At 41.7% G+C, this 72,089-nt stretch overlaps 2 protein-coding genes across 2 annotated transcripts; one reads left to right on the top strand and one right to left on the bottom strand.

The window, feature by feature from the left end:
- Nucleotides 1–18,247: 18,247 nt before the first annotated feature.
- On the bottom strand, nucleotides 18,248–31,767 carry LOC127555715 (translation initiation factor IF-2-like). Its single transcript, XM_051988266.1, has 3 exons — nucleotides 31,661–31,767; nucleotides 19,808–20,313; nucleotides 18,248–18,523 (listed from the first exon to the last, which is right to left on the bottom strand). Exons 1-3 carry the CDS (start codon nucleotides 31,675–31,677, stop codon nucleotides 18,384–18,386), a joined length of 663 nt encoding a protein of 220 aa, XP_051844226.1. The 5' UTR covers nucleotides 31,678–31,767; the 3' UTR covers nucleotides 18,248–18,383.
- An 11,316-nt stretch (nucleotides 31,768–43,083) lies between these two features.
- ID3 (inhibitor of DNA binding 3) lies at nucleotides 43,084–45,074 on the top strand. Its single transcript, XM_051988271.1, has 3 exons — nucleotides 43,084–43,472; nucleotides 44,019–44,091; nucleotides 44,494–45,074. The coding sequence occupies exons 1-2, from the start codon at nucleotides 43,173–43,175 to the stop codon at nucleotides 44,073–44,075; spliced, it is 357 nt and encodes a 118-aa protein (XP_051844231.1). The 5' UTR covers nucleotides 43,084–43,172; the 3' UTR covers nucleotides 44,076–44,091; nucleotides 44,494–45,074.
- The last annotated feature ends 27,015 nt before the right edge of the window (nucleotides 45,075–72,089 follow it).

The raw sequence follows: 72,089 nt of genomic DNA on the forward strand, positions 1-72,089 counted from the left end.
GGAGCATTCTGGCTCTCCCAGACTCAGGCACTCACCCTGATAGCAGCCCTTCTACTGCAAGTCGGGAACTCTAGGTTCTAGCTGGTTTTAGGCCCGGCTCTGCCATCAGTGTGACTGGAACAGATGCTTTGCTTTCTTAGAGGCTCCTTTCCCTCATGTATGCCATGAAGAACTTAGGTTCTCTGATCTCCAAAGCCCCTTTAGGTTCTGCCAGCTTAAGTTCTAAGCTGTAACATTCTCTATGCTAAGATCCCCTTCAATTCTGATGTTCTATGTACTAAGTCCTCCTGTCCCCCAGGTTTTATGGTGCAGACTTCTAACTTCTCTATACCTGGCCCCTCCAGGAGATTCTATGAACCCAACTGACAGCCAGAGCAGCTGTACAGGTGCCATGGGAAAAATTACAGTCCCTCCCCCATCATTCATGGCTGTAACAGGCATTCCTCCCGGGATGGGCTCTCTGCTTGGGGGCAGTGAGGGGAGGCAGTGATGGGTGAGTAAATGCCCCACTTCTCCTGCTTTTCCTTTTGGGTGGGACAGAGTGAGTCACACAAGCTGCTTGCACCTAGACTGATCTAGATATCTCATCACAATATCTTTTCCACCCTCAATCTCCCCATCTTCCAGACACCCAGTTTCTCACAACCTGGTATTATTATCTTGACTCTTTACTCTTCCTCACTCCTTATCCACATATGCAATCAATTTCCAAATTTTCTCACTTCTACTTCTACATCTCACACACGTATACCTTTCTCTCTACTTACATAATCACTGTCCTAACTGAAATCCTCATGATCTTTGACTTGATTTAGCACAATCACCATCTAATTGGTTTCTCCTCTATAATCTCTCCTCCACATAGCTGACAGAACCTTCTTCCTAAGTCTGACCAAGTCACTCTCCTTCGCTACAAACTCCAATGGCTCCTATTAAATATTAATTCATCTTGTTCTCATCCTTTTTTTAAGTGAAATTTTTGTAAATTATATATTACTATTATTATTAGCATAGCACAACCAGCAGCACTTCCAAAAGAATGTACTCTTGCCACGCTTTTAAGTTTAATCACCATTATTAATGTTTTCTTCCTTACTAACTTAAATTTAGACAAGTAACAAATAATATAGCATGTACAAATAATATAAACAAATGATAAATCCGCAGCCCTGTTGTCTAATGCTGACCTTTTCTGATGTGTAAATGATCATAAGGAAAATTTAGCACTCAGGTCAAAAGCCAGTTTTCAGCACTCTCCTGACAGTATAAGGAAGGGGATAGATTCTTATGATGTAAATCTCATTGATTTTGATTAGTTTCTGGGAGCTGATGCATCTCAGAACCCTCTTTACAATTTAGTTTCGGGCCCTTGCAGGATTTGCCCAAGATCACAGTCAATAGCGGTCCACCTTCACCTTCCTCTCACTTATGGCTTCAAGAAGCTTTAGGTTACACAGTGGCCAACCCCCAGTAAACTATCACAGGCTATAAACCATGTTGATGGTAACCAACAAATCTCAAACCTATCAGTGTGTTGGGTGTGAGGTATCTACCCCAAGCATGTGAAGACTTCCCCTGGTGAAATGGGTGGATGAGAACAACTTGTTCCAATGGCCATGAAGGCAACTGGAGCAGACACCATGGAGAGCGCAGAACTTGGTCAGACACTGAAGATGCCATGGCCTTCCACAGCATCCCAGGCCATCGCCATCATCCTGACTTTTGTCTTGTCACTAGATAGCAATGACTCTGGAAGAAAGAATAACAATGAAGACTTTATACAACTCTGCTTCACTTAAATCCAGTTCACCCACAAATCAAAAACATCACCCATAATTTTCAATGAAAATGAAAGTTCTATCTCTGCATGTATTTTAAAAATAAAAGCTATTATTAAAATTTTTTTTATAAAAGAAAAAGGTTATTAGAGTAGATAAGGTAGAGGTACCTGATTACAAATTTGTAAATAAGCAAATCTTTATGTAGAGGGCATATATTCTAAAAAGTCTTTTTTACTGATATGGGTGAACAAATCCAAAAAGTTTGTTAACCATAGAAATAAAGGATGAGGAACAAGCAAAGAAGAGGTTGAAGAGGTAGGAGGAAAGTCACAAAAGTAGAATATCTCTGGAAAACAAGAGACAGAAAGATTAGCTAGGAGGAGGGTATAATCAGTATCTTTTTTTTTTTTTTTTTTTTTTTTTTTTTTTTTATGAGGAAATTGGATTAAGTGACCTGCCCAGGATCACACAGCTGGAAGTGTTAAATGTCTGAGGTCAGATTTGAACTCAGGTCCTCCTGACTTCAGGGCTGGCACTCTATCCACTGCACCACCTAGCTGCCCCTGTTATGTCCCTCTTAAAGAACAAAGGGCAAATAAACACCTACCAATGGCAGAGTGCGGATTTGAATCTTCGGGCTCTGCACAGCCTCTCAAATACTACCGGGAGGCCCAGGAGTTTGCGAAGTGAGCAAAGGTTTCCTGAGTGTGTGGGATGAGCTGGCTGGGCTACTGCCATCTCAATGCTGTCTCCTGGACATCTCTGGGCATTGGGACCCTGGGAAGGGATGGCTTCCGAAGAAAAGCCTGGCGAGGTGGGAGGCAGTCTTAAGAAGGAGGGGATGGAGGTTAGGGCTGGAGATGTCCGTAAACTCCAGAGTCATCCAGTTCCCCCGGATTATGCTCTGAGGAGGACGGAGAACAGCAGTCCCAGAGTTCCTTTGGAGACGGGCCCAGTTATTCTCCACCTCTGTCTCTCCTTCTCTGGGAAGGGGGTCCCGGGATGTGGACTCAGAAGCGAGCCCACATAGCTCTGGGCCCCGGTGGCCCGCCTCGTCTCAGCAGCCGCTGGGCCGGAACCGCCTTTTTCTGCTTCTGCTGAGAGTCACCGCCTCACACCTGCGCCTGACCTCAGGCTGCAGAGATGGAAATAGACTGGAGGACCAGAGCCTGGGACGCCCGCACCTGCAGCCGGGCTGATGTCTCCTCCAGGGGGAGAAGGCGCATTTGAAAGCTCCTCACGCAGTCGCAGTCGGCGCTTTCTCTGGGGCGGGAAACTGCACCTGGGAAAATGGCTCACCTCCACCGGGACTCCCAGCGCTACTCATCCGTCCCCAGCCTCCTGTCCCCCACCCCCAGCATCTGCCCAGGGCCCCTCCGGGCCTCCAGCAGCGCCTCTTCCCAAACCCAGATAGGACATCCTTCCCACTCAGACTCGGGCAAAGCCGGGTGTCCGATAGTGCTTTAACTGAAAACGCCGGACTGCTTGTCCCAGAATCTGTGTCCTTGCATTGCTTTCTCCTAAGTGTGAAGTGACAGTTACCTCTCTCTGGTTTTCAGTTTTCTGCACTTGTAACAAAGGGGTCAGACCACATGGTTTCTAAGAAGGCCTTTAGTTCTAATAATCTACGGGCGCCGGGCCCTCCAAATTAGCATAATGTTATGTGTTCTGGCATCGGAGGCCTCCCGGCTTTGACATGCTCTATTTTTTGTCCCTGACATTCTATGTTCTAACACTCAGTGTTTTAAGATCCCTTCCCGGTTTTTTCATGGTATATTCTAAAAGATCCCTTCCTGCTCTGCCATATTACACATTTTTTTTGTAACTGACATTTTGTGTTCTAAAATTCTAACATTCTGAAGCCCCTCCCAGCTCTGACCTCCTGGGTTCTAAGGGCCCTTCCAAGGGCCCTTCCAGCTCTGATATCCTGGGTTCTAAGGATCCTCCCAGCTCTGACCTCCTGGGTTCTAAGGGCCCTCCTAGCTCTGACATCCTGGGTTCTAAGGGTCCTCCCAGCTCTGACCTCCTGGGTTCTAAGGGCCCTTCCAAGGGCCCTTCCAGCTCTGACATCCTGGGTTCTAAGGGTCCTCCCAGCTCTGACATCCTGGGTTCTAAGGGTCCTCCCAGCTCTGACCTCCTGGGTTCTAAGGGCCCTCCCAGCTCTGACATCCTGGGTTCTAAGGGTCCTCCCAGCTCTGACCTCCTGGGTTCTAAGGGCCCTCCCAGCTCTGATATCCTGGGTTGTAAGGGCTCTCCCAGTTCTGACTTCCTGGGTTCTAAGGGCCCTCCCAGCTCTGACCTCCTGAGTTCTAAGGGCCCTCCCAGCTCTGACAGTCTGTATTCTAAGGTTTTCCCAGTTCTGACATCCTGTGAAGACTTCATGGCTGTGGCAGGTATTCCTCAGGGGATGGGCTCTCTGCTTGGGGACAGTGGGGGGGGGCAGTGAAGAGTGAGTAAATGCCCCACTTCCCCTGCTTTTCCTTTTGAGTGGGACAAAGTGAGTCACAGAAGCTGCCTGCATCTAGATGGAAGATCTCATCACAATATCTTTTCCACCCCTCAATCTCCCCATCTTCCAGACACCCACTTTTCCACAACCTGGTATTATTATCTTGACTCTTACTCTTCCTCACCCCTTATCCACATATCCAATCAATTTCCAGATTTTCTCAGTTCTAGTTCTACACCTCTCAGACGTGTCCTTTTCTCTCTACTTATTATTTTCTCTCACTGTATTATGGAAGGTTCTAAGTACCCTCCCAGCTCTGAAATCCTGTGTTCTAAGGAAATCCTGTGTCCTCTTAGACTTTTTATTTTTCTTCTGGTCCCTAACAGTTGACATTTAAGATCATTTTTGACCCTGACATCAAAGATGCTTTATAATTCCATGACTTTTGCAGAAAAATACCACAGTTAGGTAAGTCCCCACCCTAGTTCTCCTGTCCTTAGTCTCATCAGGGAGCCAATAGCACACTTCTCCACATGAGTTTAATGCTTACAATATTACATATAAGGATGTCCTAAATGGCATGGGGGTGAACTGCAGAGACTGTAGGGAATCAGGGTGGGCTACAGTGGTCTGGGGAGGAGGCTTCATTGATCCAGGTCTTAAAGGATGAGAAGATTCAGTTAGAGAAGGGCTTAGGGGAACACTGGGTCACATGTGGGGGACAGTTTGAGTGAAGCTTTGGACAAAGGAATGAGCCGGAGACAGTGAGCCAGACTTAAGGGTGGAAGATTTTCGGTGAAGCATTCTGGGAGAGTAGGATGGTCTGTAGAGGACTTGAATGACAGGCTGAACAATGTGGATGTCACAGGATCTGCAATGAGTGTGTGACACAGACCTAATCATTGTTATTGTTCAGTCATGTCCGACTCTTTATGATCCTGTTTGGGTTTTCTTGGCAAAGATACTGGAGTGGTTTTGCCAGCTCCTTCTCCAGCTCATTTTACATATAGGTAAACTGAGGCAAATGGGACTGGGTTACCCAGCTCGTGAGTATCTGAGGCCACCTTTGAATATCAAATCTTCCTGACTCCAGGCCTGGCACTCTATCCACTAGGTTACCTAGCTACCCAAGAATCATTACTCTAATGCTCTCAAGTTTGCAAAGCCTTTTTACACACACAGTTTTAATCTCCTGACAGCTGGTGAAGTAGGTACTGCTATCTCCCTTTTTTCCAAGTGAGAAAAATGAATTTCACAAGAATAAATTGACCTGAGTCAGTGTGAGATAAGAAATGAGATTTGGACCTAATCTTTCTAAGTCTAAGAGTAACCCTCTCCCCGCTCACCCACATGAGGGGTGGGGAGAAGGACAATGGCCAGGACATGACCCTGAGCCAAAGGTCTCTCTGACCATCCCCATAGGCCAAGCCCATGGTAAGCCAGGGAGAGCCTGACTCAGTCTTGGGCCAGCTGTAGGGGCCCCAAGCCTGTTCCTCTGGCCTCCAGCCTCCAGGCTTAGGGCGGAGATGAAGAGCATCCCAGCTGTGATGTCAACCGACCCTTCCTTCCTCACACATCTGTTTGCAAAGGTCACCTATTTTAAACTCTCTCTCACCCCACCCCACAAAAGGGTGCATTTTTTTAAAGTGTGTCAGTAGCTTAGTTCAGCCCAGCATTCAGATAGCTCTCCACACAAGTACTGACAAATTTTTCAAGTCTCCCCAGTTCTTCGCATAGCCCCCAAACCCCTATTTGCCCCAGACCCTCAGTCTTCTCACTTCCTCTTCCCAAATTCACTTCCCAGTCTCTCATTCCCCTCCTCTGACATGTACCCCACTTTTCCATGCCTACACAAGGCACTCTATTCCTACTTCTCAGCTTTTCCTCACATTTCCCCTTCAAAATCCCTTTTTCCACTGTGTCCAATCCCATCTCATTTCTGAGCCCCTCAACCTAAACCCATATCTCTTGTTCCTTCCAGCTTACAGTGTCTTCATCTTCCCTCCTTTTTCTGTCCCCACGTATTGTCCTCATCTTAACCCCTTTTCAGTTCTTCATCACTCTATTGATCCCATTCTACACCTCTTCACAGCCCCTCAGCTCTTCCTGTCTGTCATTACCTCAAAGTCTCTATATCTCTGGTCCTTCAAGTCCCTATCTCCTCAGGTGCTCAGCCTTTCACTTGATCCCATATATCCCTAATTCCTCCACTCCTAGATCATCTAACATTCCATGTTTTACCCCTCCCTTGTCTATTTTGTCCCTCAAAACTTCCCATACCACACCCTATCTACCTAATCCCACCCCCTCATCACCTAACTTTACCACTCATATGTACCCCTCATTCTAATCCCAGCCAGTCTGTTCAATCAACTCTTCAACCTCCCAATCTTCTTCTTTTTTTTTTTATTTTTATTTATTTTTATTTAAATTTTATTTTCGTTAATAATAACTTTGTATTGACAGAATCCATGCCAGGGTAATTTTTTACAACATTATCCCTTGCACTCACTTATGTTTCGTTTTTTTCCCCTCCCTCCCTCCCCCCCCAAGATGGCAAGCAGTCCTATATATGTTAAATATGTTGCAGTATATCCTAGATACAATACATATTTGCAGAACCGAACAGTTCTCTTGTTGCACAGGGAGAATTGGATTCAGAAGGTAAAAATAACTCGGGAAGAAAATCAAAAATGCAAATAGTTCACATTCGTTTCCCAGTGTTCCTTCTTTGGGTGTAGCTGTTTCTGTCCATCATTTATCCATTGAAACTCAGTTAGGTCTCTTTGTCATGAAATCCACTTCCATCAGAATACATCCTCATACAATATCGTTGTCGAAGTGTATAATGATCTCCTGGTTCTGCTCATCTCACTTAGCATCAGTCCGTGTAGGTCTCTCCAAGCCTCTCTGTATTCATCCTGCTGGTCGTTCCTTACAGAACAATAATATTCCATAACGTTCATATACCACAATTTACCCAGCCATTCTCCAATTGATGGGCATCCATTCATTTTCCAGTTTCTAGCCACTACAAACAGGGCTGCTACAAACATTTTGGCACATACAGGTCCCTTTCCCTTTTTTAGTATCTCTTTGGGATATAAGCCCAATAGAAACACTGCTGGATCAAAGGTTTTGCACCATTTGATAACTTTTTGGGCATAATTCCAGATTGCTCTCCAGAATGGTTGGATTCATTCACAACCCCACCAACAATGCATCAGTGTCCCCGTTTTCCTGCATCCCCTCCAACATTCATCATTATTTTTTCCTGTCATCTTAGCCAATCTGACAGGTGTGTAGTGATATCTCAGAGTTGTCTTAATTTGCATTTCTCTAATCAATAGTGATTTGGAACACTCTTTCATGTGAGTGGTAATAGTTTCAATTTCATCCTCTGAAAATTGTCTGTTCATATCCTTTGACCATTTATCAATTGGAGAATGGCTTGATTTCTTATAAATTTGAGTCAGTTCTCTATATATTTTGGAAATGAACCTCCCAATCTTCTAAGAACTCCAGGCCACCTCTCCTTCTAGGCAGATCCAACCCCAATAGAAGAAACAAGCCCATGATAGAGAAAGCAGCTGGCAGGTGATTTCAGAAACCCAGGGCTTAGATTGGGATAATGATTTATGGAAGTAAAAGAAAATTAGAGTAGAGATAAAATTGATAGGATTTAGTAACTCAAGGGGGAGAAGGACCAGGAGCAGTAAAGATGATTCTGCAGTTTCCAGCCTGCATGGTTTAAAATAAGAACAGAAATTGAGAAATTGGGAAAAGGGCCAGGTTTAGGTGACTAAATCAGGTTTACAATCAAGAAAGGCAATTAAGCAAAATTAACCGATACAGATGCTTTGTCTGACATTGCATGTCACATTCCGCATCCGTAGCTTCCCACCTTCCACTGAAGGAAGTGCTTCCATGCCCATCAGTTGGAGAATGGCTGAATAATCTATGGTATATGAATGTTATTTTCTATAAGAAATGATCAGCAGGAAGGTTTCAGAGAGGCCTGGAGAGACTTACATGAGCTAAGTAAAGTGAGATCATTGTACAACAACAACAAGAAGATTCTATGATGATCAATTCTGAGGGATGTAGCTCTCTTTAATGATGAGATAATTCAGGTCTTGTGACAGAGAGAACCATCTATATGTATCCATAGAAAGGACTATGGGAACTGAGGGTGGATTACAACATAGTATTTTCACTCTTTTTGTTGTTGTTTGCTTGCATTTGGTTTTCTTCCTCATTTTTTCCTTTTGTTCTGATTTTTCTTGTGCAGCATATTTGTAGAAATACATATAGGAGAACTGCACATATTTAACATATATTGGATTACTTGCCATCTAGGGGTGAGGGTGGCGGGGAAAGGAGGGAAAAAATTAGAAACACAAGGTTTTTAAAGGGTGAATGTTGAAAATTATCCATGAATATATATATTTTGCTAAGGCAACTGAGGTTAAGTGACTTGCCCCGGGTCTCACAACTAGGAAGTGTTAAGTGTCTGAGACCAGATTTGAACTCAGCTCTTCCTGACTTCAGGGCTGGTGCTCTAACCACTGCGCAACCTACCTGCCCATGTATATATTTTGAAAATAAAAGCTTTAATTTAAAAAAAATAGAAAGAAGTGTTTTCTCATCTCTTTTCTGCAGTTAATGATCATTATAATTCCTCCGTGCAGGATTCCATTTTGATGTCATTTTCATTGACATTACTGTATATATTTTTTTTTAATTTAAATTTTATTTTAGTTAATAATAACTTGACATTACTGTATATGTTAAATTATTCTCCTATGCCTGGCATGCCATAAGAGCTTAATAAATGCCTTTCCTTTCATTCATTCGTTCTAGCATCAGTTTATTTGTCTTCCCATTGTTCTCTAAATTCCTCTGCATCATTCCTAACACATTGATAATATATCATCCCATCTATACACCAGAAATTATTCTGCCATTTCCTAGTCAGTGGGACTTATTCCTTGTTTCTAAGCCTCTCTTTCCACAAAAAAGTGTTGCTATAACTGCTTTGCTGTACTTGGGACCTTTCTTTTTATCATTGACTTCCTTTACATTCCCTCAATGGTTATGAACAATGTCTTCATTTTTCTTATATGATTCCAAATTCTTTCCAGAGCAATTGATCCAGTTCGCAGTTCCACTATTCCTTCCATTCCAAAATATTAGGGTGCCTCTCTTCCCACAGCTCCTCCAACACCATTTCCGTCTTTTGTCATCTTTGCCAATTTGTACAACCCCCTCATTTTACAGATGAGAAAACTGAGGCCCAGGGAGAGGAAGGGATTTATTGAAGGTCACACAGGAAACATCTTGCAAGGAACTGAAGGATGGGAGGCCTGCCTCATCTATCTCCCTGGACTGTAGGTTGGATTGCATCTCAAACTTCCGAGATACAGCTGTCTCTCCACCGGGTCATGAGAAAGGAGGCAAGGGCAGGCTCTGGGCACAGGAAACAGGACCGGCCGTGAGGCAGTGTCAGCCTCTGGTACCCACGGACTCCAGGATGAGCTGGTGAGATCACAGCTCCAGGAAGCAGCTGCTAGGGAGGCCCTGGGTCCGACTCTGGGAAAATCAGGCCCCAGCTGGCTGGGTCTGCAACTCATTCTCTGCCTGCTGGATTTCCCTGCTGCTGCTCCTTCTGTCCCCATTCCACAAGAGCACTTAGAGACGCCTTTTGGGGAAGTGTCTGTCCCAGATAAACACCCTGTGGACTATTACAGGATCATCCTTCTGCTTGCCATGTCATCTCTGAAAGAGATTTGTGGGTACTTCTTGTGTGTCCCTTCCTCTCTCCCAACTTCAGTTTACTCATATGTAAAACGAAGAGATTAGACTGGATTCAGTCTGATTCCGTATATAGAGAAAGAGCTTGAGAGGAAGTCAAGACCTGAGTTTGATTGTGGCCCTCACAGAAGCTGAGGCTCCACCACTGGCCGACCACAGGCAAGTCACCCACTTCTCTGGACCTCAGCTTTTTCATCTGTATCTTCAAAAGTCCTGATATGAAGCATTTCCTGGCAGGGTGAACACAAAGTACAAAAAGAAACATATATATATTTAGACACAGACACTAGGGAGATCTGGTTTACTTAACTGGGTTTATTTGTTACAAGAGTTTTTTTTTTTTTCTTTCTTTCTCTCAGTTTTTAAATGAGGTGGGGGGAACTAAATGTGGGGAGGTATTATTAGTAGTATAAAAAACAAGGTTACATGTTTAACATGTGTGAGACTGCCTGCTATCTAGGGGAGGGGGTGGAGTGAGGGAAGGGAAAGGTCGGAACAGAAGTGAGTGCAAGGGACAATGTTGTAAAAAAAATTACCCAGGCATGGGTTCTGTCAATAAAAAGTTATAATAATAAAAATAAAAATAAATTTTTTAAAGGTTACTATAGCATTTCAAAAAGTGTTTGTAAGACAACAGAAGGAAAATTGGAAAGAAGCATAGATAAGCTGGAGGATTTTTAAAGTAACCTATAGAATTTATGATATACTTCCCCCCCCCACTTCCTCCCCGCAAGGCAATTGGGGTTAAGTGACTTGCCCAGAGTCACACAGCTAAGAAATATTAAGTGTCTGAGGCTGGATTTGAACTCAGGTCCTGCTGACTTCAGAACTGGTGCTCTATTCACTGGGCCATCTAGCTGCCCCTATGATATACTTTTTAAAGAAAAAAAGTCAAGTGGTAAAAAGTGGAAATCCATAATTTCATATAGTATCCACTTTTGTGTTCTATTGTTTATACAGAAGTTCTCTCTCTCTCTCTCTCTCTCTCTCTCTCTCTCTCTCTCTCTCTCTCTTTCTCTCTCTCTCTCTTTTCATCTTCCTTCCCCTCCCCTTATCTTTTCTCTCCCTCCCTCCTTTTCTCTCTGTCTCCTCCCTCTCTCTCTTGTGTCTTTTTGTCTATTTCCACCTCCTTTTGTCTTTTCCTCTCTCCATCTCTCTTCCTTCCTTCCTTTCCTGTCTCATCTCTCTGTCTCTCTTCTTTTACCTACATTTTCTTTCCATTTCTCTATTTCTATATGTCTCTCTCCCTCCCTCTCTTCCCTTTCACTTTGTCTCTTCTTCCCTTTCCTTCACTCCATTTGTCTCTCTTTCTCTCTCTCTGTCTCTCTCTCTCTTTCATTCTCTCTCCCTCCCTCCCTCCTTCTATCTCCGTCCTCTCCTTCCCTCCCTTTCTCTTCTGTCTCCATTTCCCTTTGACTCTTCCGACTGCCATCTCTCTCTCCATCTTCCTGTCTCTTTCCCTTTCTTCCTCGCTCTTTCTCTCTATCTCTCTATCTCTCTATTTTTGTTTCTCTCTCCCTCTCTCTTTCCCTTCCACTTCCTCTGCCTCTCTTTCCCTGTCTGTCTTTCTGTCTCCTTTCTTCTCTCTCTCTGTCTTCCCCCTCCCTTTCTCTCTGTTTCTCTCTTTTGGAAGAGTTGTTGGAGGTTATGCATGTACATTCATTTAAAAAAATATTTCCTTATGAATCATGTTGGGAGAGAAAAATCAGAATAAAAGGGAAAACCCATGAGAGAAAAATAAAACAGAAGAAAAAAGAGGGAAAAGACATACCATGTTTGACCTACATTAAATCTCCATAGCTTTCTCTCTGGATGTGAATGGTGTTTCCCACCCAAAATTTATTGGGATTGCCTTGGATCACTGCACTGCTGAGAAGAACCAAGTCTTTCATAGTTGATCATCCCACAATCTTAATGTTAACATATACAATGTCCTGGTTCATTCAGAATTTTTAAAGGATAAAAATGAGGGGGTTAGATTAGATGATCTCTAAAACCCTTTCTACTTTTCAATTCATGATCCTATGATCCTGCCCGTGACTAAGCCAAGTCTCTTCCCCTCTCTCTTCCTCAGCTTTCTCATTTCTAAGGATTTAATATAGACAATTTCAAGAATGCTGATGACTAAATTTTCAGTGTGAGCATTTATACCTGGAAAATACAAATAAGGGTTGGATTTATTGTTTGTTGATTATGGAGATTTTAAAAGTCTATCAGTAATGTAGACAAACTTAAAAGTCTGTATTGCTTACTTTCCCTCCTCCCCTCCCCCCAAAGAGTCAATGATTGAATATTCATCAGTCCACTCCTGGGTTAGGACTAGTCAATGCTTAAGGTTGTTTTCCATTCTAAATCCTAGAGTCTATTGATTTAGCTTAGTTCAATAAATAAACATTCATCAAGTGTTTGTTAAATATAGGGAAAGTCCTATGCTCAATAGTGGCAGATATAAAGATAAAAGAAGACACATTTCTCCAGAAGTGTACAACAAGCAGAACAAAAGACAGACATGAGGAAGGAATTTCTGATAATGAGGATGATGAGGATGATGAAAGGGGTGGCTGAGGGTAGGCATCCATTTGCCCTCACAATACTCAAAATTCTTAAAAGCAGAAAGTGATCTTAGAACTGATCTATTCTAAGCCCCAGAGAAGAAGGAATTAAGAAACAACCGGGCCATTCTAATCAAGAAGAGAGGACAAAAATACATTAAAAGCTAAATAAAAACAGGAAGTAGTAGCACAGGACAATACATGGTTCATTAACAAATCTAAATCTACAAATGTCAGTTAAGCAACAAAATGCCAGGTACTGTCCGAGGTGCTGGGCACACAAGACCCAAAAATGAAACAGTCCCTGCCTTCAAGATGTTCACGTTCTGTGGGAGGAAATAAAAATTCCCACTTTCAGTTATTATAAAATTCATGGACTCATTTTCAAAGTTCTGAATGACAGACATTTATCATGCATTTTAAGTACTAATCATTTAACTCGGTCAAGGTCAAGTGTAGGCTCTCTTCCAGGCTCAGTCTTGTAGAGAGCCGGAACTCTGGAGGAGTATACTTGAAACAAGGATACTTACAACAAGGTGTTAACTCAGTGGAATTGATGAGATCATGGTTCTCTAGTATATATATACTACGTATTAGCATGGTGATGTAACAATTCTCTAGTTCACACATGCTCAGTATACTGTAATGATGTAATTGTAATGGATTATTTAAACTGGGGACAAAGTCAGACTAAGGGGGAGATTGCGTGAGATTGGCAGACTCCTGGAAGAGACTCAGGTCAGACTATGACAGAAAGCTAGCCCAAACATTACACAGGCTCTTCTCCAACAAGGTGTCTCCCATGCCCATGTTAAGATCATACAAGATTCCTCAACAGAGTTGAGCTACAGACTGACCTATCTTTATCCCCATATCTGTTTCATAGAGTTTCTGAGAGAGAGGAAGAGAAACAGCAGAAAAAGAAGAAGGATTTGGTGGGCGGAGGAGGATGAGGAGGAGAAGAAAGAAGGAAGAAAAAAGGAGAAGGTGGAGAGAAGGAAGAGGAGAAGAAGAAGAAATGAGGAGGAAGAATAAGAAAGAAGGAGGAAGAGGAATAAGAAGAAGAAAAAGGAGGAGGAGGGAAAAGATGAAAAAGGAGGAGGAAAAAGAGAGAGAGGGAGGGGAAAGAAAACATGCATTAAAAGAGAGGGTTGGGTAGGTTTCCTTTAAAAAAAATTTTCAACTAGTCCTTTAATGGAAAAAGATATATATTAAGAACACTTTAAAATGAAGATCAGTTCATAGTTTCTAAATTTTTCTTATGATACTTGGGAGTCCCAGATCTTAAGGTGGATCTGGTCTAAATCAATGAAAACATTGAATAAAAATGGCTATCTCTGTACTCTTCAAATTTGAGTATGTGTGCTGCCAAATCAAGCACTTGGATAGTTTTCAATGGGCTCCAGATAAAGAGGGTTTCAGAAATTGTGAGCATGGATCCACAAGGGAACAACCATGTGCCACCTTTTACCAGGCAGGAGACACTGAAGCTGCAGGTAGAAGCCCTACAGTCAATTTTTGTTAGAAATTCCACAGATCATCTTCAGTTCTCAATGGGGACTATAATGAATAAAAAAAAGAGAGAGAAAATGTCACTTCAAGGTCTCACATGTTGTAGTTACAAAATCACAGAATTTGAGAGCACAAAGGCACCTCAAGGGGCATCTATAACCAAAAGAAATCCTCAATACAATATGTCCAATAAATGATCTTCCAACCTCTACTAGGGACCTCCAAAAACAGGAAGCCCCCTACCTCTAGGGCCAGAGAGTAGCAGGGTCTGAAACCTTGACTCCCAATTATAAAACTTGGGTCACATTGGAAAATACAATCTTGTAAAACTAAATTCACAATGAGGATCAGTTCCATTATGAACTAACATGGCAGCCAACACAAAAGGCTTTATGGTAGTAAATGGCTGGTTTTGGAGAAAACCAAAGGGTGAATCATGATTAAAATGAGAACTCACATTCAAGCAGGTTTTTAAAGCTTTTGTTCAGAGGTTTTTCACTTGCAATTAACCCTTCCTGACCCCATTTGGGGCTTTTTTTTTTTAGCAAAGATACTGGAGTGATTTGCTATTTTCTTTTTCAGTTCATTCTACAAATGAGGAAACTGAGGCAAACAGGTGAAGTAATATGCTTGAGGTCATTCAGTGTGTGTTTGAGTCTGGATTTGAACTGAGGAAGATGACTGTTCCTAACTCCAATTCCAGGGCTCTATCCACTATCTAACCTCCCCAAAGCACAAACATTAGTAAATGACCTAGTTGTAGTCTCATGTGGTATATGGACTGATAGATTTAGAATCAGCCTTCTAATCTTTCCTTAGACACTTTCTACTGTATAATCCTGAATAAATCATTCAACTTCTCTGACCTGGTTTCCTCATGAGTAAAATAGCAAATATATCTGTTTCAAAGGATTGCTGTGTAGCTCTAAAGAGCTGATATAGATAGATAGATAGATAGATAAAGAGGTAGATGGATGGATACATGCATGGATGCATGGATGCATGGAGGGATGCATGGATGCATGGATGGATGGATAGATGGATGGATGGATAGATAGATAGATGGATGGATGAACAGCTAGGATAGATAGATAGGTTTACAAACTTTTTAATTCTTTAGGCAGCTAGGTGGCACAGTGACTACCGGCCCCAGAGTCAGGAGGGCTAGAGTTCAAATCCAGCCTCAGACACTGGCTAGCACTCAAATCCCAATTGCCTCAATAGATGAATGAAAAATACAAGTGAATGAAGAAATGTTATCTAATACCTAACATCTATGTAGCATTTTGTGATTTGCCAAGCTCTTTACAGATGTTACTTCATTTGATCCTTGCAATGATCCTAGAATGTAGCTACTATTGCTAGTGCCTGAGGTAGAAACAGATGCAGTCCAAGTTCACCAGCTCCCCACAATATTATCTTTATACATGGCTCAATCAACAACTACTTATTAAATGTTTACTATATATTAAATACAGTATTGCACATATGTATATGTGCACATAGAGACATATGTACATATGCATATACACACACATACACGTATTACCTCTCTCTCAGTCCATACATACGGTACACATGCACCCGGCACTGTGCGAAGGACTGGGGCTACAAATAAGAGGTAAATAATTTGCTACCCAAGGTCACATACCCAGCGTTAAAGCTAAGCCTTTGAATCCAGTCCTCCTAACACCAAGCTAATAGAGCACTGCTCCTGAGTTTAAACATTTTCTAGATATGATCCCAAACAACTCACTTGACCTCTGTCTCCCTCAAGTTTCCTCAAAAGTAAAATGGGGATCATAAAGGCACCTTTCCCCAAGATTGTTGAGACGATCAAATAAGATAAGAATCGGTCTTTTTTTCATAGTATTTTATTTTTTCAAATACATGTAAAGATTCAACATTCATTTTTGTAACATTCTGTGTTGCAAATTTTTCTCCTTCCCTCCCTTACCTCTCCCCCCCACCAAGATAAGAAGCAATCTGATATAGATTAAATATATGAAATTCTTTTAAACATATTTCCACATTTGTCATGTAAAATCAAATAAAAAGGGAAAAATTATGAGAAAGATAAAACAAACAAACAACAATAACAAATAAAAGGTGAAAATACTATGCTTCAACCCACATTCAGTCTCCATAGTTTTCTGTCTCTGGATTTGGATGGCATTTTCCATCTCAAGTCCATTGGAATAGCCTTGAATCATCAAATTGTTGAAAAGAGCCAAGTACAATGAGATAATATTTGTGAAGTGCTTAAAATGGTGCCTATCATATAGCAAGTGTTTAATAAAGGCTTATTTCCTTCCTTCCTTCCTTCCTTCCTTCCTTCCTTCCTTCCTTCCTTCCTTTCTGTCCTTCTTTCCTCTTTTTGTTTCTCTCCTTCTTTCCTTCCTCCTCCCTCCCTTTCTTCCTTCTCTCTTTCTTCCTCCCCCTTTTCTTTCTTCCTTCTTCCTTCCTTTTTCCCTTCTTTCCTTCCTCTCTCTGTCCCTTCTTTCTTTTTTTTCTTTCCTTCTTTCTTTCCTTTCTCCCTCCCTTCTTCCCTCCCTCTCTTCTTTCTTTCCTTTCCTCTCTTCTTTCTTTCCTTCCTCTTCTTTTTTCTTTTTTCCTTCCTCTCTTTTCTTTCCTTCCTTCCTTCTTCCTTCTTTTTTATTTCTTTTTTCCTTCCTCCCTCTTTTCTTTCTTTCCTTCCTTCCTTCTTTCTTTCTTTTTTCCTTCTTTTCTTGCTCCCTCCCTCTTTTTCTTCCTTCCTTCCTTCTTTTCTTCTCTCCTTCCACAACACTTATTTACAATATACCTATGCCTCCTACTTCTTCATTCATTCAATAAACATTCATCTTTTTCTTTACTTATCAATCTAGTTCAATAAGCATTATTTGGATGCTAATTATATTCCTGGTGCTATCTAGGGATGGAGACAAAAAAGGAGAAACAGTTGTTGCTTTCAAAGAGCTCACATTTCCCAAGCCAATATTCTCCCATTGAATACTTGCTCATCTTACTGCAGGCCCCAGCCCTCTTCTGGTTCTTAGTTCTAACCACCGTGGGAGACCAGCAGACCTATCAGCTTCCTTGGCTGGGCCACCAAATTGGTAACTGCGAGTCTGTTAACAATTTCCCCCCTTTCAGAGCCACAAGTTCCAGTGGGTGGATGAGGCCCTGAAATAGAAAGAATCTTGGAAGCTTCTATGACTCATCTCCCGACACTAGCTCCCTGTTTTATATCCTGTTCTGCTTACCTTGGTGCATGCATTGTTTGATCTTATTGCTTGGAATTCAGTTGTGAAACTTTTACTTTCTTTTAATAGCTTTCTATGTCTTACTGGGTAGTGGTTTCCTGGAAAAATAAAAAAAAATGGTAGACCAGAATGAAAATGAACTCTGGGATGATTCGTTCTCTTGGATGGTTTTTATTTGGCTATGGGAAATTTGTTTTTATTTGGTATGAATAATAGACACAGGGTGTTAGAACTAGAAGAAGAGCCAGGACTAAGGTCAAACAAGGTGGGCAGTTGATGGACAGTAAGTGGAGTGTAACACGGTTTGTTTTATTTTCACAGATGGAGGCGTCATTTATTGGCGATAGTCACAAAAATGAGAAAGTTGAACAGCTCTGTTCAATTTAGGGTCTGATATGCAACCCTTGATGGGGTTGCAGAGAGGCTTGCCTCTGGGTGCTCTCCTGGGAATCCAGGCTGTCAGAGCTGGAAGAGATCTCAGGAACAGACTATTAAATGTGAAAAAGAAATTTAAAACATAGAACTTAAAATTAGAAAAGATCAATGGAAAGAGTAGTGACTTTGGAGTTGGAATAGTTGCATTCAAATCTTGTGCTTGCTACCAGGATGGTCTTGATCAGGTTATTGGACCTAGTATCAACCTAGTGTCTTCCAAAAATATGCAGTGTCATAAAATGAGGATAATCATTCTCATTATATATATAGTGTCATATAAACTAAGAATAATCAAAATAAATCAGAATAAGAAATAATAGAATATAGAAAGTTAGCTTTGAAAAATGCACTAGAATAGGGCTTTGTAAATTTTTCCCACTCCAGACTCTTTTACCTGAGAAATTTTTACATGATCAGGATATATAGGTATATAAGATAGGTATACACGGCAACCTAGAATTCTTCATTAATCTTTTTTTATTTATTTTTTTGATGATGGGTTTAGTGACTTGCTCAGGGTCTTACAGCTAACAAGAGTCTAAGAGCCAGATTTTAACATAGTTCTTCTTAAACTCATGACTGGTTAGGCCCATCTCTAGAAACTGATAATTCTGTCTCTGGCCAGGCCATGGTCCTGGGTTTGAGGTGAGTTTCCCAGTTGCCAGGCAATCCCATCATTTATAGCAAGATCTGGGAAAGGAGTCTTCGCTGGCCTGTAAATTTCATCCTCGGCCCCTAAAACAGAAGATCACAGTTCCCCAAGATTACCCCTGAGTTGCCAGCTCCAAGATCATGCTAACCCTCTTTTTTCTACCCTCCCTATTGCTCCAGATCCCTCCCCCTCCCCACATTAAAGCTGCTCTCAGGGGAAAAAAGTGTAGGGGGGTGATGGAGGGGCCCCATTTCCCACAACAGAGCAGACTCCATCATCACATCTGGTCTCCAGCCAGGAATCCTGGTGGAGACGAAATTAGCCTGAGCTGAAAATAAAGTCTCCATCCTTGGAGGACACCAGGAGTTCCCACTCCCCCTCCTTCAGAGCCCAGCTTGGCCTTCAGAAGACCCCTCCCTGCTCTATTTCTGGCCTCTCCTGTGGATTTCCCCTGCCTGCCTCCCTCCCAAGTGGAGGCAACATAGGGGAGAATAGAGACTGACTCTCCTAACCCAGGTTTTCCCTCCCTAAAGAGGTTAAGAAAACAGAGATAGCATCTCAGGTCAAGTCTTGTTGCTTGTTGTAGGACTCTGGGTAAATCATTTCACCTCACTGCTTTCTGAGACACAGCTTCCACATCTGTAAGATGGGGATCATAATACCTTAGAACTAGACAGTTCTTCTGGGAGGGCCCTTAGAACCCAGAAGGTCAGAGCTGGGAGGGCCCTTAGAACCCAGGATGTCAGAGCTGGGAGGGTCCTTGTAACATAACATGTCAGAGCTGGGAGGGCCCTTAGAACCCAGGAGGTCAGAGCTGGGAGGGTCCTTGTAACATAACATGTCAGAGCTGGGAGGGCCCTTAGAACCCAGGAGGTCAGAGCTGGGAGGGTCCTTGTAACATAACATGTCAGAGCTGGGAGGGTCCTTAGAGCACAGGATGTCAGAGCTGGGAGGACCTTTAGAACATGGGATGTCAGAGCTGGGAGGGCCCTTAGAACCCAGGAGGTCAGAATCAGAGGGACGTCAGGATAAAGAATCCCTAGAGGCCTGAGACTGTTGAGCTGGCCCAAAACCCGTACTGGTTCGGGAAAAGGGTAGCCGGGAGTCCCGGACTTCAGCCCCTGGAGCAGCTCCCGCTCTCCCCCACCGCTCATCCCTCCGCTGCCCCTCCCCCTTCCCGGCGCCGGGCTGCCAGCGTGGTGGACTAACTGCATTCCTTTGGTTTTCCCACACACTCCCAATCAAAGGGTCCCCCCAGCGCTCCAAGCTCCCTCCCTCCCCCCGCGGTAAATGCCTGCAGAAGTTCTTTTCCTCCACCAGCCCCCTCCTTTTCCCTCCCCCTCCCCCCCTCTTTAATCTGTTGTTACCAAAGAAAGCGGCTTTTGTTGGGCAGGGGGTTCCAGGGGCCGGCGGGTGGGGGGAGCGGAGCCCTGTGAAAGGCGCCCCCTCCCCACGGCTAATTATGCACGGTGGCTGTGGTCGGGCGGCCGATTGTGTGTCCTGCAGCTGCGAGGGCGGCCGCGGAGCTGGGAGGGGACGAAGAAAAAGGCAGCCCGCCCGTCGCCGCCCCGAAACCTCCTCCCCCCACTCTCCCGGGCCGCTCGCATTGTCTCCGGCCTCCCGGCCCCGCGCACCTGGCTCCGGGGCCCCGCCGGCCGGCACAGCGGGCACCGGGGACCCCTCGGGCCACTTCAGACACCCGAGCGCCGGGGGCTGGGGGGGGGCATCCTGGAAACTCCGGCCGGAGGGGGCGCGCTGGACAGAGGGGGCAAAGGACTCGGGTTCGAGTCTATCCTCAGTTCCGTGCAGACTGCGTGATGGTGGGCCAGTCACTTCCCCACTCTGGGCCTCCGATTTCTGTTTTGTTTTTAATCTGTAAAATGGATGAGACTAAGTAGTGTCTAACTGTTCTAAGTGCCCACCCAATTTTAACTTTCTGTATTCTAAAACCCTCCCAAATCTGACATCCTGGGTTCTAAGGGCCCTCCCAGATCTGACATCGTGGGTTCTATGGCTCCCTGAGTAGACGCTAACCCTGAAAATGTCTGCCTAAAACCATTGGCTTTGGAGTCCATAAACCTGGATTCAAATCCCAGCTCTCCCACTTAGTGTCTGAGTGACCTTGGATAAGGCATTTCTACTCTCTGGTCCGAAGCCCAGTCATCTGTAAAATAAGAAGCAGGGCCTAGATGACTTCTTAGTTTCCTACTAATTCTAAATCTATAATTCCAGTTTCCTGTGACCTGCAGGTCATGGAGCCACATAAAGGGCTCAGATTAAAAACTGGAGGAGAGGCTGTCCGATGCCATCTATTCAGTCAGTCAATAAACATGTTATTAAATGTTTTATATATATATATATTTCCAGCACTCAAGAAGCTCAGTCCAAAGGGGGTGAAAGCATGCCAGTAACATTATACAAATAAGCTGCCAAGGTCACACAGCAAGCATGAGAAACAAAATTTGAACTCAGATTTATGACTCCATTTTATAGAAGAGAAAAATGAGGATCAGAAAGGCTGTGATTTGCCCATTTGAACCAGGCATTTGAACCAGGTTATCCTGACTCCCCACCCAGTCTACAATCTCCTAAAGCACATGGATCTGCCAGAGGGATCAATTTTTTTTTAAATACCAGAAACTTGTGAAGTCCAACTACTCAAACATCTAGGGATCTGAATCACTGGAAGAAGTTTTGTCCACCCATTCCTGAAGAACCTGGTCGTGAAGGAAGGCCCTTTAAAGTTTACAAAGTCATTTCCTTACAAAGACTCCAAGGCAAAACCCACGAGTATTATCTTTGTTTTAAGAAGTAGGGAAATTGAGGCCCAGAGAAATAAAGTGATCTTTACTTCTAAGTAAATTGGGTTCTTAATCCTGGACTCCTGAACTCTAACTAGGGTCATGATTTAGTAATAATAATAATACACTAACTCCTCTTTACACAATGTATTCACACATCTGGCATCTCACTGGCACAGTCATATGGTATATTCAAAAAAACCCTAGCCAGCTACAGGGATACAATGAAAAATAACAAAATTCTAACAGTTCCCAGGGATTCTTTTTTGTCTACACTTGTGATATCCCTGGTGGAGAGAAACGAATTCTACTAACTGTCCTGTAACTTAAAATTTTAGACAGCTGCCTAGAATGTAAGGTTAGGTTACATATCCAAGGAGTCTCAGTCAACAGATGGCAGAGTCCTGGCTAACTCCTCAGCTTCTGAAAAAGCTCCTTGAGAGGAAGAAGCTCACCTTTTGAGCAGATAAGTGATACAGTGAATAGAAAGACTGGTCCTGGGTCTGGGTGCAAATTCAGCCTCAAACACACTTAATAGCTGTGAGATTCAGGACAAATCATTTAACCTTGATTGAGAGAGAAATTAGGGAATAGCTAGATTAAGAAGGGGAGAGAAAGAGAGAGACAAAGAAAGGAGAGACAGAAAGACAGACAGAGAGAAACAGAGACAGATAGAGAGAGACAGACACACTGAGAAGAGACAGACATAGAGAGAGACAAGGAGAGAGAAATAGAGAAACACAGAAGAAAGACAGACAAACAGAGACAGACTGACAGAGAGAGACAGAGAAGAAGGAAGGGAGAGAAGGAAGAGAAAGGGGGTGGGTAGAGGAGAGACAGAGGGAGAGACAGAGAAAGCCTTTCCCCATTCCCTAAATCTTGGTGCTTTCCCCCTGTGGAGATAATAGGAAATATTATCTATCTTGTTTGTATATAGTTGTTTGCATGGTATCTTTCCTCCACATCCCAACACACACACACACACACACACACACACACACACACACACACACACACACACACAAAACCTTAAACTGTGAATTCCTTGAGAGGAGAATTGTCTTTTGTCCTTTGTATTCTCAGCACTTAGTACAGTGCCTGGCATACACTAGGTGACAAATAAATGCTTAGACTCTTAAAGAACCAGCATATACTTTTTATACAAACCAGACTTTTTTTTTGGAGGGGGAGGAGACATTCAGGATTATGTGTGCCATGTTTAAGGGAGGGAAAGGCTTCCCAGAGCAGGGATTTTATCTTGCTTGAAAGTGAGAGCGACAATTTTGGAATCAGAAAGACTTCTTGGTTCAAGATTTATCTCTGACAGACTTGTCGGACCTGTGATCCCACACTCCTCACTGCTTCTCCCCTAAATAGTGTGATGAAAGCAACTTGAAGAAGTGGAGGGGGAGGGAGGAATTGAGCAAGGGGCTCCAACAGTGCCAGAGCTAAGCCTTGAAGGGGACTAAAGGAAGAGGGGAGCAGCAAGAGCATAGGAGGACACAGCTTGGGCAAAAACACAGAGGTAAGAGATGAGTTGCCTTTTAGAGAAACAGCAAATAGGACAGTTTGGCTAGAGAAAATTTATGAACGTACTTATCCAGGAAAATCATTTCATCGGATGCAGTGCTATTGAGAAAGGAATGTATGGAGTTAGAGGATTTGAGTTCAAATCATGTTTATTTCTTATTCCCTCAGTAACCTGGAGTCACCTCATTTCGTTAAGGCCTCAGTTTCCTCATATGTAAAATATGGCAGTTGGACTTCAATGACCTCTGAGGCTCCTCTCGGTTCTGATTCCTATGATCTTGATACTGCCCTGAGTCTGTATATTGGGAATGATAGTTCTTCAAAGAAAACCCTAAGGATTAATGACTACACACACAATGGACTTAATTAAAATATAACTGTCAATTTTACATCTTTTTAGGCCGTGGGGTTAGAACAGGGTAAGCAAAATGCAATGGAAAGAGTCCTGTCTCTGGAACCAACCAATGGAGAAACATTTATAAAGTACCTCCAATGTGCCAGACATTGTACTAAATGTTGGAGATACAAAGAAATAAAGTTTGTGAAGGTGAGACCCCTGGAATCTGACCTAAATCAGTGAGCCAAAACACTGGGTACAATAAAGAGGCAACCTCTTAAACGATCTATCATTCTCCAATTTCCCCCCCTCCCCCAACCAAATCCATTTTGCATCTGGCCTGAATAATTGTTCTAAAACATTATTGTAACCAAGTTGCTTCCCAGCTCAAGAATTATCAATGACTCCCTATTGTCTATAGGGTAGAATTCCAATTCCTTAAGTACTTACTGCTTGTCAGTGCCACCTGCTAGATATATAAAAAAGAGGCAAAAGATGTCTCAGACTTCAAAGAATTTATAATCTGATGGGGTATTCAACAAGCAACACATATATACAAAACAAGGTAAGTACAAGATGGATAGGAAATAAATAACAGAGGGTAGAATTAAACTAGAATTAAAAGGGTTTGGGAAAGGCTTCCTAAAAAAGAAGAGATCTTAGTCGGGACTTAAAAGAAGCCAGAGAGATCAATAGACATGGAGGTAGAAGATGGATGCAAGCAGGGAGGAACAGTTGGAGAAAATGCTTGGAATGGAGAGATGGAGTTGAGGATTCAGCTCTGGGCTCTGCCTTTTACTATGCTCGTGACTGCGTTATCCCCTTGAGCTAATGGTCTCAGACCCCCTTCCCAGCCCAAGTGTAGATCCCAGGCGCTAGCTAGAGCAGAAGCCAGATGGCCATTCCAGAGGTCAAAAATATGATCCACGACTGTTTCAGGATCTGTAATGATATTCCCGTTGTGGGCTCCAGAAGGGTGAGCAGAGCTCACCCCCGGACCGCCAACAGTTTGCAGGAAGCATCTCTTACCCGGGGTCCTGCTTGTCTCATCTCCCCACCAAGCCCCACTCCTTGCACACCTCGGCTGGCATCGTGCCCCCAGAGCCCTGGCAGGGGGCACTCTTGGCCAGCCCTAGCTGTTTCCTGTTTGGCTGGTAAATTATATTCTCTGGCAGGCTCACTTTCCCTGAGCCCTCCCCCACCCGGCGGACCCTGGGAGTCTGGAGCCAGGGCAGAATCCAGTCCAAGCCCAGGGAGACGCCAAGCATTGTCTCAGAAGGCCTTTTCTTCCCTTCTCCTGGCTCCGGGTCATCATCACTTGAAGGTTTCCAAAGCATTTGTCTCATAGCAACCCAGTGAGATATGGTACAGTATAAGTATTATTTTCAACATATTACAGATGGGAAAATTGAGGTTCAGTGACCAAAGTGACCTATCTCTAGGGTTGTTTCTAATGTTAAATTCTATGGCCTTATAAGGTACATAAATGGACTTAAAATTTTATTGCTTAAATTTTTTTCATCACCCCAGGGATCTTCCAGGTAGGCCCTTTCTAGACCAGCTCAGCTCAGCTCTGGAACTCCCTGAATGGTACCATACTATTCCAATTGGTAAGTGTTTCACATAGCCTGCTATATTTAGCCAGCCCAGCCATGCTTCACTTTACACCCGGGCCTTCTTCTAGCCTGCCATTTGCTCGTGCCCTTTCTGACCCCACTCCATCCCCCTTTCCAGCTCTGGAACCATAAGCAAGTGAATTCTTCCATTCCCACTGGAAAAGATGTGTCAGCCTACTCCCCTGTGGCCCACTCGGTTTCCATACCAAAATACTCCACCCTGACCACCATTGCCCTGTATGTGTTGTCTTTCCTTATTAGAATGACCTTCTTGAGTTCAGATACTGTCTTGCTTTGGGCTTTTTATTCCCAGGGTATAGCACTGTACTTGTGTAATACAAATACCTTTTAAATGCTTTTTTATTCATTCATTCATTCAACTATATCTATATCTACATCTATCTATCCACATTGTATCTCTATATTCTTTTGCTACCCAGAGAGTCGTCCCTTATTATAAAGATTAAGATGGTCAAGCAGTCAGCAAATATTTATTTACTCTAGGTTATATAGGTACAATCATTTTTAATAACAATAGTTTTTTTTTATTTTTCAAAATACATACAAAGATAGTTTTCACATTCACCCTTATGAAACCTTGTGTTCCAAATTTTTCTCCCTTCCTCTCCACTTCCTCCCTCTTCCCTCAATAGCAAGTAATCCAATATAGGTTAAACATGTGTAATTCTCCTAAACATATTTCCACATTTATCATGCTGCATAATAAAAATCAGATCAAAAGGAGAGAAATGAGGGAAAAAAACAAGCCAGCAAACAACAACAACATCAAAAAAGGTGAAAATACTTTGTTGTGCTCCAGATTCAGTTCCCATAGTCCTCTCCCTTGGATGTAGATGGCTCTCTCCATCAAAGTCTATTGGAACTGGTCTGAATCCCCTCATTGTTGAAAAGAGCCAAGTCCATCAGAGTTGAACATCACATAATCTTCTTGTTGCCATGTATAATGTTCTCTTGATTATACTCACTTCACTCAGCATCAGTTCCTGTAAGTCTCTCCAGGCCTTTCTGAAATCATCCTGCTGATCATTTCTTAGAGAACAATAATATTCCATAACATTCATAAACCATAACTTGTGAAGATCAAGTTAGCATCCTGGATACCTTAGAATCAGCCAGAGTCAGGATAAGCAAAAGTCCTTGGTCTTTGGGGATAGAAGTGAGGGGTATGGACACAGGAATCTCCACAATCTTTCCCCTTCGCCTCCAGCCCAAAAGTAAGTCTGGCTTGTCTTACTCCACCCTCTAATCCCTCTTACAATCTCTGTATACACCAATAGATCGAACCAGCACAGAATAGTGGGGCGGGCCATTTTCCAAGCATATGCTAATAGAGTATTGTCCAATAAGTAATTAGCCTTAAGTGCTCAGTTGTCTAAGTGCATCTGCTCAGAGTTTTAGCCCTTTACAATAACTTATTCAGCCATTCCCCAACAGATGGGCATCCACTCACTTTCCAGTTCCTTGCCACTATAAAAAGGGCACATGTGGGCCCTTTTCCCTTTTTTATGATCTCTTTGGGATACAGATCTAGGAGAAACACTGCTGGATTAAAGGGTATGCACAGTTTGATAGCCCTTTGGGCATAGTTCCAAATTGCTCTCCAGAATGGTTCGATGAGTTCACAATTCCACCAACAATGTATCAGTGTTCCAGTTTTCCCACATCCCCTCCAACATTTATCATTATCTTTTTCTGTCATCTTAGCCAATCTCAGAGGTATGAATTGGAACTTCAAGAGTTGTCTTAATCTGCATTTCTCTAATCAATAGCCATTTAGAGCATTTTTTTCATGACTAGAAATGACTTTAATTTCTTCATCTGAAATTGTTTATTCATATCCTTTGACTCTTTATCAAATGAAAGATGGCTTATAGCCTTATAAATTTGAGTCAATTCTTTATATATTTTAAAAATGAGGCCTTTATCAGAAACACTGGGTGTAAAAAAAAAAAATCCCTCCAGTTTTCTGCTTTTCTTGTTATCTTGGCTACATTGGTTTTATTTGAGGCAAAATCATTTTAAACATATTTCCGTATTAGTCATAGTGTGAAAGAAAAATCAAAACAAAAGGGAAAATCAAGAGAAAAAAACATTCAAAAAAGGTGAACACATTATGCTTCAATTGGCATTACCTCCATAATTCTCCCTCTGGATAAAATGTCATTTTCCACCCCAAGTCTATTGGAATTGTATCAGATCATTGTATTATTAAGAAATCATAGTTGATCATCCCACAATCTTCAGCAAATATTTATTAAGCAATTATTATATGCCAGCCACTGTGCTAAGCACTGGAGATAAAAAATAAAGAGAAAAACATCATCCTTGTCCCAAAGGAGTTGATAGCCTAATGCAGGAGAAAGCATACAAATAAATACAAAAATACAAGATTTAGACGGGATAACTTTGAACAATAATCTCAGAAAGAGGGCAAGATGTAGGGCAGGAGAGTCATTTGGCAAAAAATAGGGTTAGAGTTGATTCTTGAAGGAAGCCAGGAAAGCTGGAGGTAGTGGGGGAAGAAAGAGCATTTCAGGATAGGATACAGCTGGTAAAATGGTCTGGTGCTGGAAGATGGAGTATCAAGTGTGAGGAACCCCAAGAAGGCCAGTGTTGCTGGGTCATAGAATAATAATAATAATGTAAGAGCACGAACATGAAAAAGACCTAGACTGTGAAGGGCTTTAAAAACCAAACTTTGATCTGGCAATAATAGGGAGCCACTGGTGTTTGCAGAATGGGTTGACGTGGTTAAATTTTCCCTTTAGAAAAATCACTTTGGTGGCGGAGAGAAAAAAATGAATCAATGAGGAAAGAGACCAACCAGAAAACATTTGCAATAATTCATGAGTGATAAGGACTCACACTAAGGTGGCAGCTATGAGTCAAGAAAAGAGGCTTTATTCAAGAGATGCTATCAATCAACAACTGATATTTATTAAGCACTTACTATGTTCAAGGTACTGTGCCGTGAAGGTAGAATAAAACAGATTTGGTAAGATTAAATAGATGAAGTAAGGAAGAGTTGAGTATGATCCCATAGATTATTAGTTTAGGTGACTGGGAGAATGTTGGGGTTCTCAATAGTAATGTGAAAGCTGGGAAGAAAGAGAGGGCTTAAAGGGAAAGATGATGACTTCTGTTGATACATGTTAAATTTGAGAAATCTATGGGACATCCAATTCAAAATATCTAAGGAAAAGAAAAATGGACTCAGGAGAAAGACTATGGCTGCATATTGTGGATTTGGGAATCATTTGCAGAGATGTAATAATTGAATCCATGGGAGTTGGATTTCTGAGAAAGATAATATAGAGGGAGAAGAAATGAGGGATCCAAGGTGAGATCCTAGGAGACACTCATGAGCAAAGTACTGGATGAAGATCTTACAAAAGAGATTGAAAAAGAGCAATCTTTCTCAGGAAAAGTCAAGTCAACAAAAGGTTTCCATCAGTCAGCTATTAAGCATTTATTTAATATCTCCTAAGTATCAGGTACTATGCTAAGCTTTGGAGGTAGGAGGGAAGCAAAACAAAAAATAAAATCTGGTCCTGCTCATCAGATGGAGTGTCCTTTGAAGAACAGCAAGGAAGCAGAGTCACTAGATCTCAAAACAGTGGGAACAGAGAAAGGCTTCCCTATTGAAAAGGTAGGAAGGGGCCATGTTAATTGTCCTTCAAAATTCAAGGAAGAGGAGCATAACCTAGAATGGTGAGAGTATTCAGGAGGAGTGGTTGATTGACTGTTAGAGGATGAGGATTAAGAAAAGATTGTGCAATTTTGCATCCAATACTGGAGAGAGCAGGAGTTCAGCAAAATGAGCCAACGTATCACTCAAGACTGACATTTATATGTATTTTTTCCATATTCATTTTCTTCTTCTCTGCAAATGAGGGATGTTTTGTGATTTACCATTTTTCGAATTCTGAGTCAAGCTTGGTCATTATGGTGACACAGCAAATGACCTTTATTTCACATCCTTTATTTCATGAGCTTCTCACAGAAGCTCTAGACCAGAGAAAGCATATGCATTTTTCACTCCATTTTGACAGATAAGGAAACTGAGGTGGAGGGAGGGAGGGATGACTTTCAAAGGGGTAGTAGCAAAATGTTTAATAAATGCTTGTTGGATTGATTGGATTAGAATGAGAATGAGAGTCCTAATTCTCCTGACCTCCTGTCCGGGGATCTCACCTGATACTTTATCTTTCTATTTGAATAATGGAGCAAAATGCAGCTGCCAGACTCTCCTAGTATAAAAGGACCTTTAAAACATTCAAGGGCCATGTAAATGTGTGTTATGACCACAGTTGGCAATTCCAGTAAGCAGAATGGGAATAATTAGGGTAGCTGCTGCTTACGGTACCAGTGGAAGTCAAAGAAAGACTTTAATCCTTTATTTCATCAGATTCTTTTCTGAGATCTCAGAAAGGGAGGCAATTAATCAATCGACAAGCATTTATTAAGTGCTTAGTATGTCCCAGGCACTGAGAGAATATTAATAATCATAAATAGTTGTTGTTGTTTTTCAGTCATGTCTAATTCTCCATGACCCCATTTGGGGTTTTCTTAACAAAGATACTGAAATGGTTGGCCATTTGCTTCTCTAGCTCAATTTACAGATGAGGAAACTGAGGCAGACAGGGTTAAGTGACCTGCCCAGAGTCACACAGCTAGCTGTTTGCCATTTCCTTCTCCAGCTTATTTTACAGATCAGGAAACTGAGGCAGAAGTGGCTTGCTCAGGGGCACACAGATGGTAAGTGTCTGGAGTTGGATTTGAATTCAAGTTTTCCCAATTCCAGGCTCAGTGCTCTAGCCACAAATCCACCTCACTAACCCTCATAACAGCTAACATTTATATAGTCCCTTAAGGTTTATAAATCCCTTTACAAATAATCTCTTTTGATCTTCATAACAATCCCAGAAAGCAGGTATTATTTTTATTCTTATTGTACACATGAAGAAACTGAGGCAGAATGAGATCAAGTGACCTGTACAGGGTCACACAAGTTTATAAGGCTGGATTTGAACTTGGTCTTATTGATTCCTAGTCCATATCTGTAACTATCTCACCACCTGAGTTGAAAGAAAAGGTAAAAACAGTTCCTGCCCACTATCAGCTTACAGTCTAATTGGAGAGATAACATGTAAAGAGGTACCGATAAGACATATGAAGTGTGTACTGAAGGCAACTTTAGGAAGGAAAGACTAGCAGCTGGGGAGGATGTAAAGAATGGACTCCTGCATTTGAGCTTAGTCTTAAAAGGAAGCCAGGAGGGCGACTGCTCATCTACTTCATTCCTTTTTTGAGCCAGACCTTTGATTTCACTGGTAAGAAGGATTCCCAGGGAGGGAATTCCCTTTTTTCAGAAATGATATATTATTTGACTATATGAAGTCTTAGAACATAGCCTGGGGGTAACACTGAGAGTTTAAACTATCAGAATAACTCAGTTGGGGCAAACCAGAACCAGACAGGAAAGCTGACCTCCTATCTTCCTGGTTCCTGGCTGGCTCTTTTTGCTATGCCAGAGATTGCTCTCATGGTGCTGATAAAGAAGTGGACCAATTACTCAACAGGCACTGATCGTTACATTCCGTTTCCTTTTATTTCCAGATATGCATTTTCTCTTTTCTCCTCCTCTCCCAACCCCAATGAGAAAGCAAGAAAAACATAAACATGTAGAGTCATGCAAAATAAATCTCCACATGGCATTCTAGAGTACAAGAGGAAAAACAATATAAAATAGATATGAGAAAGGCTTTAAATGCCAATGATTTTGTATTTTAACCCAGACACAAGAGGGAGACACAGAAACTTCTTGAGCATCAGACTATTTTAAGATTTTTTCTAACCCTGACATTCTAGGTTCTAAGATCCTTCCCTACTTAAATGTTCAAAATGGCAAAATCATACTCCCCACTTTCAGCTCTGACACCCAACATTCTAAGGCCTTTTTAGGTTCTGGCATTCTAGGTTCTAAGATTATTTTCAGTTTTAACACTTTGTCATTCTGCAATTTCAGGATGGAAGCAAAATTAATTCTTAAGACTAAATTCATTTGCCCAAATAAACAAAGAAGAATATGAGAAGACCACAAGATAGGAGGAAGAGAGGGAGAGAAGGAAAGGAAAGGAAAATCATAGGAGCACATCTCTAGAACCGAAAACAGCATTGGATATTATCTGAGTCAATGGTGTTGTTTCACAGATGAGCTATTTCTCATCCTCAAGAGATTAAGGGATTTCCCCAAAATCACACAGTCAGAGTCAGGATTTGACCCCTCCTGTGACTGAAAAGCCATTGCCTTTTTTACTACACAAGGAGAAAGAGGGAAAAGAGGAAGGGGACAGTAGACAAGGAAGGTAAGAAAGATAGAAGGGAAAGGAGAGAGCACCAGGGAGGGAGAGAATATGGGAAGGAGGGCGAGGCAAGTCCCTAGAGATTGGGTGGGAATTCCTGGAGCTTGGGTTTTAGTAGGGGAGCTATAATTCTCTTTGTCCAAACACAAATTTCCCCAACACATGCCTGGGACAGAAGCAGCACTGGGGCTCCACAGACAAAGACCAAGATCTCCCATTGCATCCAAAGGCCATCTCCAGTCATCCTGACCTCTATCTGGCCACCGGACCCATATGGCTCTGGAGGGGAAAGTAAGGCAGGTGATCTTCACAGCCCTCCATTCAGATCCAATTCACTTACATGTCACAGCATCACCTCTCTGATATCAGAGTCTTCTTCCAGAATAGAGCACAAATAAAATTGTCACAATTCTGAGGGGGAAATCCCTGTGTTCCCTGACTTTCTCTACTTGGGAAATGTTTTTTTTTTATTAAACCAAAAAGTTCTACAGAAGAAAGATTACATACACATGAACAACACCCCTTCCTCTCCCCCCTCCCCAAAGCTCACCTTTTGTCCCATGGCATCCTCTGTAATGGATTTCAATTAAGTTGGGAGACATCTCTTCCTTTCCTGGCCTTCTTTCCATGGGTTAATTTTCTGAAACTCGAGCTTCTTTCAATGACTGTTCAGTGAGGAAGAGAACTAGATGATAGCGCTCCGGAGATGTTCCAGGATGGTGCTTGGGACTATTCAGATGGCCTATTTGCAATTCTCACCTTTCCCCAAAGTATTTTGGGAATATTTGTGCTACCAGCCATGAAGCTGCTTGCTCTGTTCTCAGAAAATCTCCTGACCCAGATACCACCCTGATAGAGGCTGGACCTCATCACTTCACGTCTGGACTGTAGCAATAATCTGCTAATTAGTCTGCCTGCCACAAACCTCTCCAGCCTCCACTCAACTGTTAAAGGGATCTTGCTAAAATGAAGATCTAACTGCATCAGCCCTATTCAATAAACACCAGAGGCTCACTATCACCTCCCAGATCAAATACAAAACACATTCAAAACCCTTCCTAATCTGGTCACCTCCTCCCTTTCCAATCTTCTTACACGTTATTCTTTCCCACGAAGTCTATGGGCCAGTGACACTGGCCTGTTCTTCAAACAAGCCCTTCCATCTCCCAAGTGAGAATTTTCAGTGTGGTTGACCCCATGTCTGGAGTTCCCTCCCTCCCTCTTCCTCCCTATCTCCTGTCTTCTCTGGCTTCCTTCCAGTCTCCCCTAAAGTTTCACCTTCTACAGGAAGACTTTTTCCATTCCCTCAATGCAAGTGCCTTCCCTCTGCTGTATCCTATCTATATCTTGTTGGTATATAATTATTTGCCTGTTATTTACCCCAATGGACTGTGGGCTTCTTGAGAACAGGGACTGTGTTTTTGCTTTTCTTTGTATCCCCAAAGCCTGGCACACAATAGGTACTTAATGAATGCTAGTTGACTGACTCACAAGAATGACTGAATGGAGACTTCAATGAGCCATCTAACCAGAGCTGTACCTGAATGCCAATCTTGCCCTCCATGTGGACAATGAGAGAGGCAGTGTGGATAGAAGCAAACATGTGTGGATTAGAATCAGAAAGATGGACTTTGAATCTGGATTTAGGTATTTCTTGTTACTGGGATTCCAAATCTCAGTTGCTTCATCTATAAAACATTGGGCTCAGTGACCTCCATAATCCCATCCAGCTCCCAATCTATAGGTATCCAACTTTCTAGTGAAGGACCAACCACTAACTCATCCCACTTTTGGACAACTCTGATTTCAAGGCATTTGTTTCTTTGCAAGAAGCCAAACCCTACTTTCTTATAGCTTTCACTGACTTCTGGTTTTTTGCTCTTTTTGTATCCCAAGCACGTAGCTTAGGACCTAGTCCATAGAAGCACTTATTAAATACTTTGTGACTTGACACTGAGGTCAAGCAGAGAAAAGCCCTCTTTGACATGACAGGTCTGCGAATTCTCAAAGACAACTATCATGTCCTACCAATTCAAAATATCTCTCACCCAGTTCCTAGTCAAAACAAGTCTACTAACTTTTGGTGGGATAGAAAAATCCCCTTCTCCCTTGATCCCCCAATATCCTCAGCACGAAATCTACGTTCCTGATGATATCAATACTGTTTTATCTTATAGGAGTTTGAACTTTACGTTGTTATGTGGGATCACTTTTGATATAGTACATGTAAATTATTCCAAGGACTTTAAAGGACTATGTAAATGTCTGTTAAAACTCTGGAACACATATTAGCAGAGCTAGAAGGGATCCTAGATAACTAAAAATAAAATATTAAAGATGAAAGGAACCTTAGAACACAGGATGTCAGATCTGGGAGGACCCCTAGAACACAGACTATCACAGGTAGTTGGGGGCCCTTCAAACACAGAATGTCAGAGCTAGGAATATATTTAGGACACAGAATATCAGAGCTTGGAGGATTTTTAGGACACAAACTATCATAACCTGAGAAGGGGAAAGGGGAGTTTTAGAACAAAGGATCTTAGAGCTAGCAGGATCCTTTAGAGTATAGAATATCAGAGTTGGAAAGACTTTTAGAACATAATGTCAGAGCTGGGCGGGCCCTTAGAACACAGGATGTCAGAACTGGGAGGGTCCTTAGAACATAGAGTATCAGAACTGGCAGAGATCTTAGAACACAGACTATCACAGCTGGAAGAGCCCTTAGAACACAGGATATCAGAACTGGCAGAACCCTTCAGAGTATAGAATATCAGAGTTCTAAAGGAGTACCTTTAGGACAAAGAATATAAAAAATGAAAGAATATAAATCATTAGAGTTAGAAAAGATGGGAGAAGTTATGGAGTCCAAACTTCTCGTTTTATATAAAAGAGACCTGAAGATTAGAGAGGAAAGTCCTGGTAATCAGTCAAATAGAAATAGAATCTAGGTTCCCAAGCCTCTGCTCATTCTGCCTTATCTTAAGCAAAAAAGAAATAATATTTTAAGCCTACTGTGCATTTCTGTAGAAGTGCTTTGCATTTAACACCATTTCCCAAGAGGGATAACATTTTTGTGAGAGTGCTTCATTTCTGTATTTGCAGCATAAAACCATAGGGTACGTCACTATTCTGGACTACAGCTCTAAGTGCTTCATCTCCCCAAACCCTTGTTTTCTCTTGGTCCATTGCTCCTGTCCTTTCTTTGCCCAGTAGATTGGCAGGTCACTTACCTTTTGGGGGGCTAATGATGCCATCCTTCAGGTTTGACCAAATAGTATTCTCTAGATTCTAAGGTTTATTCATTCATATATCCTTCTCAATTCTAGCATTCTATGTTTTAACATTCTAAGTAAGACCCCTTTTATAGACTATGTTCTACAAACAGTTCTCTAAAGAAGAATTGCAAACTATTAATAACATATGAAAGAATGCTCCAAATCACTAACAAGAAAAATTCAAATCAAAATAACCCCGAGGTTTTATGTCTCAGAATGGCCAATAATAAAAATGACATAATATGGGAATAATTCATGTGGGAGGAGTTGGAGAAAACTTAGCACAATACCTGGCTGGAGTAGATGCTTCATGAGTAGTAGTGTCCAATACTTTATGGGTAGAACTATGACTTGGTACAACTATTCTAGAATATTACTTGGAGTTAAGCAACAACAGGAGCTAAAATAACCAAACTCTTTTGACTCAGAGATTCCACTGCTAGATTACATGTGCCCCCAGTAAGGTCAATGACACAAAGAAAATCTCCAACTGCATCAAAATATTCATAAAAGATCTTTTTGAGATTGTGAAGAACTGGAACAAAGAAAATGTCCATAGATTGGGAAATGAATAAATTGTGGAATATGAACATAATGGACTAGATGCATCTTCAGTTGTCTTGATCTGTATCTTGCCACTGGACCCAGAGGGCTCTAGAAGAAAAAGTGAAGCTGGTGACTTTGCACAATATTCCCTCATTTAAATTCAATTTACTTGCATGTTATGTGATCATGAGAACGAAGGGCAAACAAGAAACAGTAAATGATAGCTACAGAGAAGCGTGGGAAGAGTTACATGAACTGATACAGAGTGAAGTAAACAGAATCAGGAAAACAATATACACAATGGCTACAATGAAAATGAATAGAACAACCACAAAACAATTGAAAGTGAATATCACAAAATTATAAGCTTGGCCCCTAAATAAATAAAGCTAAGAAGACACTTCCTTGCCCTCAGTCCTTTGCAAAGGAAAGGGTATCTGTAAGTGTGAAATATTTAATATAATATCATAATTTTCCAAAGTATTGTTTTTGCTCTACTTTTTTTTTCTTTTCTGCTTTTAACAATCCTGAGAAAGGAAGGGAGGATACAGAAAAAAACATTTAACATGAAAATAAATGCTATCCAAAAAAATATGTTTTAAACTATCTCATGACGTGTATACTATGCCTTTTCTAACAGTCTGTCTTTTTATGGTTCTCTCCAATTCTGAGCATGAGTCTATAATTATTTGCCTAATTTGCTCCAGGAATGACTTATCAAATGAATCCTTGATTTAGAGCTGAAGGTGCCTTATCATTCATCTAACTCAACCCTCTCATTTTACAGATTAGGAAACTGAGGCCCAGAGAAGGCACCAACTTGACTAAAATCATATATATAGTAAATGTCAAATTTGGGATTTAAATTCATGCCCTTTGGTCTAAGTTCAGTATTTTTTCTACTACTTTGTGCTATATGGGTAAGGATCACTATATTGAGGTAAACTGCAATACAACTGTACCTATCACAGTCTAGATACTATTCAATAGGTATGATTGAATTTTCTGATATGGGTAGTCAACATGGAGAAGGCGGAATGTTTTCATCTTATTATTCAGAAATCTAGGTGTATTTAGTTGAGTATTTTTTAAAATGACTATTTCCATTTTTGAGGAGAATAGGAGGTAGACCATGATTGGGTGAACACCCTTTAAAGCTTCCCTATCTTCAAGAGAGATATAGAGAAAAAATTATATATACATTATACATGTGGATTATATACATAGGATTCATATTATATATATATATTATACATACATATGTGTTTGTGTATATGCATATATATGTATGTATATAAACACATCAGATTCTTTCAGCTATGAAATATGATTTGGGGGTTCAAGATGAAAGCTACTTTCCCATGTCATTTCCTTAGCAGTAGTTTTGGCCCAAACCAGGAAGGTAGCAGTTAGCTTAATCTCTGTCATTTCATTTCCCCTCCTACAAAATACTTATTTTACAAAAAGACAATCACAGATGCTGAGCAAACATATTTATTAGAAACCAGCAGTATGACTGGAGAAGTTACATAGAATAGTTTAAGAAATATAGACTATACAAGAATTAGGGGCTCTATGACTTGGGGACAATATAAAATCTAGATCAACTAAGGGGAGAATGGTCTCTCCTCCATTCTTATTAGTCACTTCAGTTTAGGTATTGGGAATCAATATGTCTATTGGAGCATCTTTCCTAAAATCTGTGACTCTAGGCATCGATCCTCCTCCATTCAAAGCCTGTGCTCTTTGTCTCAGTCTCTGTCTCTGTCCCCCTATCTCTTTCTCTCTCTGATGCCATAACTCTCACATAGAGTAAGGTGCTACATTCAAAATTACTAATATTATCCCATCACATAAAAGAATATTTGAGTTGGAGTCAAGGAGAAGGCGGGGGACAGCATTTATTAAGCACCTGCTATGTACCAGGCAATGTGCTGGTCATTTTATAAATGTTATCTCATTTCATCTCCATAACAATTCTAGGGGGTAGGTACCATTAAGATCCTCATTTTACAGTTGATTAAACTGTGGCAGACAGAACTTAAACAATTTGCCTAGCATGGCACAGTTAGTAAGTGTCTGAGACTGTATTTGAACTCAATTTTCCTGACTCCAGGCCCTGTATTCTATACACTGTATTACTACTCTAGATATTTTCTAGTTATATGACTCCGGATAAGTCACTTACTCTCAATTTTCTCATCAATAAAAAAGAATACCTGCCTCATAGGGCTGTTGGGAGGATCAAGTAAAATACTGTATGTAGACTACTTTTCAAACCATAAAGCACTATATGTGTAAATTATTGTTGTTATCATGACACCAGAACTAGGACTAACAAGTAGAAATTTCAGAGAAGCAGATTTGGGTCTGATAACAAGAAAAACTGCTTAACGATTAAAGCTATCTAAAAGTAACTTAAGCTGTCATGGGAGATGGGAAGTTTTTTCTTACTAGAATTTAGCATTTATATAGAACCTACTATGTACCAGACACTTTACAATTATTATCTCATTTGATTCTCATAACAACTCTGGGAGATAGGTGCTATTATGGTCCATATTTTACAGTTGAGGAAACTGAGGCAATAGGGATTCCCACAGCTAGAATCTGAGGGTGGAAATGAATTCAGGTCTTCCTAGTTCCTGACCCAGGACTTTCTCTACTATTGCTTCAAGACTAGAGGTCCTCAATGGGGGATTCTTGTTCAGGTGCCCACTAAATTCCATGGCCTCCAAGGTCCTTTCAAAGGTCAATTCAAGGATCAGTACAAGGTCTTTCCTGATATTCCTGTTTTAGTGCTTTCCATTCAAAACTTATCTTGTATTTATATATTAGGAGATAATTAGGTAGTGCAGTAGATAAGAGAGCTGAATCAGGAAGACCTGAATTCAAATTTAACATCAGACAATTATTAATTTTGTGAGCCTGAGCAAGCCATTTAACCTCTATTTACCTTAATTCACTAGAGAAAGAAATGACAAACCACTCTAGTATCCTTACTAAGAAAATCCTTGGACAGTGTTGGTGTGCTATGGGCCACAGGCTCACAACAACAACCACCACAACAACAATGTACTTGCTCTCCCAATAAAATATAACTCAGGGCAGGAATTGTTTTTCTTTTATCTTTATCCTCCAATACCTAGACCAATGTCTGGCACATAGTAACTGTTTAATGAATACTTATTGATTGATTGATTGATTCCAATTCTGACTTTGGGCATTCCCATGACCATCACTATCTGGCTGAGAACCTAAAGCATTTCACTTGAGATTTAAAGCCAAAAGGGAGCTCATGGATCATATAAACTCTCTCTTTATAGCTGAGGAGACTGAGACCTAAAGAGAAAAATCTACTTGAATAAAGACACAGAGACCATAAATTTAAAAATCCAGATTTGAACCCAGCTTCTCTTTCTTCAAACGCAGGCAGGATGGGGAGGTGGGGTGGAGGTGAGGAATAGTAAGGAGAGGTCACTTAAGTCATTTTATTTCATGGTTTTGTCCCTTACCCCTCCCATAGCCGATGAGTCAGTGAATCAGCCAGTGTTCATAAAAGTGATTTTAAATTTTGGCAAAGTCAGTTCCTTTCCCAGAAAAGCAGACAAAATGATTACTTACAATGCTATGAGATAAATGAACCAATACCGATTGGGTCTGGGTTGTATTTTTTTTAATTTTGGAGAAAAAGAGACAGAAGAAGGTGAAAAAGACATAAAGAAGAGAATGAGAAAGTGAGATAGAAAAAGAAAGGGAGAAAGATAAAGTGAGAAAAGAAAAGAGAGAGAAAGCAAAGAAAATAGGAAAACAGAAACAGGGAAAGAAGGAAAAGAAAGGAAAGAAAGCAGAAAGAAAAAGGAAAAAGAGAGAAAGAAAGAATGAAAAAAGCGAGAAAGGAGGGAATGAAGAAAGAAAAGAAAAAACAGCCACTTGGGGCTGGGTTGTATTTTTTTTTTAATTTTGGAGGAAGAGAAAGAGAAAAAGACAGAAAGAGAAGGAAAGTTAGAAAGAAAAAATGAGAAAAAGTAAGAAAGAAAAAGCGAAGGCAAAAGAAAATGAGAGAAAAAGAATGGCAGAAAAGGGGAAAGAAAGAAGGAAAAAAGAAAAAGAAAGGAAGAAAAGAAAGAAAGAGAAAAGGACAGCCACTAGGGTCTAGGTTTTTTTTTTTTTTTAATTTTGAACAAAGAAAGAGAAAGTGAAAAAGAGAGAAAGAGAATGAGAAAAAGTGAGAAAAGAGAAAGTGAGAAAGAAAAAGAGAAGGCAAAGGGAAATGAGAGAAAAAGAATGACAGGAAAAAGGAAAGAGAAGAAAGAAAAAAGGCAGAAAAAAGAGAAAGACGAAAAAAACAGAAAGAAGAAAAAAGCAGAAAGAAAGAAAGGCAGAAAAGCAGAAAGGAAGAAAGGAAGAAAGAAAGAGAAAAAACAGCCACTTGGAAGAAATGTTATCAAGTTCTCAGCATCTGCAATTTACAAGGCAGTCCCCCAGTTTCCGCGGCCTCCCAGGCCCCGCCCCCTGCTTGGGCTGTCGAGCCCTCATTGGTGGGGGGCGGCATTTCCAAGCCGGTGCCTGCGCCCGAGGAAAGGTTGCCTCGGACACGCATCCCTGTGTGAATGCATGACGTCCCAGGCTGGCGCCAGGCTGTCTGGAGCTGAGAGTTAGATCAACACAGCTGTGGGACAGGGACACACAGCTGGGCAAAGGAGCGGATTCCTCAACAAAAAATAGGATTGTGAGAAAAGTTCTGCAACAAAAACAGCGCAGACAAAGGCCTTAATGACATCCTTTCATAAAAATAAAAAATGCAAGAGGGAAAAAGCCTGGTAAAAGGAACAGAACTGGGAACAGAAAGTTCAGAGAAGGGGGTCGGATGCTGTGGGCCTGCAGCAAAAGGAGCCGCAGAAGACATTTGCATCCTTCAGCTGTTTGTTAAGCCCCAACTCCAATTCCCCAGCCTTCGCTTAACCTGCCTCTATTCTGGGCTGTGGAAGGACTGGGAAGCCGGAGACCTGGGTTCAAGCTGCGGCTTTCCCTTTAATTCACGGAGACTTTGGGCAACTCGTTCCCCACTTTCTGGGCCTCAAGTATCATCATGTGTAAAACAAAGCCCTTGGAATGAATGTTCCTTCGAGTTCTATTTATTCAGCACTAGCCCCTTCCATATCCAGCACTATTTACTCTTTGTCCCTTTTAGGTTACCCAGTCCAAAGGCAGCTTGCACTCTCCAAGCTTCCTCTGGTACCTCCCTGGATAATACTTTTGGAATTGCTTCCTCAAGTGTCTCACGACACCAACTTCAGAGTCCCATTCTACCAGAGTGGAGAAGTTTGTCTTGTTTCTTGTAACTTGTAAGCAAGCTCCTTTAGGTGAAGGTTGCTTCTCCCTGGAAGAAAAAAGGATTAAGATTCTAAACTGAATTCAACTTGAGCCCTGAGGTTTCCAAGTATAAAAAGAGGCTTTGGGATAGTATAAAATGGTAAACAGATGTGATGTGGAATTGGGATCATCTTCATCCTGATCATTCATTTCATTAAACATTAATTAAACCCTAGTTTGTATTCTGTTTGGAATTGGGGAGGAGATGGGGGAAGTAACTAACATCATTGTAAAAAGGTGATTATGGTTTTAACAAAGAACAGCATTGCTCTTTAAAGTTTTCTTAACAATAGGGATTCCTCTAACTTGGAAGGAATAGGTCCTCTATAGTTTTTAGGAAATGAAGTAGTGGAAGTGGAAGCTTCTTAGAACAGAGAATGTCAGGAGTTGGGAGAGACTTTAGCACTTAGCATATTACAGTCCAGAGGGACAAAAACTGAGAATGAAATCTAGATCTGATAATGTATTAAATGGAACCTTAACATATCTTTCAAGGGAGTAATGGAACAATTAATTAAATTCGATGATTTTGTCACCAAATGGAGCTCAATTCTGATCTGCTAAGCTCCCACAAAGACCAGTCTATGTTTCCCTAATGGACAAAGTTAGGGTCCAGACCTTAAAACGCAGACTAGAAGAGTTAGGAAAACTTATGGCTGATAACTTTTTCTGTTTGTTTGTTTTTTTTTTTTAAATCTCTGGAGGGATGGTAAGAGAAAAGGGTTGAAAAGAGATTTATCTATCACTAGATTGCCAAAGAGGTTTGTATCAATGGGACTGGGTCCATTTTGAGAGTTAGTGGTCACAAGGAATCAAAATCTGATCTGGCTTCTAACTGTTGATTGATTCCTTCTGCCCCTTGGAATCCTAAGATTTTAGTTCTTGAATCTGAAAACCATCTAATCCAATGCCTTCAGATGGGGAAACTGAGGTTAACAAGTCTTACCTCTCAAAGAGATAATATTCCCTATACCCAGCATGTCCTCATTTAATTCCATTTTATCCTATTAAATCTGATAAACACATATTAAGGATCTATTACATATCCATGAGAATACAAAGACAAAAACCCCAAGACAACCTCACTTCTCACAGTTTATTTTTTTGGGGGGTAGGAAGAGGGGAAGAGATGGGGAAAATGGCATGTACAGATACATAAATACAGATACATAAATCATTATATAAAGTAATGATCTTCTCTTATTGAATCCCTGTCCATCTTGCAAAGCTCAATTCAAATGTCACCTCTTCCATCCCAAATCCTCCTGATCATACATCTCTGTCCTTGCTCATTATTGTTTGTATCTAGCCAATGCTTTTATATTGTAACATCATGCGTTATAGTTATCATGTTGTGCCTTATCCTCTCAACTAAGGGATAACTTTGTATCACATTAATGAAGCATTTATTAAGCCCCTCCTATACTGAGGCAGCTTGGTGACAGGAAGACCTATGTTCCCTGCTAGAGATTAAGCTGTGTGACCTACACAAATCATTTAAGCCTCTCACTGTCCCTATGCAATCCTCTAAAACTAAGTAAGGAACAGTTGAGGTTCTACTTGAAGGAGGAGGGACCAGGAGGGAGTCTTTACAAAGTAGCGTGTTCTTTTCCATATAGATGAAATCATAGATCTGGACCCAAGTAGTATATTGTAGACATTTAGTAATATTTTTGCGGTTATAGAATTGAGTTTCACAAATGGAGAAACTGAGGCCCAGAGAGGAAAGAGACTAGCCTCAGTTAGGAAAAGGCAGGACTAAAGAGCCCCAGCACTCTGGGCTAGAAAATGCTAGATTTATGGTCAAAGGATTTGGATTCAGATTCTGGTTCGACCCCTTTACTATCTATTGGATCTTGCAGCTATCACTTCGTCTTTGGGCCTCGATTTCCTTATCTGTTTAAAAAAAAAAAAAGAGGATGGAATTAGATGAATTCTCGTTGCTGTAACTACTCTACCAGTCCTACTTTCCCACCTCCTAGAGATCGCCTTTCCTTGTGGGAGTTCCCAAGTCCCCATCTCGTTTTTCTTTGCCCGCCACAAAAACCGTACCCCTTTCTTCAAACCGCTCCCCACTCCACATCCCTCCCCTCTGAGTGGCCAAATTAAGTCTGTTTTCTCCATTGTAACCTCAGCTCACCGCCATTCATTTTTTTTCCCTCTGGTCACAAGATAATTCCTGACGCCAGAAAGTCTGGAGGTCAGATGAACAACAAATTGAGGAACAAGGCGGCACTAATTCCTTACAAGATTCCCTTGAAAATCTTTTGCCTTTTTTTTTAAAAAAAAGTTTCCTCCTTGCTGTTTGGGGATTTATGACCTCCGACGGGCCTCCATCCGAACCGAGGTTGTGGGTGGGGGCTGGGTGGGGGAAACTAGACTCAAACTCCGGTCCCAGCAGTTTTTCCAGTGGCCTGGGAAGTAACCTAGAAAAGGGGCATTTTCCATGTAAATTATTGTAATTGAGTTTTTAAAGACCCAGGGGCCCGCCCCCCTCATTCTCGGAATCCGCGACTACACCGCATTCGGTGTCGAGCCAAGCCGAGCAAACCTGTTTTGCAATTAAACAGCTTGTAAAGGTTCCATCCAACTTTTCCCCCCAAGGCGGTCCGTGGGGGCTGAGCGGAGCCTGGGGCGGAGTGTCATTTGCATGAAGGGGCAGGGCAAAGCGAAGGATTCCCTAATAAGAGCGCATAGCGGGCGGGCAGGGGGTGTGGCTTGTGTAGTGGGTGTGGTCCTGGTCCGGGCTCCCCTATAAGACTGAAGGGCTGCAGGCTGGCGCGTAGCGTGGGTTTGCCCTGTTTGTACTTATTTCGATCTTCTTCTCCACCAGTTCTCTTCTTTCCTACCCGTCCGACCACTATGAAGGCTCTGAGCCCAGCCCGAGGCTGCTACGAAGCCGTGTGCTGTCTGTCGGAGCGCAGCCTTGCCATCGCGCGTGGCCGTGGGAAGAGTCCCGCGGCCGAGGAGCCGCTGAGCCTGCTTTATGATATGAATGACTGCTATTCGCGCCTGCGGGAGCTGGTCCCGGGCGTCCCGCGGGGCACGGAGCTCAGCCAGGTGGAGATCCTGCAGCGTGTCATCGACTACATCCTGGACCTGCAGGTGGTGCTGGCCGAGCCCGCCCCGGGGGCCCCCGACGGGCCCCATCTCGGCATCCAGGTGGGTGCTCTTTGGGGACGGCACCGACAGGAAGGGGTCGCGCGACCGATCCGCTTGAGAGAAGCCTGAGGGCTGAGAACCGGAGTTGAGGGGGTGTGGAGGAAAGGAGGATAAGGACTGAAACCCGGAGAGGGTTGTGGCCCCGGTGGTGTCTGAGACTTGGCTTCCCCACCCCACCCAGAAGGGGCCAAGACCCGCGGTAGAAAGGGTGGGGGCTGAGTTTGAGTGGCCTGGAATGGGGAAGGGGATGGGGGGGTAAACTTAAGAGTAGTAAGACCCAGACCGAGAGGATGAGTTCGGTTGAGTTGTGACAAGGCTGGGGTGGGGGACTGGAACCTCGAATGGGATGTGACCGCCTGGAGTGCGGTGGAGACCCGACATCATTAGCAATTAGTCGTGATGTGAGGGGGAAAAGGAACAGCCTCTGGACTCCGGAGCAAAGCCGGGCAGTAGGTGATTTTCTTGGGGAGGGGAGCGTTGGGCAGGAGAGAGACCGACGCCGCAATCGGAGGTTAACCTCAACTCTACCTTCTTTCTCCTAACCAGACAGCCGAACTGACGTCTGAACTCTACTCCAAAGACGAGAACAGTCTTTGCCATTGACCCCAGCCACCCCTAGGTAAGCATCTTCTCCCTCCCTCCCCGTCCCCGAAACCTCGCGCGGGTTTAGGTAGCGCCCTTATTCTGAACTCCCAGGGAACCTGTTATTTAAAGTTGCGGTGCTGAAATGGCCCACATTTCCCCGTTTCTAATTGCCCCCCAGCCCTAATTCTCACCACCACCACCACCACCCCCAGCCCAATCCCCGGGTCCGTCTTCTTCTGGGAGCCTGTGATTTGCAGCCAACCAGTGGAGCTGAGGGTGGGGAGAGAGGGGGGAACTCTAGGCACGGATTTCTTATCAGCTGGAGGGAACAAAGTTTCCTCCCTGGCGCCGACCAGTCTGCAGACCTGCCCCTGCCTGTGATCTGGGAGGAAACTGACCCGTCCCTGTATGTCTCCCTCCCCCTTCCCCCTTCCAGTTCTGTATGCAGGTGTTGTGATCCCGCTGGGACCCCGAGGATCAGGCTTTGACCAGAGCCCCAGGAATAGCCAGGTCCACACTGGCTCCAGCATCTGTTTTTACCACTGTCTCCGCCTCGCCTGGTTCAAGGCTGAAAGGAACTCTGAGCTGAGCCTCCAATTCCCGGGAGTTAGGAGAACTAAACTGTGGGGCTTCTGTAGAAGAAAAGACAAGACAGTTTTCGTACCGGTTTACGGTTTTTCCTCAAGTTTAAAAGGATTGGTTTGTTCAACAAGTTTTGTTTTGTTTTTTCGAAGGGACATTTCGTTATTTCCCTTCCCCACCCCCAACCAATTTTGTTGAGGCAGCTGGAGACTTTAGATTGTGGTGTCCCTGGAGGGGGGGGAGACCCTTCAGGAGAGAGACCTACTTGTTCCTGCCCCCTCCTCAAGACCTCACTGTGATTATGAACTCTATAATAGAGTATGTATAGCATATGTACCTTTGTGCAGGAAGGTGACTTTCTGTTTCATGCATTGTACTTTATAAACTTTTTATAAAAGTTAAAACTTTTTGCATAATAAAAGTGTTTTTTTTTAACTTTTTAGTGTATGTCTATGTTCTCCTAACTTCTTCCCAGCCCACAAAAATATCTTGGAAAACATCTTATTGTAAAAGGATCTAAGTGTCTCTTTGGCTTAGGAAAGGTAAATGAATGACTTCGAGGGAAGCTACCCCCCCCCCCCTCCCGGGGTTGATAGAATAGGACAATCTACTCTGCTAAGAAATCTGGCCTTGGCCAGCCAAGGGGTGGAGTGGGCCGTTGTTAGGCCAAAACCTTTCAAACACCAATTGCTTTTCCCTGAAGTTATCAGGACAAGAAGCACAAAATGATAAGAAGTGGAGCTCTTTGAGATAAGGTGCCTAACCTCGGAATTTTTGCTGGAGAAACTGGCCCTAGAGAACAGGGGAAGTGATTCATTTGAGGTCAGATAGACCTGGAATCCAAACCCGAGTCTCCCAATCTGTTCTCTATTTTTCACTGTACTGGGTTTCCTCGTCAAGGGTAACTTGATGGCCTGATTAGAGTATACTATTTGTTTTTGGAGAGGGACAAGATTCTCTCAGATGAGCAGATCCACTCACAGCTTCCTCCTCTATCACCTTTTCATAGGTACCCACCAGAACCTATTTCACAGATAAGTAAAGATTTTCCTTAGGAGCTTGGATAGAGCCAAGCTTAGATGGGGTTTAGATTGTTAATAAATCCCTCATTCGAGGTCTAGGAAGGTTATACTGCTGTTCTTAATCTGAAAAGGTGATGTTTATTTCCACTTGAAGTATATGTTAATCCCTGCTGTTTCTATCATTCCACCTGAGCCAGGGGAGCTAAACTAGCCTCAGCAGGGAGCTGGGATGACATTCACTGTAGAGGGACTACCTTTGCATCAGCTTTGGGGCCAGCAGGAACAGAATAGTGGATACGATTGATCTGAAAAGTTAGAAGAAACTTCATCATTTTCTAATCTGTAAAACGAGAAAGATTTAAGATCCCTCCCAGTTCTAACATTCTATATTAAGGATGCGAGATCGACTCATCCAGAGAGAACACTATGGAGACTGAATGTGGATTGAATCATAGCATTTTCACTTTTTTGTTTATTTTTTCTTTTTTGTGCTTTTTTTTCTCCTTTCTTTTTTTTTTTTTACACAACATGATGAATATGATTAAAAGGATTACACATATCTAACCTACATCAGATTGTTAGCTGTCTTAAAGAGGAGGGAGAAAAATTTTAAACCCAAAGTTTTACAAAAATGAATGTTGAAAACTATCTTTACATCTATTTGGAAAAATAAAATACTATTGAAAGATTTGTCACTAAAAAGCAAAAAAGGATGAGAGATTGAAAGATTGAAGTAACTTTAGAGATCCCATCCAATCTAAATCCTTTCATATTAAATATGAGGCCCAGAGAAAATAAGTGCCCAAAGTTACTCAGGTAGTAAGCATCCAAGGTTGGAAACCCAAATCCTCTGACTCCTGAATCTAACAATTTTCTCAGTATACTATGCCACATTTCAACATCATTCCAAGGTCTCTCCCAATTCTGGGATCCCATGTTCTAGGGTCCCACCCACATCTGACTTTCATTGTTCCAGGGCCCTCCCAACTCTTACAACGAATTTTCCAAGGGCCTCCCAATTTGGGCCTCCCAATTTTGGCATCCCGTGCAATTGGGGTTAAGTGACTTGTAGAGGGGCACACAGGTAGTAAATGTCTGAAGCCAAATTTGAATTCAGGTCTTCCTGATTTTAGAGCCAATGTTCTATCTATTGCACTATCCAGCTGCCCCTGGCAATGGACTCCTCACTGAATGTTCCAAAGGCTCTCCTACTTCTGGCATTCCATGTTCTAAGAGCTCTCCCAGCTCTGATTTTCAGTGATCCAAGGATCCTCCCAGCGTTGACAATTCTGTTTTAAGGATTTTCAAGGGCCATCTCAAATCTAAACATTAAATGTTCTGAAGGCTCTCCTGCTTCTGACATCCCATATTCTAAGGGCTCTCCCAGCTCTGAAAATCATTGTTTTAGGGTCCATTCCACCTTCAAAATCCTATTAAAAAGTAATACGATAAATACAAAGAGGTAAAAAGACAACTGTGGGTGTATGAGCAGCTTCCTAAAAGAAGTTTAGAAATAGGGGTTTCTAGTAGCTCAGAGCATCTCCTCTTCAAACTGTCCAGCCAGCATCTTTATAAAGAAGAAAAGGCAAATAATATTCTCTTCCAAATTATATAACAGGTAAGGCAATGGAAGACCAAAATGGTAAAGTTCCTAATCTAAAGTCATAGAGACTTTAGCAAAACTGGAACTAGAATCCAGGACTCATTGATTAAGTATCCATTGTCAAATTTTCAGTCATTCAACAAACATTTATTAAAGATACTTTTTTATTAATAAATTATTTTTATTCTTTGTTTTTCTTTTATATATATATATGTATATATATATATATATATTATCTATCTATATCTATATCTATCTATCTATCTAATTTGTGGGGGGAGGGGGCAGGCAACTGGAGTGTCCAGAGTCACACAGCTGGTAAGTGTTAAGTGTCTGAGACTGGGATTTGGATTCAAATCCTCTTGACTCCTGGGCCAGTGCTCTTCTGCACCATTTAACTGCCCCAATTACTAAATATTTTTAAAGCACTTTGGAAACCTTCCAGCTGTATAAATGCCGGCTCTTTTGTACCAGGCACTGGGAATGCCAAGTCAAAAATGAAACGATCTCTCCCTAAAAGAGATTATTTTTCTATCACTGGAAATAAGGTATAAACCTAGAAGTCAATGGTTTCAGGAGGCAAGAGGCACCAACAGCTGGGGAAATCAGAAAGGCTTTATAAATTTCTATACGTCTGATCATTATTAACTCAATTTGTCGATGCAGATACCGCTGGTACAGAAACTCCCTCTAACAATGCAGATCCAAGATTGTGACCTTTCTGTCATTTAAAGTTGCCTGCCACTCAGAGAAATTAAGTGATTTGTTCTTGGACATAGAGTTAATAAGAGGAAGGTCTTCCTGATTCCAAGGTTAGCATTGAATCCCTTATTTCACTATCTTCCATGGCCCCACAAAGTCCTATAAAGAGGCATAGAGCTGTGAATTATGCAGCAATTCCATCTCAAAAGAATCCTGATTTCACTTGGGCCAAAGGGCAGTAGAAAGCTTGGTGGTGGCTTGGGCAAGTCCCAGCTTATTGTCAGAGAAGAATGGCTCATAAGAAATGGACCAAAAGACCACGAAATGGAAGATTAAGAGCCCCAAGGGAAGGATTCCAGTGTGTTGGTATGAGTAGTTCCCCCACAGAGCAAAACACAGATTCTTTTCCTTCTGCCCCCTCCTTCCTTTCCTCTTCCTAGTCTTTCTCCATCGCCATTATCATCTTTACCATCTATCTCCTCCATGGTCTTTCACTGACTGCCCCCATTCACAACTCAAAAGCTTTCCCTCCTTGCCTCTTAGAATCTCTAGCTTCCTTCAAAACACAGTTTAGAAGCTACTTTCCCGATTCTTCCAACTGCTAGCGCCTCTCCCAAAGTTTGGTTTATATTGTGCAAGTGTATGAATAATAATAATGCCTGGGTGGTGGGTTGTTGCCCTTCATTCTCCAAGGGGGCCAAAATAACCCAAAAATTTCGGGGTCCAATTCCAACACAATTTGTCCATCTGGACATTTGGAATGGAAATGTCTCTAAATAACAATACCTAACTAACATTATATACTACCCACTATGTGCCAGACACTGGGATAAATGCTTTACAATCATTACCTCATTTGATCCTCACAACAATTCTTGGAGGTAAATACTATTTTTATAGAAGAGCTAGTTAATAGATGTAAAACACTTTATAAACCATAAAGTGATAGAGATATAATATGTACATATACATATACATATATGTACATATATATATATAATTTGTATATGTTTGTCTATGTATATAAAGTATAGTATGTATATTATACAGTATATATAGCCTTGGTATATATATATATATGGAGAGAGAGAAAGAGACAGAGAGATAGAGAGAGGGATAGAGACAGAGAGGAGAGAGACGAGAGAGTATTTTGAATGAGTGTGTATGTGTGTGTACATATAAAGACTATCTATTATTAGTCAGGAAGAGTCAGGAGTTCAATTTTAGCCTCAGACGTAATACAACACTATCCCCATGACCCTGAACAAGTGATTTAACCATCATTTGCCCCAGTTTCCTTACACACACACACACACACACACACACACACACAAGTATACATATGCACTATATTAGCTGTTACTACCTTAAAGTAATATTTATAAACACATCCATACATATATGTGTAGATGTAAATAAAAATTCTTTATATTACCTTTATTTATCCTTGCCACAATCCTATGAGCTAGGGGTTTTTAACAATCCCCATTTTACAGATATACTGGTTGAGGCATGTTAAGTAATTTGTCAGGGTTCTACAGCCTAGAAGGGTAGCATTTGAACTCGGGTTTTTATAACTCCAGAGTCAGCACCCTCCCCATCTAGCTGCTGGTTCTCACCCTTCTCAATCTCCTCCTTCTTTACAAATATCAAACTTCCTATGTGAAAGGGCCCATCAGCCACAAGTGTTGCTTCCCGCTGGTGAATCCCAGGACCAAGGAGGGGACCCTTTTCTCCCTCTTCCCTCCGGAGAAGGCTCCTGAAGAATCTCTCTCATTAGCTTCCCTGTGATTCCCAATACTCCTCTCAGAATCTGTCTTTGACCAGCTCTCTCACATCATCTGTCCCACACCTCCCTGCCCATCTTCACTCCTGTCAAATCTTTTCCAGATGCTGGACAAGGTTGCCTTCAGAGTGGGACTCGGCAGCCTGCTTTGCTTTGGGAGGTAGACAAGGGAGGGAGTCTGGAGCCAGCATCCCCTTCTAGCCTTTCCTCACAAAGGTCCCTGGAGCTCAGGGATTGAAGGGAAAAGAATAATAATGGTAATAGCTAGGGTTTCTGGAAGGTTTGAAGTGTTGCAAACTGCTTTCAATATGTTCCTTCATCTTCACATAACAACCTTGAGAGGAGGAAGCCGTGAAATTCAGGCACAGAGAAATTAAGAAAACTGTACCATATATTGTACATATATGCCAAGCCCATATATACTATATAATACACTATATTCTATATGCCTATATACACAGATACAAATGTGTGTATCTCTCTACCACTTTAAGGTTTATAAAATGCTTTACTTCTATTAATTAGCTCCATATAATGGCAACTACCTTCCAGGATTTTTGTGAAGATCAATAAATTAGTAATTGTAAAGCACTTAAGTATATGAGGCAAGTTTTGAACTAAAGTTTTCTCGACTGCCACATCCAATTCTCTTCCCATTATACTACCTAGCTTCCCAAAAGAAATGGCTTCCTCATATGTTCTTTTCCAATTTGCTCTTTTGGGGGTAATTTGGGTCTCATACCCAACCACAGGATAAGTGGGGGGACCTTGGACCCCTAAATCAAAGGTCCTGATTATCCAGCTTTAGAAATGTGACCTGAGGAAGCTTCAATCAATCAATTAATCAATTAATAAGCAGTTATTAAAGGGAAGCTAGGTTGTACAGTGGTTAGAGCACCAACCCTGGAATCATTAGGACTTATCTGATCTCAAACATTTACTAGTTATATGACCCCAGGCAAGTCACTTAACTCCAATTGCTTCCAAAAAGAAAAATAAGCGGTTATTAGGAACCTACTATGTTCTGGCTGAATACTGGCATTAATCTCCACAACCTTATCCCAGAATCACAAAATTGTGATTTGTGGGAGTGTGTTCAGAAGGCCATGCGGGAGGGAAACTTTGTTTATGGAGGGGTGCCATGTTAACAGGCCTTAGAGCGACCATGAAGGCCAGTATCTTCATCTTAGAGATGAAGTGAAATCTTTTGCCCAAGGTCACTCAGCTCTGGGATTGAAATCCAGATCTTTGAGATCAGGAGCCAGCTCTTTGTCCTGTCCAGCCCCTGATCTGCAGCTGTCCCTTTGGAAGCTGAACTCTCCGGCAGTGCATCCCAAGCATCCTGAGCCATCCCCTGGGTGAGAGAGAAAGAATCCCCCCTCCTGTCACTCCCACCACCACCTTGGAGATCTCTCCGACCTTCCAGGAGCACAGGGCCAGGTTGTACGGAAAAGGGGAAAAGTCTAATTTAAGGCAAAGCTGAAGAGGGTCTGAGATTATCCATCACCTCAGCAGGGGGCCTAGGTGTTTTGTTGGATGATGCTTGCTAGAGGTGTGGGGCTGGGGTGGGGGAAGACAGCCCCCGGATTTCTCCTGGCTCAGGGCCTAGGAGTGGAGGGTATGTACTCTCCAGGTGGGGCCTCCAGGGGGGCCTCAGAGTTGTGTTTATAATATGACATCATCCCTACTTGGCTCCTGGCACGAATTACTACGATATTTAATAACAAACAGACATCAAATCACCCCCCTTCTCTCCTTTTAGTCCTGATGAGATTTGCTGTGGTAAGAAAAGGTGAATGAGACAGTTAGGCTCAGAGAGTCTCTTCCCATCCTGACCATCTCATTCTTCTTCTTCCTCAGGTACCAACTCCTCCCTGAAGCTTTCCAAGACCTCCCTTCCCCTCCCCCTGTAGAAAATGATCTCAGTAATTCATTTTACCCCATCACATCCCACGCTTTATCACATAGATTTGGAACCCCTGGTTTTTAACTGTAGGCTTCTCAAAGGTTGGAAATGGCTTTTTATCTCCGCCTTTATCCCTGTTGTGAAGCATAGTGTACGTAATAGTTACTTAATAAATGTTTGCTGAACTTGGTTGAATGTGTCCCAAATTCCTTCATGAACAGACAGAATTTCAGAGTAATCTTTTCCTCCAGAAGCTGCCTCTCTTCTAGTCCTCCCAATATACAACCTCACTTTTCCTGGACTCTTTACTTTTTCTAACATTCCTCTGATTTAATTAGTTGTCAAGTTTTGTCAATCCACACAATTGGATTGACAGATATATTTTTATATTATATTTATATATTGTATTTATATTATATATTTTTATATATTAATTTATATTTCTAGATATATGTGTGTGTATTTACATATATGTAAAACCATATTATCCATATTTCTATTATCAGTTCTTTCTCTGAAGGTAAAGTGTATCTTTAATACATCCTTTGTAGTTTATTTGGATATTTATAATACTTGGAATAACTTACGAATTCACAGTTAATCTTTGAAGAATTTTCTATTGCTATATACAGTGTTCTCTTGGTTCTCATTTCACTCTTAATTATTTCATATAAGTCTTTTCTAAAATCAATCAGCTTATCATTTCTGACAGCATAGTAGTATTCCATCACAATAATATACCACAATTTGTGCAGCCATTTCTCAATTGATGGATATCCCCTCAATTTCTATGTCTTTGCCATTACAAAGAATTACTATAAATATTTTAGAATACATAGGTTCTTTTCCTCCCTTCCTCTTGGGAAACAGACCTAATAGTGGGATAGCTGGTCAAAGGATAAACACAATTTTATATCTCTTTGGGCATAATTCCAAATTTCTCTCCAAAATGATTGGATCAGTTGACAATTCCACTAACAATATATTAATGTCCCAATTTTTCCCCATTCCTTCCAACATTTGCCATTTTCTCCTATCATTTTAGTCAATCTGATAGATAGGAAAGGTCATCTCAAAGTTGTTTTAATTTGCATTTCTCTAATCAATACTGGTTTAGTATATTTTAAATATCACTCTATATAGCTTTGATTTCTTTTCCTCAAAATTGCCTGTTGGAAATCTTGGCCATTTATTACAGAATGATGTTCCTGCAGCACAACTCTGATCCATTTTCTCCCCCTGTTAAGGAACATCAGGGGCCTCTTATTGCTTTGTTTGACATTGAGGGCCACCCTTCATTTTGGCTCTTACTCTCTCTGGCCTTCTTAGGTCTCTTTCTACCTCATACCATACCCATTTGAGTCACACTGTCCTGCCTACTGCTCTAGTTCAGCTCAAAATGTTCCATCTAGACTTTGTACAGACATCAAGGCTCTCCCATCTCTCCCACAACTTTTCCATTTAGCATCCCTAGCTTCTTTCAAGGTTCAAGTCAGGAGCTATTGGCTATGCCCTTCCTGATGGTCTGATTGGTCAAATCCCTCCCTGAGTTACTTTGCATGTATTTTGCATGAATTTACTTACCTGGGTACATGTTCACACTCCCCCTTCCTCCTTTCCAGTACAAGATCAGCTCCTAAAAATCAGCCTTTGCTTTTGGTTTTGTCTTTTTGTCCCTGAACTTTAGCACAGTGTCTGGCACCTACTTTGTTGTTGTTCAATTGTTTGGGTATCGCCTAACACTTGGTGACCCAATTTGGAGTTTTCTTGGCAAGAAATGATTTGCCATTTCCTTCTCCACTGGCAACTACAAGGAACTTGAAAAATTCTTGCTGAATGAATGAATGAATGAATGAACTTGGAAGCAATTCAGTGGCAATCGGGTTCAACCTCTACCTGAAGAATAATCATCACTAAAAACACCAATGAATGGTAATCCTGCTTTTATGAAGATCTCAGTCAGTCAACAAATATTTATTTAGGGCCTACTGTGTGCTAGGCATTGTGCTAAATGATGAGGATATACAAAAAAAGGAAGTCTCCATCCTCAAAAAGGGATAGGATGGAACACTGGACCTGGAATTCAAATCCAACCTCAGATACTTACTAGCTATGTGATATTGAGAAAGTCACTTTACCCTGTTTGCCTCAATTTCCGAATCTGCAAAATGACCTGGAGAAGGAAAAGGCCAACCATTCCAATATTTCTGCCAAGAAAACCCCAAAAGATTTAGACAGGATTGAACAAGAAAAGTACAAAGAGCTCACAACATGCAAACAACTATTTCCAAATAAGCTATAGAGAGCATAAATAGGGGATAACTCACAAAAGGAAGGCATTAGGATTAAAAGAAATTAAGAAAGACTTCTTCTACAAGGTAAAATTTTAGCTGGGACTTGAAGAGGGCCAGGCAAATGTGAAGGTGGAGATGAGAGAAGGTATTCCAAGCATGGGGAAAAGCCAGGGAAATGTCCAGAGTTGAGAGATGGCATGGGGCAAACAAAAAGTTGGTGACCCCAGATCAAAGAGTATTGGGAGGTAGGTAAGGTATAAGAGAGCCAGAAAAGTTAAGGAGGGGAGGTGCTAAGTTATGAAGGACTTCAAATGCTAAATAGAGGATTCAATATTTGATCCTGGGGGTAATAGGGAGCCACTGGAGTTTATTGAGCAAGGGGTGACATGGTCACAGCTGAGCTTTAGGAAAATCACTTGAATGGTTGAGTGGAGGATGGACTAGTGGGAGGGACTTGTGATGAGCAGCCCCATCAGCAAGTTATTGCAACAGTCCAAGTGGGACAGGATGATAGACTTGCACCAAGATGGCAGTAGGATGAGAAGAGAGAAAGTGATATAGTCTAGACATGTTACAAAGGTAAGAAGGGAAGTGTTCCATTTCCTGATAGCCCAATATTTTTATCGGGCAAGTTCATTGCTTAGCAAGATTTTGGTGACATTAATAGAACTCAGAGTAAAAGGTGCTAGAGCCAGAAGCATCCTTGAAGATGATCGAATCTCTCTCTCTCTCTCTCTCTCTCTCTCTCTCTCTCTCTCTCTCTCTCTCTCTCTCTCTCTCTCTTTTTTTTTTTTTTTGCCTCTTTGTAACTTTTCTGCACTCAAATGCAATCAGTTTCACACCTCTTCCAGCTGGCAACCTATCCCTTTCCAGCCTCTCATCCCACCCCATTTTTCTTCTTCAAGTTAAAGACATCCAGGTCTTTCGATTGATGTTATGATGAACTTGATTGCTCTCTTCTAGACCTCCTCCAGTTTCTCAAGATCTTTCCTGAAATGTAGTGCACAGAACTGAGCACAATACCATAGATGCTGTCGTCTGCTCAGGGTAGAGTCTGGAGGGGACTTTCTGTGTGTCTTAATGTAGCCCAAGGTCACATCACCTTTTCTAGCTGCCATATCATATTCAATGTTGACTCATACTCAATTTTCCTTTACTAAAACTCCTAGCCTTTTTCTGGCAAATCCAAAAAGCCAGCATTTATTGAGCATTAGAACACAAATTACTTAGGCTGGCACTGGTAACTTTCATCACCTGTCATCTACCTCTCCAGGTACACAGACATTCTTGTTCCTCTTTATACAGTATGTTCCAGCCACAATGACCTCCTTGCTGTTCCCAGAAATGTTCCACTCCACTTCTCTGTCTTCAGCACATTCTGTGTTCTGTTTGGAATACACTCTTTTCTCAATTCCTGCTCCCTAGCTTTCCAGGCTCAATTTAGTGAGCCCCCTCCTCCCCCCCCACCACCACCAAACCTTTCCTGAAAGATCTAATAGTTAATTCTCCCTCCTACTTCAAATTACCTCATCCAATCAAGCAATCAACATTAAGTGCTTATTATGTGCCAGGCACTGTGCTGAACTCTGGGGATACAGAAAAAGGCAAAAAAAAAAAAAAGTCCCTGCCCTCAAGGAGCTTACCTTCTAACAAGGACCATCATTACTAATTAGCTATACCACCAAATTTCCCATTGGTCAGCTAGGTAGCCTTTGCTTAACCATAGACCTTCCCATTGGTCAGCTAGGTGGCCCAGTGGACCTGAAGTCAGGGAAACAAATCTTTTTGAGTTCAAGTCCAGCATCAGACACTTAATAGCTCTGTAACCCTGGGCAAGTCACTTAACCCAGTTTGCCTCCATTTCCCCATCTGTAAAATAAGCTGGTCTTGAAAGAAAATGGCAAACCATTCCAGTATATCTTCTAAGAAATCCTAAATGGGATCACAAAAAGGGAGACACAACAAAGAGTCCCCATAGATTATTAATTCTCTGAGACCAAGCACTGTCTTTCTTAATAAGTCCTGCCTGGAGGATTGAATGAATGTATGGATTACGGCACATAAAGAAGAGAAGTGGAGAGGGGGAATACATAGAATTTAGAGTGGTAAAAGACTATCTAAATCCACAAATCTCTCAGATTTCGAAACTAAACCTGGGAGAAATGAAAGGATTTGCCCAAAGTTACACAGCTAATAAGGAGCACATGCAGGACCCAAGGTTAGGTCTTTAAGGTTCTAAACTCAGAGCTATTTCCACTACAGTCATCTGACATGGGGTGATTAGAAGGGGTTAGGAAGGGGGCAGGGGTCTGGCAAAAATGGAAAGTAGGCTGAATTTCTTCCACCCTTTTTCCTTCTCCGCCTAAGGACAGACAGAGGTCGAGCCTCAGACACATTTATTTATTCAGGAAGGTGTTAGAGATTTACTCATCCTAGGAGGATCTGCATCTTAATAGAAGGCCCAGGGAGAAGGGAGCAGCAACGCTTAACTCTAGTGGAATAACTGATTCATGAAAGAATTGCAGCTCTTGTGACATGCCCTTGGAGAGATTGGCCAAATGGATAATGAAGTGCCACTTCTGGGGTCGAGAGCCTGGGGACAGGAAATAGCAAAGAGAGTACTGGAATAGGGACCTGAAAACCTGGATTTGGAGTCAGGCTATATGATGAACAAATCTCTTCTTCTTGGTGACTCCATTTCCTCTTCTGAAAAATGAAAGATTGGACCAGGGGTCCTTCTCCTTTTTTGTGTCACGGACTCAACTCGTTCTCAAAAACAAATCATAATTGAAGCAAATACTAAGATTAGAAATAAGTAAAAATCAATATTTTGGGCCCCCCCCCAAGCCATGGTCATGGATCCCCTTGAAATTCCTTTTCCTCTTTTAAATGGTTCCAATCATCCTCCACATTCAATCAATCTTTATTACTTTATTAAGCAACTTATGATATCAGAAAAATAAAACTCTTATAGTTCTCTTTATAACAAATATTAGTGCTTTGGCCCTCTTCAATTAAAGGCCCCTTATCATAAAAACACAGTTTTTAAACTTTACTCAAATTGAATTTATAATCCCTATGGCTTCCTTACATATACATAACCAAAAAAGTTCAGTAAAAGTAACAAATTCGAAACTATATCGATAGTCTTATCATTCTTAGTTTGTAGTTTATAGAAATGGCACACGGTTACTTGGCTTATTAGTTACAGTGTACCATGCAATAAAATACAAAATACATGCTTGGTGAACATTCGTTCCTATCTACATGGCAGCTAAAGATTAGGCTTCAGCTAATCAGTCTTTAGAATGATCTTTGGAACTAGAAGGCACCTTGGAGACCCTCTGAGCAGACCCTCAGAGGAGGAAACCGAAGCCCAGTAAGTAAAGTGACTTGTCATAGGGATAGTAAATAGCAGAGCTGATACCAAACCTAGATAGATGGATGATAGAAGAGAGAGGGAGAGGGAGGGAGAGAGAGAGAGAGAGAGAGAGAGAGAGAGAGAGAGAGAGAGAGAGAGAGAGAGAGAGAGAGAGAGAGAGAGAGAGAGAGAGAGAGAGAGACTAGCTGTTTAGGCTAGTTAGGCTGGTTAATGTCTCTGAGACTCAGTTTGCTTATCTGTAAAGTGGTGATAATGATGCTTTTTTGAACACAGGCTCACAGATTCTGAGGGGAAGGGGCCTTCTAGGCTGAGACCAGCCTTCTCATTTCACAGAAGAGGCGGCAGAAGCCCACAGAAATGAGTCGACTTGTCCGGAATCTCGGGACTAAGCAGGGATCCAAATGCGCCTTGGAGTCAGAAAAACGCGGAGTACAAAAGCACCGTTCCGTCACCCGGACCTCACGGGGTGGTTATGAGGGCAAGGCTTAAAGCTTCGAGAAATGTGCGCTGTTATAATTAATAACGATGATGAAGACACAGGCCGGTGGCTCGGGGTACCCAGAGTTCAGCTTGCCTCGCTGTCCAAGCCTGGGGCGATTAGCCTTGCCCCCCCTCACACGGAGCCCAGATTGGCCGGGCTCAGTCCTCCCCCCCCCCCCCCGCGGCCCCCTCCCTCCCGCAGACGCTGTGTGTGTCTGTGCTGGGCACGGCTGGCCGGGGAGCCGCTCACAGGTGTTTGCTGGCGCCCTGATGTCTGAGCTCGGGCCTCCCTCCCTCCGCCTCCCCCTCCCCTCCGCTGCCTGGTCCCGGAGCTTCCCGGCACCCGCCTACCCTCTGCAGACAGCCCCAGCTTCCTTCCCCAGATCTGCCAGCCCGCCCCCCGCCCCCGAACAGGGCAAAAGAGGCAGCTGCCCACAGCTGGCCAGGGGCCCACAAAGAGGGTGGGAGTGGGGTGGGGGCCGGAATAAGGTTCAGACAGCTGGGAGGGGCTTGGACGGGGGAGCTTGGGGTCATTGGGTGACCCTAGGCAGGTTGGACCCTCAGTTTCCCTCTCTGTAAAGCGAGGACATTGATGATTTCTAACTCGCCCCCCTCCCCAACGCAGCTTTGATGTGTTATGCTTTATCGGAAATAGCCAAGTGCAGCAATAGATTCGGTGCCAGACCGGGAGTCGGGATCATCCAATCTGGGCTCATACCTAGCTGTGTGAGCCTCGGCCAGTCACTTGACCCAGTCTGCCTCAGTTTCCTCATCTGTAAAATGGACTGGAGACTGAAATGGCAAGCCACTCCAGTATCTCTGCCAAGAAAACCCCAAATCGGGTCATGAAGAGTGGGAGACAAGTGAACAACAACATTCTGTGTTCTAAACTCCCTTCCGTCCTGACATTCTGCCTTCTTATGATCTCTTGGAACTCTGACATCCTACGTCCTGATACTGTTTTCTAAGGTCTCTTTTTGTTTCACTGCTGAGTAGTGCGGTGGATAGAGCCCTGGGTCTGAGTCAGGAAGAGCTGAATTCAAATGTGGTCTCCTCAGATATTAACTAGTTGTATGATCCTAGGCAAGACATAGCCTCTGTTTGCTTCAGTTCCTCCTCTGTAAAATAGGGATAATAATAGCACCTACTTCAAAAAGTTGTAAAGATCAAATGAGATTTTTGAAAAGCACTTAGAAGAGTCTGATACATGGTAATTACTTAATAAATGCCTATTCTCTTCTGGCACTAATGTTCTTAATTCTGGGTTCTTACTGTTCTAAAATTCTATATTCTAAAATCCCTTCTTACCTTGACATTCTGTGTTATAAAGATTCTCCCTGTCCTGACATTCTGTGTTCTAAGGACATTTCCAGCTCTGACATCCTGTGTTCTAAATTTCCTCTCAGCTCTAACATTCTCTGTTCTAAGGACTCTGACATCCTAATACTAAGTTCCCTCCCAGATCTGACATCCTGTGTTCTAAGCTCCCTCCCAGTTCTGATACCCTGGGTTCTAAGGGCCCTCCCAGCTCTGACACCCTGGGTTGGGCCTTCCCATTTCTGACATCCTGGGTTCTAAGGGCCCTCCCAGCTGTGACAACCTATGTTTTAAATTTTCTTTTCAGCCCTGACATACTATGTTCTAACATCCTTTTCAGTCCTTATTGTCAATGTTCTAAGGCTATGGTTCTCAAACCTTTGTTCTCAGTATCTTTATATTATTAAAAATTATGAGGAACTAGCCAAAGAGTTTTTGATTATGTGGATTGTATTTAGAGATATTTAACTTATTAGAAATAAAAATATTTTTGAATTTGTAGATCCTCTGAAAGGGTTTCAGAGACCCCTGGGATTCTTTGCACCACACTTTAGGAACCATTGTTCTTAAGTACCTTACAGCTGGAATATCCTTGATTTCCTGATCTAGAAGACTTTTACTTGTCAAATCATAGAGTGCTATGCAAATGTTAGCCACCCATAGTTCCTCCTAATCTCCTTCCACTTCTCCTTTAGAAAAGCTTAGTAAGTAGAACCTTCTCTATCCCAGTCCCAGGCCACAATGGGATTTCTCAGTTCCTCTGTTTCCACTTCATTCATCATATGATTTCTGTGATGAAGATACTTGATGTAATTTAGGGACCAAAAGATTTCCAAGCTGGGTCTGAAGCAGAGAGGGGTAAACTGGGGCCCATTGGGCTAGCTCCCTTGGAGGGGCTGCAGATCAAAGCACCAGCTGTATCACAGGCTGGTTGTATGAGTCTGGGGCAGGGTTAACCCAGGCAAGCCAATTCCTAGCCCTTGAAGGGCCCTCCCCTGCGCAGCTGGGACCAGTGCAGCTGTGAATCCTTCGAGCCAAGGAGGAATTCCTTGTAATCACAGGCCTCAGCATGGGCACCGGCACAGCTGGCAGAGCTGAGGGCATGGGGGAGGGAGGCTCCTGTCTGCACTGAAGCAGGAAGGTGGTCCCAAGGAAGATGATCCCAAATCCCTAAGGAGCCTTTGTTCCCTCATGAATATGGAGTCAATTTGTGGAGAAGGCCTGGAAAGACCCCATTACTGAAAATATGAGGGTGGGCATGGATAAGAGCCCTTCTGAAGTAAAAAGTCCAGCCTCTTTGGTGGCCAGGGTGAGGTCCCTAAGGCTTAGGAAATCATGGAATCACAGATTCATGAGATTTTAAACTGCAAGGGATGACATATTGGAAATTTTAGGAGCAATGTATTATGGTAGAAAGGGTCTTATTTGGAGCCTGGAAGATCCTGCAGAATCAATTCAATACTTGAATGACTCCAGGAAAGCCTCTTAACCTTAATGAGCTATGATTTCCTCCATCTGTAAAAGAGGGGTAATAGGATCTATTTCCCAGGTTGTCATGGTGCGGGCAGGAATCAAGTGGGAAAAATGCAGATCTTTAAGTGCTATGACAATATGGCCCATCCCATCGACTGGGAAACAGCTAAACAATCTGACATCGATGGATGTAATAAAATGTGACTGAACCATAATAAGGGACAGTGAAGAGAAGAATTCAGAAAATACATGGGAAGATTTATACAAACCACTGTAGCAGGATCAAAAAAACATTGTATACAAAGACTACTATGTGAACAAATGATACAAAATTGACTAAACTTGGGTCAAGGAAGGGGTGTAGAATAGAGCTATAATAATAGCCAAACCATAAAGTGTTTCTTCTGTGCAGATACTGTGCTAAGCACTTTATATCCTCACAATAACCCTTTGGGAGTAGGTACCATTTTGATCCCCATTTTACAGAGAAGGAAACTGAGGCAACAGCATTTAAGAGATTTACACAGGATCACATAGCTAGTAAGTAACTAAGATTGAATTTCAACTCAGCTCTTCCTGACCAAACCAGAGCATTCTATCCACTGTGTCAACTAGTTTCCCTTCTTTCTTTGCAAAGAGGGCAGGAGTTATGGAATATTTTATGTACTATTAAATATTATTTATGTGTTGAATAGAGGACCCATCTTCCCCATAATACATGCTGATTATGTATGTATCATACGTACATAATGATGTATAACTATGTCCCCAAATAATACAAATGTCCCCTGGACAAATGTTCCCAAGACAATTCTCCAAGATTCTCAGAACCCTTTGAAAAGCAGGTGATCTCTGAGCTACACTGGTAGAGGGAGTTTCTTTCTGGGAACTCCCTATAGTGATGAAATTGCAGGTTAAAAAAAAATCCATTAAATACTATTTAAAATTGTGAGCTATTATTCTCATGTACTTGTACTCACAGAGTACTTTAAAGTCTTCAGGGCATTTTCTCTCACTGGGGCAGTGCTAGGTAGATGGCCAGCCTAAAGTCAAGAAGAGCTGAGTTCAAATGTGGCCATGCTCACTCACTAGCTGTGTGACTCTGGTGAAATCACTTAACATGTTTCCCTCAGTTGCCTCACCTGTAAAATGGAGCTAATCAATCTCCCATAATTGTTTTGAGGATCAAATGAGATAATTATCAAGTTCCTAAAACAGTGCTTGCCACATAATAAGTGCTATATCAATGTTAGATATTGTTATTATTATTATCATCATTTGTCCTTACAACAACCCTTGGAGGGAGATACTACAGGTATTATTATTTGAGTTTTACAGATGAAGAAACTGAGACAAAAAAAAACTAGTAAGTGTCAGAGGCATTATTTAAACCAAGTTTTTCTGATCTGAGCCTAACATACCTTCCATTTTCCCAATATTTGTCTCTCTAGGTATTGATGAGTTCTTTTCCCCATCATGTCTAACTCTTTTTGACCCCATTTGGGGTTTTCTTGGTGAAGATGCTGGAGTGGTTTGCCATTTCCTTCTCTAATTAATTTTACAAATGAGTAAAATGAGGCAGAGTGAAGTGACTTGTTCAGGATCACACCGTGAGGTCTGAGGTCAATTTTGACCTCAGGGACATGAGTTTTTCTGACTTCAGGTCCAGTGCTTCATGTAATATGGCACCACCTCGCTGCTTCTAAATATGATTAAAAGTCCCGTAATAAGACCATATTGGAACTAGGAGAATTACAGGTTCTTCCCAACATTGTGGGAAATGGGGAAGATAAATCTCTATTTTTTAAAAATTTTATTATAACTTTTTATTGACAGAACATATGCCTGGGTAATTTTTTTAACAACATTATCCCTTGCACTCACTTCTGTTCTGACTTCCCCTCCCTCCCTCCACCCCCTCTGCTAGATGGCAAGCAGTTTTATACATGTTAAATATGTCACAGTATATCCTAGATACAATATATGTGTGCAGAACTGAACAGTTCTCTTGTTGCACAGGAAGAATTGGATTCAGAAGGTAAAAATAACCTGGGAAGTAAAACAAAAATGCAAACAATTCTACTCATTTCCCAGTGTTCCTTCTCTGGGTGTAGCTGATTCTGTCCATCATTGATCAATTGGAACTGAATTAGATGGAAGATCAATCTTTAATCCAAATTCGCCTCTTCTAGGAATCCTGAGGATCCCTCAGTGATTCCCAGTATATCCAATCCACTAAGAGTCTACTGTATTTCAGGAACTGTGCCAAAAGCTAGGGTTATAATTAACACAAAGAACCAGTCCCTGCCCTCACAGATTTTACAGTCTAAAGGGGGAAGATAACACAAAAAAACCAGAAAGGTTGTAGGACCAGAGGTTCCCAGCTTGGGAGCATCTCATTCCCTGTGATGGAAACCAGGTAGAGCTACAGATGAAAAGTAGACCCATCTTCCCATTTTGGTATGTTATAAAAATTGGCATTAATGTAGCTTTAGAATTTACAAAGCACTTTTTTTATCCACATTGCAACATGTCTTCCTCACAGCAACCTAGTGAGAGATTATTATAACTTCCCTATTTTATAGATAAGAGAAATATGCCTCAGAGAGGAGAAATGATTCCTTCATTCACACGCATGCTATTTTCTTTTCTTATTGATTTCTTTTGTATTTACAAGACCAACATTTCCCAAAGGACTACTTCCTCTTTTCAGAAAACCACCCATTCTAATGAGGAATAAAAAATAGGGGGAAAACAGTCCAGCAAAACTAAGCAACACATCACACAAATTTAATGTTATATGAGTGTGCCGCATCCACAAGCCTCATAATTGCAAAGAAGAGAGGATGTTCTTTCTCCTTTGGGACCAAACTTGGCCTTTATATTTTTTTAGCATTTAGACGCAAGTGTTCTTTTTTATTGTTCTTTATTTATTTTTATTTATTTGTTGTTGTTGAGGCAATTGGGGTTAAGTGACTTGCCCAAGGTCACACAACCAGGAAGAGTTGAGTGTGAGGTCAAATTTGAACTCAGGTCCTCCTGACTTCAGGGCTGGTGCTCTATTCACTATATCAACTATCTGTCCCTGTTCTTTATTTTTTAAAACAACATTAATATCTTTGGTTTTTATATCACCTATCCTAATCCCAGTGTTTTTCCTTCTTACCTCCATCCCTTATTAGAAAAAAGTAAAACTAAGCTGTGAGTGGAAAGTTTGAAATTGTATGAAGTATGAAGTTCACCCCCACAATCCCCCAACTCTGCAAATAAATATGAATAAGGGCATAGTTTTCATAGCTCTTCCTTGGGTCCAGTTTGGTCATTATAAACTCATAGTATTTAATTACCATTATTTTGTTACCATCCTTCCTACTTCCATTGTTGGAGGCACTGTTTATGTTATTTTTCTGGTTCTGCTAAATTTACTTTGTGTAAGTTCATAGAAGTCTTCCCATACTTCTATTTTTCATTTTTAAAAAGGGCCAATGACATCACAGGATAATGTTTTGATTCTTGAATGAATTAGCTTTTTTGTTTGTTTGTTTTTGGTTTTTTGCTGAAGCAAATGGGGTTAAGTGACTTGCCCAATGTCACATAGCTAGGAAGTGTCTGCAGAGGGATTTGAGCTCAGGTCCTCCTGACTTCAGGGCTGGTGCTCTACCCACTGCACCACCTATCTGCCTCAGGGTGAATTAGATTTAAAGGAGGCAGACCTGTACAAAATTGTCAGCCCCAATCTCTCTTCTTGTATTGTCAAAGTCCAGCGGCAAGGCCAAGGTCAGGACAACCGATGATGGCCTGGGATGCAGTGGATGATTTAGGCTTCTTCAGTGTCTGATCAAGCTCCATAATGCCTGCCTTTATAGCTGTTGGAATAGTTCCCATTGTGCTGGGGAAAATCTTCCCATGTTTGAGGTACACATACTCCTAACTCACAGGTTTGAGGTCTGTTGGTTGCCCCCCAACCTATGTAAGCCCATTGCCAAGATGGTCTTCCTGCAGTGTAACCACTGAGGATGCTACAGCTTCTTGGAGCTAAGTGACAGTTGGACACTAAAGGCAGGTGAGCAGCCCTGACGAGGGCTTAGCAAGCACATGTTCCAGAGGTATTACTCCTCCGAATATTTCATACATTTCTCTCTGTTTTGCCCAAGAGAGCAAAGCCATTAGTGGCAGCAAGATAAATGCCCTCCCCCCAAAACACTTCACACTCCCCAAAATGATAGCCTCTGCTTTCAAGGACCTTAAGACCTCAAGGATCTTAAAGATTTGTACAAGGTCGGATGTAATAAGGGCAAAGACAAACCAAAGATATTTGAGGAAAACTAAGGGAGAGCTCATTTTCAGATGGAGGAAAAGATGTGGCAAGATTAAGATGATACCTGAGAAGGACCTTGAGGAAGAGAGTGTTGATGGGAAATGTGGCTCAGGAAGAAATATACACAAAGTGTAAGGTAACAAACATAGGAAAGACAAGTTAGGATGAGATTGAGGGACCAGAAGTTCAGTTTGACTGGAAGGGAAGTTCTATACAGAAGCTTGAATGAAAGCCGGAAAGAAACTAGATTGTGGATTTGCTCACATAACATGTGGCAGAGCCATAACTAGGAATTCTGTGTATCAGGGCAAAGGTGGGACTAGGATCACTAAAGTGATGTAGAGAAGAGACTGACCTTGGAGGCAGGCCTGGGATAGATATTAGATTGGATTAGGAACCGGAGAATCTGAGTCCACTTTGTAGCTTTCTCACCTGGTACCTGGATGAACCTGAATCTTTCTGAGCTTTCAGAGCCTTGATTTCCTTGTCTGTACAATGAGATGGTTGGACTAGATGGCTTATGAGCCTCTCTCAGCTTTAATCTGATGATTCCATGGTGGGGGAGACCAGTCCATGGCTCCAAAAGCAATGATAGGGTGTATGTGTGGGGTGTGGGTGTGTGTGAGAAAGGAAGGGCAGGCTCTGGGAACTTAGTTGTTTTGCACAGTCAGTGTCACTAAATTGGGGAGGACCAAGAGGTGATGAGTAGGGATGGCATTACTTTGCAAAGGCACCATGCTGGTACTATGGACCAAAGCCCTGGTCATCTCTTCCTACTTCTGATGATGGACAAGGAGCCTGTGTCTTCTGACTCTTAGTCAAATGCTGTTTCTACTATGCCACACTGCCAACGCAATATCATCCTCCCCATGTTGGTCCCAGAAAACGAAGCCCTGTGAAGTCCCCCAGACATGTAAGATGCCTGAAGGAAGTATCTCTAGAGGAAGAGACAATGCAATAATCCTTGTTATTACAGGGTTGATGGTGGGATTTACTTTTTAATTTTATTTTATTCTATTTTCATGTTTGCATTATCTCTCTCCTACCTTCTCCGTTTCTCATTAAAAAAGCAAGAAAAAATCAAAACCCATTATAATCATAATCGATCAAAATAAATTTCTGCATTAGGGATGCCCAAAAAGAGTCTTAGTCTTTGCTCTCTCTCTTTTCTATGTAGAGAGGCCGTAGTAAGTGTCAGGAGTCCTGGCTGTGATTGGCCATTGTGTAGATCAGAGTTCTTGGGTCCTACAGGGTTGTTTGTTTTTACAATACTGTTATACGAGCTGTTCTCCTGGTTCTGCTCACTTCGCTCCCCATCTGTTCATATAAATCCTCATTAATAAAATGAAATCAAGTAAAGTGACTCGCCCATTCACCCACAGTGAGATGGTTAAGCAGTAGAACTTAATCCTCTAATTCCAAATTCCCTGGCATTCTCCCTTTTCCCACACTTAATGGCAGGTGGGCCTTCTCGTCTAGACTCTGAGTCAGTCCTAAGAGAACATGGACCATTTCTTCTGTTTCCTGGACAGCGCTCACTGATGCTCCCTTAAATGCACAGATTGAATTTGACCCTCCTAGCTGGGCCATTGGACAGGTCCCAGCCTGTGACTGCCCTCTCGTGGTGAGGCTATGAACTACAACTCCCAGCCAACCTGGATTGGATTCAATCAAGACTTTGTTCCAAAGCATTGCCACCGGGGAAAGGCAAACAAAAAAGATAGGATTATTGGGGGCAAAATATCAGAGCTACAAAGGTTACTGTGTACATGGGGCCGGGGAGAAGTAGGGAGGAGTGTTGAAACATAGAATAGTAGAACATCATCATTGCTACTGCAAAACACACAATCTATCCTTTCTCCGAGTCATCTTCCATACAGCTCCCCAGATAATCTTAAAATACAGGTCTGATTGTTTCATTCACTCCCCTGCTCAAGAATCCTCAAGGGCTCCCTTTTGCCTTCAGCATAAAATACAAACTAGCATCTAAAGCCCTCCACAGTCATCCAGTCTACCCTCTTCTGATTATTACTATTTGAATTATTCTTCATATTCTCTGTTCGAGCCAAATTGGCCAACTAGTCGGTTCTAGAATTCAGCATTTTTTCTCCCACTTGGGAGCATCTGCACAGACTGTCCCCTCCCCAAGAAGAACTTATTTCACCACTTCACCACTAAATTCCATCCTTTTGAGGCTCCTATAGAAAGTCTTTGCTGATTCCCATGCTTGGAGTATTCATTCCTGTCTTAAATTAACTCGTATTTATTTATTTGTTTATTCGTAGCACAATTCCCACCCCGAGAATATGTTAAGGATTAGATTTTTTCCCTACCACTGACGACCTTGTCTTGCAATGTGCTTAATTGAATGTTATTGTATAACAAGGCAATAACAAGTATTGGTTATTGCATAATTGAATGGACCAAAGAGCCCAGATTGTTAGAGCTGGAAAGAATCTTATTGGTCATTTATTTGATCTAATTCCCCGATTTAACTGAACAAATGGGAGCCCAGACAAGGAAGGTAACTTACTAGACAGGTCCTCGAGGTTCATATTTGAACTGGGATGAGAGCCCATTGCTCCCGATTCATGCTGCCCTGTGTCTTTGAAAAGAATCTCAGTTACTAAAGAGATTTAAGAAAATAACAAGGATTTAAGCCTATAAAAAACTTTAGGTAACTGAGAAAATCTGAGGGAGCTTGGAAGGTGTCCAGAGCCTCCTACATCACTCATTATAGCAACCCATGGCCTGTTTTTTTACTCATACCTTGCCCAAGCTCCTAGAGATGGATAGCATCACTCTATGTCAGCGCAGGTCACTGGGCTTAAATTTAACATTAAAGGATGTGGGTCGTTCTTTCAACTGACTATATTTTACAGCTTAGAGATGGGGGGTAATAAAAATTGGGGGGAAAGAGGGAAAGAAATTAAATATTTGGATTTAAAAACACCTGTTCCAGCTCCAGTCACTTAGTAGCTGTTGATCCTATGCAACTTGACTTTGATTGCCTCCAAAATAAATAAATAAATAAAATTTTAAAAAGAAACACCTGCTATTCAGGAGACTGCTTAGGAAAATTAAATTGATTATGTGCTACAGGGGAGAAAGCAGTGGACTTGGCAGTCAGTCCCCAATTTGACCACTAATTTATGTATTCTTTACATATTGTCTTTCCTCCATTAAAATGGAAGCTCCTTGAAGGAAGGAACTCTCTTGCTTTTCAAAATCTATCTGATGCTTGGTATATAGTAAATAATAAATGCTTTATCTAGTTATCTATCTCTAGCCATTTATTTCCCTTGGTGAACCTTCTTTTCTCCTTTGGAAAACAAGAGGGTGGTACTATATAATGTCTGAGGTCCTCTTAACAATGCTATTTCCTGATAAAAATCATGATCAATAACCCAGAGTAAGTAATGTCAGTCAATAAGTATTTATTAAGCACCTGCTATTTGCCAGACACTATACTCAGGCTGAAGGATACCAAAAGACTCAAAAGACAGTCCCTGCTCTTAAGGAACTCACAGTTAAGGGGTGAGGCAAACAACTATGTGCCAATAAGTTATATATAACATAAATGGGAAATAATCAACAGTGGGAAAGCATTGGAATTAAGAAGCACTAGGAAAGGCTTCTTTAAGAAAGTATTTTTTTAGCTGAGACTTGAAGAAGCTTGGGAAGCCAGGAAATGGAGATGAAGAGGGAGAGAGTTCCAGACATTGGGAAGAGCCAGGGAAAATGCCCGTTTGGAAGATGGGGAGCCTTGTTTGTGGAACTGAAAGGAAGACAGTGTGAGTGTATAGTATAGTCCCTGGAAGGAATAAAGTGTAAAAAGATTGGAAGAGTGTGTGTGTGTGTGTGTGTGTGTGTGTGTGTGTGTGAGAGAGAGAGAGAGAGAGAGAGAGAGAGAGAGAGAGAGAGAGAGAGAGAGAGAGAGATGAAAGGTTTTGAATACTAAAAAGAGAATTTAATATTTGTTCCTTGAAGGGAAAGGACCCATATTGCAAAATGTTTGTGGCAGCCCTCTTTGTAGGGGCAAGAAACGGGAAACTGAGTGGATTCTCATCAGTTGGAGAATGGCGGAATAAATTGTGGTATAAGAATGTTATGGAATATTATTGTTCTGTAAGAAATGACCAGCAGGATGATTTCAGAGAGGCCTGGAAAGACTCACATGAACTGATGCTGAGGGAAATGAGCAGAGCCAGGAGATCATTATACACGGTAACAAGGAGTTTATACAATGATCAATTCTGATGGACTTGGTTCTTTCCAATTATAAGATGATTCAGGCCAGTTCCAACAATCTTGTAATGAAGAGAGCTATCTACACCCAGAGAGAGGACTGTGGGAATTGAGTGTGAATCACAACATAGTTGCATTTTGTTTACATTTTGTTGCATTTTTTTCTTTCTCATGTTTTCCTTTTTGATCTGATTTTTCTTGCACAGCATGATAATTGTTGAAATACGTATAGAAGAATGTTTAACCTATATTGGATTACTTCCTGTGTAGGGGAGGGAATGGGGGAAAGGGAAAGAAAAAAAATTTAGAACACAAGATTTTGCAAGGGTGAATGTTGAAAATTATTCATGCATATGCTTTGAAAAAAAAAACTTTAAAAAAAGTTGAACTAAAAAAAAAAATTGCTCCTGACCACTGGTAGGATTGATTGAAGAAAAAGAGCCACTAGAGCTTACTGAGTAGGAGTAATGGGGTTAGAACTTCATTTTAGGAAAATCACTTGGATTTTCCTAATGGAAGCCAAATGGAAGATGGACTGGAGTGGGAAATGATTTGTGGCAGGCTACTGGAATAGTCCATGTCTGAGATGCTGAGGGCAGTGGTAATATCACAGGAGGGAAGAAAAAAATCTATTAAACAGATGTTGCAAAGGAAAAATTTGTAAACTTCGGATTAGATACTAAGGAGTAAAGGTTGTGAGCCTGGGTATCTAAGAAGTAACAATAATAAGGAAGTTTGGATATGGCAAAGTTCATTCATTCCATTTTAGACGTGTTGAGCCAAAAATCTTTACAGGGCATCCTGTTCAAAATGCCTAATTGGCACAGGGAGGTCAGCAGAGAACTTGGAGCAGGATAGGCAGGTCTGAGAATTATTATCCTATGGGATCTCTATTAGTTGGTGTGACTTGGATGAGGATCCAGCAAAGGAGACAGAAAAGGAGTTGTTGGGTTGGTAGGAGGAGACAAGAGGGTCCCCAGAACCCAGAAAGAAAAGAGTATTAAGGACGAGGAAAGCATTCTCAGACTTCAGAAAGGTCAAAGAGATTGAGGATAGAGAAAAGGTCATTGGATTTAGCAACTGAGAAATAACTGGTAATTTTGGAGAGAGCTTTCTATAGAATAATGAGGTCAGAAACCAGATTACAAAGAGTTAAGAAGGGACACAAAAGAGGCATCCATTATAAATGGCTTTCTCAAAGATTTTATCCACTAAAGGCAAAAAATCTCTAGATGGAAAAGAGAAGAAAATAATCCCTTAAGGCTACATATTGATTTGGAAAACCACAAATTATTATTACCTGTGTTCTATTATATTTTTATTTATTTTGCTAAATATTCCCAATTACATTTAATCCAGGTTCAGGCTATGAGTGATTAGGGACACATTAAGGCCCACTGCTAGTTAGATACTTCCAGTCTAAAAAACTTTATTCAAATTTTTAAAAGGTTTATTGGCTGTTTGTCCTAAGCCTGGTATAGATGCACTATTACCTGAAATAAGGCTGATACTGGAAAATAGAATGAAATGGAAACTTTCTAGCCTGGGACTTCCAAGACTTGACTGGCTCTGATTTACTGTGTGATTTTGAGCAGGTCATTTTTGCCTCTTTCTCAGACTCAGTTTCCTCTGTAAAATGAGGGAATTCTGCTAAAAAAAAAGTCTCTTAGTGACTTTTTAATTGTATTAGCTTATATTCTAAGAACCTTCTTAAGTCTCAGGTTTTATAATGCTAAATATTTTGGTTGTCTTTCTGACCACTGGTAGGATTGATTGTCCATATTATACATTTCTAAATTTATACTATTAATAGTAGTTACTGGGCATGTTTAGGACTTTTTGATGATGATGATGATAATGTTTGGGCTGGAAAGGACCTTAGAATATTAGACAGAACTTGAAGAAATATCAGAGAACATCGATCCTTTTCTTGTTACAAATAAGGACCAGAGAAATCAAGTGATCTAAAAAAAAAATTCACCAACAAATTGGTGGCCAACTTACAATTTGAATTTAGAACTCTTGATTCTTATTCGATTATTTTTTCCTTGTCCTATCTTTGGGATTCATTTTAGGACTTAAAGGGTGCTTGAATATATAAAAAAAACAGATAAGTCAGTCAATGCTAAAAAGCAATAAGCTTTTATTTGGTCCATTTCAGGGAAAGTCATATAGCTTACCTGCATACAATCAAAGGAATACAGAAAGGAAGACAGGGAAAGAAGGAATAGGATTGTTCTTGTTGTGTCTGAATCTTTGGAATCCTATTTGGGATTTCTTTTTTGGGGAATGGTTTACAATTTCCTTCCCTAGTTCCTTTTCACAGATGAGAAAACTGAGGTAAACAAGATCAAGTAACATGACCAGGGTCACATAACTAGGAAATGTCTGAGGCCAGATTGGAACTCATGAAGATGAGCTTTCCTGACTTCAAGCCCATTACTCTATCCACCACCTTGTCTACCCCACACTGGAGCAACAGCTGATACCTTCAAAACTAGGGAGGCTTGATGATTTCCCCTTTGCCCCAGCTCAATGAAGGATAGGACTAATACCTTCAATGGATTATTGGAAAAGGCCAGTCAGGAATACAACTTGAGATGTCATCAAAAAGCTTCATGAATCATGGTCTTCATGACACAATCAGAAAAGAGCATCCATGATGCTCTTATAAGATGCTGCTATTAAAACTTGATGAATGAATTGAATGACTGAAGAGTGAATGAATGAATGAAAATGCACACCAACCTCTCATTGGTACATCTTCTAAAGGGCTGTTTCACTTTACCTGTCTTATAAGTGAGGCAGCCTCTTGCACTTGGACTAGTTAGAGTGTCCCCACAAAGATAATGGTTTTCCATTTCTTTTTCCACCTCATTTTACTTTGCTTTGGTGGGTCTAGCCTATGAGGTCATAGAG

This window comes from Antechinus flavipes, chromosome 3, assembly GCF_016432865.1.
Source record: "Antechinus flavipes isolate AdamAnt ecotype Samford, QLD, Australia chromosome 3, AdamAnt_v2, whole genome shotgun sequence".
In the NCBI taxonomy this organism is placed as follows: domain Eukaryota; kingdom Metazoa; phylum Chordata; class Mammalia; order Dasyuromorphia; family Dasyuridae; genus Antechinus; species Antechinus flavipes.

Excerpts from the sequence above, each read along its gene's own strand:
- LOC127555715 (XM_051988266.1), bottom strand. Across the intron at positions 18,524-19,807 it reads AACAAAAGCCGCTTTCTTTG|GGGCCGAGGATGAAATTTAC; the intron begins GTAACAACAGAT and ends CTTCTGTTTTAG.
- ID3 (XM_051988271.1), top strand. The coding sequence starts at position 43,173 with ATGAAGGCTCTGAGCCCAGCCCGAGGCTGCTACGAAGCCGTGTGCTGT. Across the intron at positions 43,473-44,018 it reads GGCCCCATCTCGGCATCCAG|ACAGCCGAACTGACGTCTGA; the intron begins GTGGGTGCTCTT and ends TCTCCTAACCAG.